The following is a 55,024-nucleotide window of genomic DNA, read 5'->3' as shown; positions in this document are numbered from 1 at the left end:
GTTGGCTGCGTGCAGGACTGGCATATGGGAAACTGTGTGCCAGTCTACCCCATCCCTGGTGGGGGGAACCAGGTCTTCTGCAGCAGTGGCCATGTCCCTTGGGTGCTGGCTTTCTGGGCCTGGCGGCCCTCCCTCCATGCAGGGAGAGGGATCCCTGAGTTCTCTGGTAAGACTATGAGCCGGGGATCACATCACATTTGAGCCTGAGGGGTGTCAGTGTCCCTGTGGTGTGGGTTCTGGTCCTTGTCCTCGAGTGGTGGGCCTCTCCAAAATTCCAACAGTAGGTGAGTCAGGCCAGGCCATGTTTACAATACTCTTCGGGGACCCCCACTTCTCATGGGCGTCCTCTTGCTCGGCAGGGGTGGGTGGCCCCTGCCTTTCTCTCTTCTGGACTCCCTGTGGCCTGGAGCATGGGATGGGTCTCCCTTGGTGGGGCCGTGGCTCGTGCCTGGGGTTGAGTTGGGGGGATGCTCAGAACTCCTGGGAGGTGGTGGGCTGCTCGTCTGGGGCTGGAGGTGTTCTCCCTCGTGTTGATATGTTAACCCCACTAAATCAACCATTTTTCTCAAATCAGGGGTGAGCTTGACAGAAGTCTGCACTTCTACCACTTGAAAGCGGACTCAGGTGAATATACCAAACGTTTCGAACTTTCGATGTGAGACCACATACTTTTATTGAGGCATCTGATTGGCCAGTTTAAAACTTGAATAACTTGCAATACAGAAGAATATATGGAAAAAATAGGATTGGCAAGAAGATGTTTTAAATAGTGCAAAAATGGTTATTCTGACAAATAGAATGTCTAAATAATTGCTGTTTATTTCTCCATAGAAGTCTATGAAATTTTAGCTTCTTGGAACGAGCAGGTCCAGTACGTAAGTACTTGGATGCCGGGGGGGGGGGGGGGGGGGGGGGGAGTCACTCACTCCAGTTCTCATATACAGTCAATGATCTATACACATTTTGACCAACTTTTAGACCAAAGGCAGACTGATGCTTGTGGTTAAAAAGCTTGATCACACGCAGTTAATAAAATCTTGATGTTTTGTGGCTTAATTTACTAAATTGTTCATTCTGATATTCTCCATTACTTCAATCTTTTATTTTCTGTGCTGTTACAGTTATGCTAACTGAATGTTAACTGCATGAGGTTTGATCTACTAAAGTTTAAACCACTTTAACTTAATCTGCAACATTTTCTGCACTCTTTAATCATTTTAATTAGTCTTAATAAGTCTGTTAGAATATACCATAGTGTAAAATCTACATAAGAGTTATGTAGGAACAGTTTTGTAGGAAAAGTCATCACCTTATTGGACAGATTTGCATAAGAGAGCACAGACTCCTCCTCCCTTTCTTACTATCACTCAGCAGCCAGAGGAAACAGAATTTTCCACCTCTGTCTGCCCTCTTTGGACACAGATATTTGTTGACAGAGAGAACTATTGTCCAAAACAATACTTTATGAGAAACTTGTGTTCATGTACACAAGTACTGACTGGTTTCTTTATATATTTAGGCTTCACAGTAAATTTGATTTATTTTATCTTCATCTTAAACATCTAAACTGTTTCTTTGGTGTCAAGATAAAACTTAATAGCCTATATTAATTCTTAGACATTTTTTAGAGGGCAGTAGATTGCATCACGATAATCTTATTTATTTTCCAAGTTAACAAATGCTCCTCAAATCAAATAAAAACCACACCTCACTTGTAAGACTCCTCAGGCTGGATAATTCGATTTCAGGGAGTTTGGTCCTTTCCTAAAACAGTCCAGGACATTTTGTGCAAAAAATACCTTTACAAGGGATCAAAAACCTCCTTTTAGTATTCGATTTAAACAGACAAATTTGCTGCCGACAGGAAGAAATATTTGTTGTGTTTGGTGGTTTGATGAAAGGAATATGGTGTCCATTTTTGTACATACCTAAATATTATTACTCCCTCTCCTCGGATCCAGGTATATGAAAAATCTGCATCTGGATGCAAAACTCTGACAAGGAGTAAGCTTTTCATTTTCAAAATGTGACACAGCTACAACTAGAACTGACTTTTCTGTCCTGTTGGCATTTGTTGTGTTTTGCAAACAACACTTAGTTTATTACAGAGGGTGGATTTAAAAATCCTGGAATATTATACTTTGAGACTTTCATTTGTCTCCTTAAAACAAGTTATGATTACAGGCGTCAAATGATTGTGTTCATTGCGATTAAATAATTTGTCTGTTATTTTTTTTTCTGGTAATATCATTCCTAATCTTTAACATTACTGTTTCTGCATGTCAGTTGCTTTAAAATAAATCAATTTTTTGGCTTTTACTTGTTAACCGAACTGATGTGAAGAGCGATTGGCTGCTAACTGACTTCTAGTGAGAGCTGCGTGAAGAGAAACGGTTAGTTGCAGAGAAGTGTGAAAATGGAGAAGCACACGCAAGTCTGTATTATGGGTGGAAAATATGCATTTTCTTTTTAGATTTATTTATTTATTCGATACAGGGGCAGCGCATATTAATAAACATTCCTGTCAATATGCCAGAGTTAGCTAAAGGGCTATTTTTCATCTACATAGGTAGATGTTAAAATCAACCTAAAAGATCAAAATAAAGTTACATATTTGCACAACATTACATACATACAGTACAGACCAAAAGTTTGGACACACCTTCTCATTCAAAGAGTTTTCTTTATTTTCATGATGATGACAATTATAGTCACACTGAAAGCATCAAAACTTTGAATTAACACATGAGGAATTATATACATAACAAAAAAGTGTGAAAACACTGAAAATATGTCATTTTGTAGGTTCTTCATAGTAGCCACCGTTTGCTTTGATTACTGCTTTGCACACACTTGACATTCTCTAGGCTACGTTCACACTGCAGGCTGAAACGACCCAATTCCGAATTTTTTGCCCCTAAGCGGCCCAATTCCGATCTTTTCATGACAGTCTGAATGACACAGATCCGATCTTTTCAATTGCGACCCAGGCCCCGTGGGTTTGCCGTCCTGATTCCGAATTGTAGCCGTTCTTTTCAATTGCGACCGCCGTCTGACCGGCCAGGCGACTTGATTCCGAACCGTACGTCATCGACACGCAACAAACGTCATCATTTTGCGTTGAAGTAGGCGGGAACGAGAACGTAAACATCAACCATGGTGGACGATGCTGGACAATGGTGGACGATGGACGAGAAGGGAGGTCACTGATTGGATTAATATTTGGGGTGACAGCTCTTTTCAGGCCAAACTCCAGGGCTCTGATCGCAAGTGGGCGGTTTTTGAAAAAATTTCGAGATAAATAGCCGAGCGTGGTGTTGAACCTTTCCCGCGATAACTTTTTTTTTCTTTCTCCCCTTTCCGACCATGCTCAGAAGCGCGGGGGACCCGATGCGATCCTCCTCCTCCTCCCTGTTCTGATCCTTAGATTCTCCAGAACGGGTTAATAAAGAGTCCATAGCATTTATTCTGGGGGAAACCTTCTTTTATTACCGTCATCCTTCCTCCGTAACACACACCATGAATGTGCGCCCACACTGCCCCCCCCCCCTATTCTCTATCGCGGCACGCGCTTGCACACACACACACACACGGGGCGCGCGGGCCCAACACATGCACATTTCCATTCCACAACAGTGGGTACAGACGATCCCGACTCCATTGCCTTCTTAAAATGAGAAGATTGTAATTGTGCTGCTCCTTCGTGAAAATAAATTTAATATTACAAAAAGAGCTCCGCTTTTGACAACACTGTTGTTGACATCCATTGTTAACGTTTGCTCCGCAAACAACAAGTGACGTCTGCGCATGCGGGTCTCGTTTGGGTCGTGTCACGGTCACACTGGAGATAACAAAAGTTCGGATTTACTTGGAAATGTGAACGGTCTAGCAAACAAATCAGATTTTTTCAAAAAATCCGAATTGAGCATTAAGCCCTGCAGTGTGAACGTAGCCTTGATGAGGTTCTAGAGGAAGTCACCTGAAATGTCTTTCACTTCATAGGTGTTCCCTATCAGGTTTAATAAGTGTGATTTCTTGCTTTATAAATGAGGATGGGACTATCAGTTGTGTTGTGCAGAAGTCAGGTGGATACACAACTGTTAGTCCTACTTAATAGACTGTTAGAATTTGTATTATGGCAAGAAAATTAGCTAAGTACAGAAAAACGAGTGGCCATCATTACTTTAAGAAATGAAGGTCAGTCAGTCCAAAATATTGGGAAAACTTTGAAAGTTACCCCAAGTGCAGTCACAAAAACCATCAAGCGCTACAAAGAAACTGGCTCACATGCGGATCGCTCCAGGAAAGGAAGACCAAGAGTCACCTCTCCTGCGGAGGATAAGTTCATCCGAGTCACCAGCCTCAGAAATGGCAGGTTAACAGCAGCTCAGGTTAGAGACCAGGTCAATGACACACAGAGTTCTAGCAGCGGACACGTCTCTACAAAAACTGTTAAAAAGAGACTGTGTGAATCAGGCCTTCATGGTAGAATATCTGCTAGGAAACCACTGCTGAAGAAAGGCAACAAGCAGAAGAGACTTGTTTGGGCTAAAGAACACAAGGAATGGACATTAGACCAGTGGAAATCTGTGCTTTGGTCTGATGAGTCCAAATTGGAGATTTTTGGTTCCAACCACCGTGTCTTTGTGCGACGCAGAAAAGTGAACGGATGGAGTTTACATGCCTGGTTCCCACCGTGAAGCATGGAGGAGGAGGTGTGGTGGTGTGGGGGTGCTTTGCTGGTGACACTGTTGGGGATTTATTCTGTTGGGGATTTATTCAAAATACTGAACCAGCATGGATACCACAGCATCTTGCAGCGGCATACTATTCCAACCGGTTTGCGTTTAGTTGGACCTTCATTTTTTTTTCAACAGGACAAAGACCCCAAACACACCTCCAGGCTGTGTAAGGAGCGGAGCGCCAGATGCACCGGGTGACACGCGTGGTTCCTCCGAGTGCTCTTCTGTAACGCCGGGCCCAAAAGCCCGCAGAGGTCCAACAGGACGGCTCGAGGAAGTCGGAACCGGCTCATAAGCCATCTAAAGATGCGTTCACTCCGAATTCTTCCATTTGCCACATCTTCTAAGTGCGCAAGATCAGCCATTGTGCGTCATTGCGCATTCATTGTGATGGGGCATTTTATTTCCATCCATTTAATTACATCTGACAAGCTACAGATGTCGGTAATAATCGACGTGGAAATGGGAAATTGTTCAGCGCAAATGTAATTTCTTGTTGCTTTCTGAATGGTTGAGACATACGCCATACATTGTTTTATCAAAAATAAAAAAACTAAAGGCATATGTATGAATACCATAATTACATAGCTTATGAAGAAATGTTTTAATATGAAAACAACTTTCCCCAGTGGACAATTAGTACGTCTGTCCGTCCGTCCGCACGCCCGCACCTATATCTGCTCCGCCAGATGGACACACTGACTAGAATATCAGTTTTGTACATTATTTCGTTCTGTTAACTATATTATTTATGAGGATGAATTGCACAACATGCCAATATTGCTGAACATATTTCACTTTTCTTTTTGCAAATAAGTGTTCATTTGAATTTCTGTTGTAATTTTCGTTTGATTTTTTTGTTTGTTTCACTGCTGATCGATCAAACGGGTGTTCGTGTAGGCTGTTAATTGTACGACTTGCTTTGTGAAGTCTTCATCTTATTCATGAGAGGCAGTAGAGTCATTTTCACTTTCACGTATTTCTTCCTTCTGCCGATGGTGTCGCCGTTTCTCATTTCATCCGTTTTTGTGCGTACGCCTGGGTCAGAGCTTGCATGAAGGACCGCACATTTTCCCGTCAAGTTTGCTTTTTATAAATCTCAACTATTGCGTAGAGAGTGGCGTACGCCTTCTTTTGTGCGTACGCAACGTTTATAAATGAGGCCCCTGGCCTCCACAGTCACCGGACCTGAACCCAATCGAGATGGTTTGGGGTGAGCCGGAGTGAAGGGAAAAGGGCCAACAACTGCTAAGCATCTCTGGGAACTCCTTCAAGACTGTTGGAAGATCATTTCAGGTGACTACCTCTTGAAGCTCATCAAGAGAATGCCAATAGTGTGAAAAGCACTAATCAAAGCAAAAGGTGGCTACTTTGAAGAACCAAGAAATTGACATATTTTCAGTTGTTTTACACTTTTTGTTATGTAAATAATTCCACATGTGTTCATTCATAGTTTTGATGCATTCAGTGTAAATCTACAATTTTCATAGTCATGAAAATAAAGAAAATTCTTTGAATGAGAAGGTGTGTCCAAACTTTTGGTCTGTTCTGTATATTAAACAATACATTCATCGAAATTATCAGTTAACCTAAAAGTAAATTGGCGATAAAACAATCCAAAGTCAGACCAATTTATGAACATATACACACATACAAGACAAGATGGTAGCGGTGATCGATGAGAGGAGGTTGACTCAGTGTTGACAGCTCTGATTGTTTATGAGCCATTTCTTTAATCGTGTCTTATGAATTGTATGTGTTTTCATTTTTTAATAGTTACAGGGGTGAAGTTCCACTCAGGGGCATAACTAACAGAAAAAGCAGTCTGACCAAAAACACTTTTTCTAAAGGGAATGATACAGTATCCTCTGACTGCACTCCGAGTTCTGTTGAGAACTGCTGTCCGGTTGTTAAACTGTTGAAGGGGAGGGGATTATAAGCCATGAATAATTTTGTACATGAGACAGAGATTTGAAAAAATTTCCATGTCCCAATTCAGTAATCAATGTTTTTGTTATATTGGACAATGGTGAACAATGTTGGGTTTCTTATCCAAAGTTTTAACAGTTTGTTAAAACAAGGAAAGGAAGGAAAGGAAAGGAAACACACAAACAGTGCAAAACATTTCACTTCAACAATCAATCCTTCCAGACTCATTTAGCTGGGGATTGGTACACTTGCAGAATTACACACCAACACACACACGTGTGTTTGCAGAGGTTTTAAAGATGTATTGCAAGTCTGTGACCAGACATGTAAACAGTAAGTGATATGTGATTTAATCATGGAGTGCATGTACATTTTGCAAAATAAATGCAAAGCACCCAGGTGTGGGTGCAACCACAGCTCACGCTAGTAGCAAAGATGCTAGCCAGAGCAAAACTCTTCACCAAATGAGAGAAGTTTATTGGTCAATCTCCGGTTTGCTCAGAAGAGTTCCTACTGTTTTTTGACGTGTTAAATTAGGGAACCCTGAACCCGATTTTTCCACCTCAGCAGATTAAGTTTTGATGACAGGCTCAGACTGCAGCTCAATATTTTTTCCTTATGCAGCCCCACCCATCTGCTCTATATACTGCTTATTCCAATAAAGGTAATCAATTACACATTGTTGCCAAACAAACCTGTTGAGTTTAACATGCATTGTGTTCAGCTTTTCGGTTTGTGAGGATATAAAATCAACTTGTGAGAGTCAGTCTTTCCACATCCCAGGTCTGCTTTTCCCATTTTAGATCTTATTGTCTCTTAGAAGTCCAGGGAGACAAAGTGCTGACTGACAGCGCCAAAATTACAAATGTGCTATGAAAAAATCTGGCAGCCCCTTGGTGTAACTCATAACTTTAATAAAAACCATGCCCAGCACTAACACTGAGATTTTCCTAGTTCTTCCTGTACTCAAACTGAAGTTGAAGCTGGCCTAGTTTAATACACAGTGGAAAGTTATCCCTTGTGCATTTTTGTCCTTTTTTTCAAAACTCTTACTGGCCGAAATCAAATTTCCTTTTGAAAATTACATTATAGAGTTATAATTGCCTAAATCCTTTTCTCCTCTATGTTTTTTTACTCCAGCTCAAAAGGGGAGGACAGACCATCACTCTTTAGGCTTTGTTGCAGGACTTATCATTGGGAAACAGTGCAACAGTTTGGGTGTGTAGATGGAAAAACACAGTGATGTGTTTACAACAAGGCCCACTTCAACATTATCTTTCTTAATGTCCAAAACATTCTTACATAGTTCAATTTATTGTTATGACGCTTCTTCTGTAGTATTTTATGAAAATTTAACAAGGTTTTGTTAAAGAAAGTGTTTATGCATTTGCCCTACAGATTCCTAACATCAATTGTCCACAATTCCAGTGGGCACAAATACAATTGTGTTGTATTGAAGGAAGTGACAGGGAGTCAATGTAATATTTTTACTGCCAGAAATTAGAACAAATAATGTTGCCACATTTTAAATATATAAAGCCAACTGCATTACAGAACTGTGTATGAAAGATGTTTTACACACCCTTTGATAAAATCCAGTAAAAAATCTTGCAATGTTGTTTTTTTTAATGAGAAATAGCTAGTATCACTAATGATACATTGGGCAATTTGATAAGTTTTTGCTCACAACAATGTTATTTAAAGATGCAAAAATACTGACATAAGTGTTGAGGGGAAAAAAACATCACACAGTTGCTGCAGATTTGTCACCTGCACATCCATGATGCCAATCTCCCGTTCCACCTCATCCAAAAGGTGCTCTGTTGTGCTGAGATCTGGTGACTGTGGAGGTCATTTGAGTCCAGTGAACTCATCATCAAGTTCAATAAACCAGTCTGAGATGATTCCAGCTTATAACATGGATCCTTATCCTGCTGGAAGTAGCCATCAGAAGATGTGGTCATTAAGAGATGGACATGGACATGGGCATTGTTTAGTAACAATTCTCAAGTACTCTGTAGCATTGTAATGATGTTCAATTGGTACTAAGGGGCCCAAAGTATGCCAAGAAAATATATCCCACACCATTACACCTCCACCACCAGACTCACCCATAGAGACAAGGCAGGGTGGTTTCATGTTTTCACGTTGACGCCAAATTCTGACCCTATCATCTGAATGTTGCAGCAAAAATTGAGACACATCAGACCAGGTAACATTTTTCAATCTTTCTAATGTCCAATTTTGGTGAACCTTTGTGAATTGTAGCCTCAGTTTCCTGTTCTTAGCTGACAGGAGTGGCACCCAGTGTGGTTTTCTGCTGCTGTAGCCCATCCGCCTCAAGGCTGGATGTAATGTACGTTCAGAGATGCTCTTCTACGGACCTTGGTTGTAACCAGTGGTTATTTGAGTTACTGTTGCCTTTAGCTCCTTTAGCTGGAAAGCAGTCTGGCCATTGTCCTCTGACCTCATGCATGAACAAGGCATTTCCGCAAACAAAACTGTTTGCTCACTGGATATTCTCTGTAAACCCTAGAGATTATAAAGTGTGTAAAAATCCCAGTAGGTCAAGACTCTCTGAAATACTCAGACCAGCCCGTCTGGCACCAACAACCATGCTACGATCAAAATCACTTCAATCACCTTTTTTGCAGTAGATTGTCTTGACCCTACATGCCTAAATGCACCAAGTTGCTGCCATGCGATTGGATATTTGCGTTGACCAGAAGTTGGACAGGTGTACCTAATAAAGTGGCCGGTGAGTAATTATGAGTTATACTAATTTTTACAACTCCTAAACTTTTAAGTCCAAGTTAAATCTCAAGCTTCTGCAAGCTACAGGTGAGACGTAAAACTGACTCTTGTTTAAATCCCACTGGATTACACAAGATCTTTACACAGTTTTGATGCTTTTTTGTGTACCAAGTGTATTTGTTATACAAAGAATCATTATATTAGGCTTGTAAATAAAGAACTGCAGGAATAATGGAAAGTATGTATGAGGCATACATGTACTCCTCAGGGTTTTCTTCCATAAACATGATTTTGTGTGCTGGAATACATGCAGAAATGTTTATGTGCATCAGTCATAAGCACCTTCAGCTCACTAATGTTTCTCCTCAATCCTCCAATATATTGCACACATGAGCTGAGCAATAATAATGTCAGTATAAATGTTTGAACTTACTATTCTGCAGTTTCAATATTTGTGAAATCACATGAAGTGTACTGTGCTGAATTTCTAACGCTTGCCAACTCACATGATGTTCATCTTAATAACCACAAAAGATCAGATATCAGTCTATATCCTGTCAATATTTTGATTCCAACAAAAGCATTGGTTTGGGGTTAAAAGGAAGCCCAGATTTTTCTCCAAATTACTTTTTTTGCAAACTGAAAAAAACAACAATGAGGAGAGAAGCGTCTGCAATGGCAAGCTTTCAGCGAAAGCTCCCCAGCAGGCTACAGGAGGAACTGTACTGGCGAGTATTCCAGGTGAGTAATAAATTCTCATGTATAATGACAGATAGACAGGTTAACAAGTTGAGGGATGTGAGTGAGTTTACAGAAGACACTTGAAATTTCAGAACCTGGTAGATTCCAGCAAAATTGCTTCAGAATTTACTCTGCTACTGAGAAAAGTATTCAAAATAATGCCATTATTTATACATCACCAGCACATAAACATCCAAGATTTTACAGTTCTAAGACTTTGAATGTTTACAGGATAATTCTATTGTCATTGTAGCCGTGTCCTTTGTACTGTGCAGATGTAACCCACTTCACACCCTGACACAGGCTGAATGCTGTCCGTCACCAACTACTGACAAGTTATTTTCTTCATTCTACCATACACAGATTTGTTACCGCAGTACAGTCTTGTAGAGAAACTCCAGGTCATGTTTCTTAAAAATGCACCAGACTGAAACAGTAACTGATTCAATGAAAAGACCACCTAAGTTGTTCAGGTTGGGTCCTTTTCAACGTGTAAGGTCCATTTATTGAATGTGACATGCACAACAACACGTCTGCATTTTTATCTTCTTTAATTTTGTCACGTACCTATTTTTCTCTGCAGACAGGAGAACAATGGGAACAAAAGCCAAAGATCCGCCTCTGTTGAATAGATGTTTTCTTCAGCAAATCTTTTTTTTTTTTGCTTTGTACTAAACCAGACTGTACGTGTTTACCAAAACACCAACATATTTCTGGCTAAGGAAACTTTTGGCCCTTATGAACTCAAGTTGGCATTTGCTTACTGTAGCATATATTTTGACTGGAGTTGTTCAAACGTTGGACTGCTGAAGCACCAACATGTCTTGATAAAGTACGATTAGCTTTTGTAAGAACTTCTTTGTTCTGCGTTTGCCCCCCTCCTGTGAACCCCACGGCAGCACACCTGCAATGAATTCTTCAGCAGGTTGTTTTGATGCGTTTATTTACAAGTTAAATCCCACATTTGTGTCTGCCATTTAATGGTTACCTTAGAAATGTACCCGAAAAAAATTAGTTTTGAAAACTTTATAATAGAGAGAGTCTCACAGAATGTGCAAGATTGCAGCTTGAAGTAGTGATAAAATCAGATTAGTCAACAGGCTGGGGCTTGTTGGACAAAAAAAAAATGAAACTTAAGTCCCATTGTTTGGAAATCAGATCAGTCTAACCCTTCAATGTTAATGTGTTTGCATTTAGATCGTTTTTCTAACCTCTGTGAGTGTATGACTTCCTTGAAAAAAGAAGTCACAGAATGACCTAGTGACATCTCTTTTTGTTGAAAACAGACACACACATGACATCTGAACTAAGCATTACTTCTAATCAAATAATCTCTCGCTTTCTGATTTCAGACCAGTTTTTATTTAATCTGTGTCTCAGCACTTCCGAATTCACATTCTAAAGACAAGTCACATCATGCATTAAGTTTTTTTTATGTTGCGGCTGACTATCAATTCATTGCAATTAAATTTTGCTTTTTAATGACATATTGATTCACAACCTTTATTATTTCAAGGGACTTTACAAAAATATAAAGGAAGAAAAGTATTTTCAAAAAATTTATATTTTGAGATTGTCATCATTCAGTTCAATCAATTTAATTTAAACTTTATTTCAAAAAGTTCTGGGACTAACAGATTACATTAACTAATTTTTGACATGATGTAGTAAGCATGTATTTGCATGACAGAAAAAGTTCCAATTAAAGTAGAACTAGAGTGGGTAGCTATTTGTCTAAACCAGTTATTGTGCAACAAAAACACTCAAACCTTTTGTCACACATACATCATGCATATAAATCAGAATGATCTCCAGATTTAACAAATGACAAAAGTAGTAAAAGACTCCCACAGCATAATGGGAGAACCTGCAGAAGTTTAAATGAAGTGACAAAAAAAAAAAGTATTGTTTTGTATCTAAGACGCAGTAGCCTTATTTCATAATATTGATTCTCAAGTAGAAGTAAAATGTCAAAATAAGAGTTGAATACAATTTTAAAATGATCTGATAAATAATGTATCAATTATGGAACCATGGAAACATTTAAAAGTGTATAGTTGTGCCCAAAGGCAAATGGGGCCTGGGACTCCCAACTCTCTGGGGCCCCAAGCTGAACACTAAATAACACTACATAACACTACATAAAAATGACTCAAATAAATTTGTCTTCCATCAAAATTTTACTCTGTCATAAAAAAAACGCCACAAATCACCGAACTAATATTATATACTTCTTTCACATTTAAATGGGATTTCAGTTTTTATATTCTTATCAAAACATTTGGATTCCTGATAAATAGGAAGTTATTTGATGTTTTACCCTAGTGTAAACGTGTCTTGCACCTCTCGGCCACCGTAGTACGTTTTTAAAAAGAAAAATAGTTAATACAACAGCTGCAGAGGGCCCCATGTTATTGTTTGCCTGGGGCCCCCAAACTGCAAAATTCGCCACTGCCCACAGCCAACATTTTATTAAACTTTTGTTTAAAAAGTCTTGCTTGTTTTTAAGTTATTGATGGACTTGAGTGTTTTTTTAAGGGTGGTTTCCCTCCACGAAGCATCATTGCTAAATACTATAAAATATCACTAGTCTGCCATCTCTCTCCATCTTAGAATACCTCCGCAACTCAGATTAATATTTGTTCCTGAATAGTAAATGTGAAACTGACACAAAAAGACCTTTGTACCAGTACTATTTATTTTATTTTTTTTTATTATAAATACAGTATATTCAAGTAAAAGTTAAATGTGTAGTATTCCACTACAAAACCATCCTCAGAACCTACTGTTTTCAACAAAATTTTGCTTACCCTATTTTCAAGGCCACAGGGCACTCTGGATTATAAGGTGCAGTTTCAGTTATAAGTGCTTTTTCTGTATTTAACACATACCGGGTTTTAAGGCGTGGGCACGTTAAAACACATTGGTAAAACATGCATGCTAGAGTGTGTTTTAAAGAAGGCAGAGGGCGGAAAACTGAGTTGGTTGTGATTTATTTTTTATTCTTTCAGTCATCAATTAGCATCCAAAAATCCATCAAAGTCCTCATCTCTGTTTCTAAAATGAACAGCTGGGCTAAATTTCTATCAAACACATCAGGTTCCCCTTTCATCATTGTCAGAGTCCGTCTCGTTGCCGTGCGGCTCCTCATGAACGATGCCAGCTTTTGCAAAAACTCGAAGAACAGTGCAAGCAGACACGTTAGCCCAAACATCTACAATCCATTCACTAATTGTGGTGTAACTCACCAGGCGCTGCCTCCCAGTCTTAAAACTGTGTCCGCTATTGGACAGTGTGATTCAGCGGGATGTCAAAAGTGAGCCTCATCCATGTTGGTGAGGTGGCTGGGCTGGAGGTGTTTGTCGGCGGTCTTTTTACTGTAGCAGGAGCGGAAGATGGACAGCTTTTCATTGTAATCCGCTAGAAGTTGCGGCGCCACTGTAGTGCTTGCCCGAATGGAAAAATGGCACAGTTTCATAAAACAAAAGAAAATGTTCAATTTTCATTTCCTCTGCAAGCAATACTGCCTTTAGTCAAACTGTTACTGCAGAAACGCTTCTCCCAGCTGTTCTCTGATCATTTATCCATCGCTCGAGTCAGTCTTTCAACTTGGGCTACCTGGCCTTGTTTCCGCGGAAACTCAGCTGCGTCTTCTTGACCCATCGGAGTTCGATTTCCAGTTTCCTGTGGCGATCCCTGAATGGATATGCCGAAAGGTGGACAACGTCATGTTAGCATTAAATAAATGTTTATTCTAAGCTATGTGCTTTCCTAAACCTAAGCAACAAAACCAAAAGAGTTTATAGATAAATGAGAACCAAAAAAAAAACTACTGTATTTCCTGCACAAAAGGCACACTTAAGCCTTTTTTCTTTTTTTTTTAAATGACTGTGTGCCTTTTAATCTAGAGCACCAAGATATGTAGTAATTCTGGTGTTTACTGATGTGTATGGGATTTTAGGAGGTCAGTGCTTTATCAAAATGTTTTGTTGGATGTTATTGTGAACACGCTAACACGGCTAAAGTGTAGCAGTGTGGGAAGTATTCTTTTTACAGGGTACCAAGGTTGAGAGTTAGCGTAGCCACAGTATCGTTTGTTTTTGTGGTATCACAGGGTATGTCCGAATTCCTTCACCACTCACTACATAGTGCACTATAGTGCGTTCGCCATTTTGTAGTGCTGTCCGAATCTACAATTCCAAAATGGAGTGCCCAAGAAATTTCCCAGAAGTCTCTGCGAAAAACCAGCGTGCATCGATGCTCACTAGATTGGCGAATATAGACCACAATGCATTGCGTTTGAACAATTTTTGCGAAGAAAAAATGAATTTTTTTAATAAAATATCTACGTTTTCATCTTCAGAACAGTGGATTTGTAATTTCACTGTTTGAATTCGATAACGTCTTATTTGCCGTTAAAAAAAAAGTAATGAGCATGGTGTCCGAATTGCTTTTAAAATCGGGACACTACATACGCACTGTATAGTTTTTTGGCAGTTAGGGAGTAGAGTGGGAATTCGAACAAAGCCACAGTTTTTTAAAGTTTTCCAAACAAGTTTGTGAGTGACGGGCAAATACGCTAACGAGGCTAATGCTTCTAACATGGCATCTAATGTGATTTATGTGAGGCATGTCACAAAGTTTAGAGTTACTGTGACCGCCGTTCATAAAGTCTGACTGTTTAATGGAGTTACCTCTGACTCTTTTGTCTCACTTCATTCACCTTATTATTCAATGCACCTTATATATGACATAATTATGAAAAGAGATGGTGCACCCTAGCCTATAGTGCGGAAAATATAGTACATTTTTTTTAGAGAATATTGTTTTGGATTTGCACTGCTTTACTCACCCCTAACCTTATATTATTAAATTTTAGTCCAGAAAGAGACCCCAAATGCTAGGGATTATGGACCATTGGGCAAAAATGAACAAACATTTTTGAAGAACTAAATATGACAACCAGCAAGTTCAAATAAAAGAAAGAATAAATTCAAATTCACAAAACCCAAAAAAGAATCCACATTAACCAGAGGTATTAAAGTGGCCTGCACACAAAAATAAAGAAAAAGAGCCTTATTCTATTTCCAAGTTTTCATATATTTGCATATTTTGTCTCCTCACACACCAGACAGCTTCAATAAAACATATTTCATTACAGTAGATGAAACAAAACTTTAGAACAGTAAAATCTGCAGTTTTTGACATTATGCAACTCATCAGCATAAATGTAGAAACATTCTGCCTAAAAAAAGGAATAAAAACAGCTCCAGGCATCTTGCAGACATTTGTTATGAATTATTATTCTGTCTGCTTCTGTCAATGTAGGTTCATTAAAGCAATGCCTTGGGCTGAAGAACAAGTCAACACTCTGGTGTGGGACAGTTTAAAAGACTATTGCAGAGTTTAAAGAGGGACTAAACCACTGTTCCTCAACGTGCAGCTAGCAAGCCACTTGTGGCTCTCAGAGCCTTACTTGGCAGCTCTCAACTGGATTCGGGTTCTCAGAATGCACAAATAATAGCCATTTAAATTATCTTCATTTTTATTTGTATATTTGTACTCGTTTTCAGAGTCATAAATACATATTTAATCTCCACCATCAGGATTACAGCTCTAAGATTCAGACATTGAACAGGACATACAGGAACAGACTGATTCACGTGGCGCACCTTGTTACAACATGGCAGTGGATGAGAGCACCAACTGATATGTGGTTCAGAGAATAATCTGCTGTGTGTTTGGGTCAGGTTCCCCAGAGAAATTTCTTTTCAAGGGGAAATGCTATGTCTATTACCAATCCTTGGACAAATAATAACAACAATCAATAATCTTCTGTTTTGTTTTTGTTTTTATAAGAAAAGTGCATCAGCTGGTCTAGTCTTGCACGTGTGTGCACTGATGGCGTGTCCAGCATGCCTGGCAAAGAGAAGGGTCTCATTGGGCTTAAATGATATGATAACCCCAGCTTTGTCAGTTTCCACTGCATCATTTATCAACAATCACTTGTGTCCAAGCCTAAAAACCCAGAGTTCCAAAATTTTCTGAAAACTGTGGTGTGTGTTGTGACATTTATTGTCACAGACATTTAAGGCAATTAATTGAAGAATATGACAAAGAGTACAGCGATTTGGTGGTGCACAGCAAATTGAGATGGCTACCTCGCGGAAAGGTGCTTGAGAGGTTTTCTGAGCCTTCTTCCTGAAACTCCCACATTCCTGGAAAGCAAGAGAAACGATCAGCCAGAGCTGAGAGACCCAGCTTGAATCATCCAATTGGCCATTCTTACATACATCACCTCTACTTAAACACTTGGAAGGGAGTTGCAAGCTTCCAGGTGATATGATGCAAGCTGTCAAAGCATTTCAAACCAAAATAAGTGATCTATAGATACCAGATGAAAAACACAATCCCTTCCCAAAACTCAGGGAGTTCCTCACTAAAGATCCATCCTTGCAGCAGCACTTTTCTCACTTTGCATTTGTGGGGGTTCTGAAGGAGCTCAAAGGAGAATTTGAATGCAGGTTCAGTAATTTTAAAGAACACAAGGACTTTTTCAATTTCAATGAAAATCCCTTCCATCTGAGGTCAACTCAGCTTGCACCAACCATCACATGGCTCTCTCCTACCAATCGGGCCATTTTTGAAGGTAAAGTAGTCCTTTGTGGTTCTCGATGTGAGTGTGGTGGGATCCCTGGGCAATGTAGTCGGCCCCACATTTGTGGTTTTAACTGTGTCCCCATAGTTTCAAAGTTTTTCTTGGATTTTAAACTTTTAACTGTTAATACAAATAACGTACCAATTTGTTCCCATGTCTTTACATTAGTCCCTCGCTAAATCGCAGTTTACTTTTCGTGGTCTTGATGTTTTGCCGATTTTAATTGCAATTTTGTATGCTTTTTCTTTACTTTTACAGCGCACTGTGTTGTGCATCCTGATTTGCTTCTGATCCTGTGAATTAATCTCCTCCATGGAGTGTCTCCTGAACAGATCGCATTGAGGTTGCCACATTTACATAAATCTTCGATCGCAATCAGATCTTTCTTTTCATTCTATAATACTGGACTAATTTTTCCTATGAAGGTTTGAACTTTTAGAGTTTTAACTAATGAGAAAAAGTTTAAAAATGTTAACGTCTGTCTGGGAAAAGTGTATAAAGTGTGAAGAGTTTACCAGCCTTAAAACATCTACTTTGTTGATCTCACCAATTGCAGGTTATTTTTATAACTACGTGGTGTTGTTGGTTTTTTAATGTAAAGTAGCACTTATAGTGTTTGCAGCAATGAGTTTAAAAGGTTTGTGTAAAACAAACGTAATGTGGGGCAGCCACGGTGCAGAGGTAAAGTGGACAACCTCTGAATGGAAGATTGCCAGTTCAGTTCTCACTCTGACCGCCCATGTGTCAAAGTGCTGTTGAGCAATCCACTGAACCCCACATTGCTCCTGATGGTGACATTAATGAGGTACGTAATGACAAATCTGTGATCATTTTAATCAAAGACTTTTTTTTAAAGGTACCGGTAGTTAAGACATTTTTAGGTATGTTCCAAAGCCAAAGTTTTTACTTTTAAGGGGAAAAAGTAGATACACCACCATTAATGCATCGTTTTCCAAAGCTCTTTTCATCCTGGGAAGCGTAAAAGAGGCTGAATAATGAGCGCAGGGTGTTTACGTGAAAGAGCTGTGGGAACTCCAGAGTATGAGACACAATTAAAGGTTGATGGGGGGAAAAGTCAAATGCCAATCATGAAAGAAACAATATGTTTTAAAAAGATGGGGGTTCTATAAAGAGGCCTCTGGTAGTTTGTGCTGGCAGGGAATTGTACAGTGATTATTTCAGAGGTTTATCGCTGGAAAATGATGCCTGCTTGACATGAATGACCAGTAAGCATAAACTAAAGCAGAGTGATGAAGGGAAACCGGGAGACCTCTAGAACAACCCAATAATTCTATGTAGGTTTGCAGAACAAGCACAACTGTCCATATTTTGCTTTACATTTTGGTCAGTAATTTTTGAAAAAAATTTCAGCAGATTTGTCTTTTGACAATAATTTTCCTCTATTTTACTTCATCTCTATTTGGTCTGAGGCTAACATTTCTTAATTAATTGCATTTACGTTCTGAGTTAGTTCTGTGAAATAAGCACATTCATATTGTGATCAGATGTGAAGTGCAGACAATGTGAAGCGATTAAGCAACTCACAGTGGGAGGTGGACATGGAGAGCCAGAGCTGGACATGTGTGAGTACTTAACAGTTTCTGGCAGCTCTGCAAGTGTAGACTTTGAAGCAAAAGCAGAGGAGAGAATGAGAGTCTTTAGAAAACTGCTGAGTAAATCTTAAAAGCACTAACTTGTGCAAGATGAGCTATGGAAAAAAGTGCAAGCTGAAATGTGGGGGATTTATTTTTTTGAAAAAAAATTGAATTTTTATGTGATTCAAAAAACAATCTCTCCAAAGCACTCCTCTAAAGACTCCACTCTGTTTCTCATCCTTTCAACTTCAATCAAACTGCTTTCATATCGAGGGAAGATAATGGTATCAAAGAAGCTTTCTGTTTAAGCTGTTTCATCTTTACAAAATTCTCAAAAATTATAGATTTTTAAAAATCTGAATTAGCTCTTTCCTCAAGATGGAAGAAAATTGTTTGGAGACCCTAGTGACCTGACCTGCTGTTTTTGCTTCAAATTGTATGGTTGGTGGTTTATGTGGGCGCTGAGCCTTTCCCTTTCTGCATCCTTTCAGTGGGAGGTCACAGATGAAGAACGCAGTCTAAAGCTACGAACACACTGGCCATGTGACATACCTTGAAGAATGCGCTGATTGATGCATATTTAGCCAATGGTGTTCACATTGGACAAGCAGGGAGGGGCTTCTTTGTCTTGTTCTTTATCTACTGTTTACTAGCCCGTGTTCGCAACCTACAGTTGGAAGAAGCCTCAAAATGTTGAAGCGATGTAAATCTCGCAAATCTTGCCCCAGGTTTTCTCTTTCACAGCTTTATTGCGATATATGAAAAACTTGGTGTCATATAATTCCGGGCGGACACACACCGCAATAATTAATTTCTCCTCCATGATCAATTTTCAAATGGTTAGCACTTGCCTGGATTAAGTGGGACAACGTTCATATGTCCCGGATTGGTCAAAGTTTCAAAGTTTTGACCCGAATTATGATCTTAGAGGTTGAATCTAACATCTGTAAAAAACATGATCTTAGGTCTAAATTTAAAACAAAAAATTATGCTGGAATAAAAGGGAAAAGTGGGAACAATATCACATAAAAACCCAGACACGACTTCCTTTTTAATGGGTCATCAAAAATGGAATATGGAAAAAGAAAAAGCCTCAAAAACGTAAAAAAACCCTCTTTGATGCTTTTTACTCTTCTAAGAGAAGTTAAATGCTGCAATGTTTTTGCACCGTTGGTCAAAGTTCAGCTTCTGAAAGTGTGCGGTTTGTTTTGTTAGTCACTCCTTTCTGATGAGGTCATCACTCCGCGTCAGGTCGTCAGCATGCTTGGGTTCTGTTCTGCAGCTGGGCAGCATCAGCCTGGAAATCCCCTCTTCCTCCATCCTGGGCCTCTGAGTACATGCATGTGAAAACCAGTGCATGGGGAGGAGGTGTGTGTGTTTGACACTTGTTGAGATTTTTCACTGATGTGTGGGGACTTACTTTAATGGATGAGGTCTTTGCGACTGTTTTACCTCAAGTGTGTGTTTGTGTGCGCGTGTGTGTTTTGTGGGTGGAGGCCTTGAAGTCTGGAATCTAGGAGTCCATGTGAGCACAGTGTGCTCCATACAGGAGGGGTCTGGCAAGCAGAGAGTGTGTCAAATAAACGGTGAGTGTAGGAGGGAAAAAATACAAAGTTAGTGTGTGATTGAGTTCAGGATTTTGTTTTTCCATCTCCTGGCATTCGTTTGAAGCTGCATTCACACCACCCTCGGCAATGCGCGTTCAAGTGACTATTTCCAAATAAAAGGTCTATGCCAAGAACGCATTTCGGGCTTTTACGTTCAAAACTCTTGCGTTCATGCGTAGCTACGCTAGTTTTTTCGGGCTATATGTACATTACGTGCGACCACTGAACAGGCATCGAAAGTTAACTTTGGCTAATCGGGCTCAGATTCTGTAGTGACGCATGTTTAGGGTCCCATTATATTTAAAGAAGTGCCAACTATTTGAAAATTGATTGTGGAGGAGAAATTAATATTTGCAGTTTATACCCCGCCGGAATTCTATGACACCAAGTCTTTCACATATTGGAATAGAGCTGTAAAAGAAAAAGCCTGGAGCAACATTTAAAAGATTTGCACCGCTTAGACATTTCGCACCAAACCTCTTCCAACTGAAGGTGGCGGACATGCGCCAACAAACAATAAAAAAAGAAAAAGAAGGCCCTCTCTACTTGTCCAATGTGAACACCATGGGCTAAATCTGAGTTCAATAACACACGTTTAGCACGTTCTTGGAACTCGAATAACATGACTGGTGTGTCCGTAGCTTGAAGCATAGTCAGAGCAGGGAGTCAACCATCTTAGACAAACTGGAAGTGTGCTCCCTCAGTTTTTTAAATCATTTATGTCATTCGGAATTTTAGGTCATGTTTCTCCACCCTCTCACTATTTACATTATGACCTAAACCCACTTTTTCCCCCTATCATTTTCTAATCCATAACCTTCATTTGACTTCCCAACTCCCTTCCTTTCTGGATCCCCATTCCATCACTTTTGTCCTTGTTCTCTGTTCTTCCTCTGAACTACAGAGTACTCCTCAGGAAAGTTCTCCCTCTCTCCCCCCTTTTTTTGCTTTGACGCCTACACTTTTCCCCACCACTTACTCACACATACACTCATCACACTCGGTCTCACACATGCACATGGCAGGAACCGTTTTCCTCCGGCAAGGATTTTTTTTTCAAGTTCTTTGCTGTTCTTCCCAGAAACATATGTCTGTGATTTTGTATAAATGGCTGAAAAGCCAAAGTGAGACAAAACAACAGCCTCTACAAGTTGTTTTCTTTCAAATTCAAATTTGTTTTAACAAATTGAAATTCACAATTGACTTTTCTTCAGCCAAAATGTCTTTGTGACCTTTTCTAAACAGTTGCTTGCTAATTGAGCACTGTGGGTGGTTTGCATCCTTTTTCTTGCTCTGTGAATCCTTAAGAAGACACAATTACAGGCAGTGCTGTGATTTTCACGGACATTGCTCCTGCTTCAACTATTCCTTCTGATTTTGAGCTTTGTGGAGTCCTTCAAAGCTCCAGGGAAATCTAAAAAGCAACTTAAAAGTCTCCTTTTAAAATCTAGATTTTCCTATTAATTCAGTTTTGGTCAATTAGTTTTAATTTATGGAGCACAAATAATAGCATATAAGGCTCTTTGAATGGCATGGTCAGGACTCCTCTTTTGCTGGAGTGAATCCCAACAATTCCCCATGGAGAAGCAATTGGCAACAGTCAGGAGGAAAATTTAATTTCCTTTTAATGAGAAGAAATCTCAGAGGAAAGCCAACATGTTTGTTTTTTTTTTTTCTCGGGCAAAGATTAGTCACAAAGAAAACGAAGAATAAAACAGTGCAATCAATTACAATCAGTATCGAAAGGGATTAATGTTCTAATGGGTAAAATAATATTAGTGCTGTAAAACATACTTGATTTAAAGATGATATGCAAGGGAAATAGAAAAGAAAGATGGAAATGTCTTCATTTAAAATGAAAAAAAAAAGTTTGGCAACTTTCTGCAAAACTAAGCTTGGTCTGGTGGTCTCCTTGAAGTGACCCTTTACTGTTCCTTTAATTTACTCTTAATACCTTTGAACGGATGAACAATCATTAACTTTTGCAACAGTTTAAAAACCCTGCCCTTTTGTTTTAATTGATTTTATATTTCCTGGGCTCAGCTAAAATGACGGTCAGAGTTCAATGTATATTCCTTATTTGAATATAAATATATATATATATATATATATATATATATATATATATATATATATATATATATATAAAAAACAACATACATATATTATACAAGTATACAAATGTAATACTTTTCAATAAATCCAAATGTTTTTAAATGCATGCTTTAGGGGTTGTATGCAGTTACTTCAACTGAGAGAGACAGCTTTGAAAGTCGTGACTGGGTTTTTATGCCACACTGTTCTCACTTTTCCCTTTTATTAAAGAGGTCTCTCTGATATCTTTACATAAAAACACAAAAACAGTCAAATTAAAAATCTTTGTCTCAGTAGAGTTACATACTGTAAACTTTCAGAACAGAAAGCTTTCTAACTATTGCTTGAAGTCCTGCAGACATGTGAGGAGTTGTTTACCTGTACAAAACTGGCAGACACATGAAATGTAGCGAATCAGAACATTAAGCTAATTTACCTAAACAGGAGATCCTCTTTTATTTTGGTTTTTGCACAGTGGAGCAGTTTCTATTGCAGGGATTTCTTGATGTTTTTATGGGATTGAATTGTGGGAAACATTAAGGAGGTTTGTTTTGATTTCTTTCAGAAAAATGGTCCAGTACAAATCTATAAATTCTTGTGCAGATCAAACTTTCTCCTTAAGGAAGAAAATTGGATAACCGTAGCAATCCCCTAAATACAATTTAAGAAAAAACCTTTTGAAAGATTTTGGCCATCTTTGTAGACATTTACCATTTTAAAAGCACCAAGAGATCAATTTGAAATAGTATCATTGCATCTCCCTTATTTTGCAAGCTCATAGCAAACGCCTTTGAGATGGATTTTGTGGTCGTTTGTCTTTTTTATTCCACCTAGCACATAACATTCTGCAGGTTTTTTCTTTACCCAACACAGACTCTATATCAATACAAGAATATATCTACCTTGGATTTATACTACAAGGCACCCATTTGACTTATGTTAATGCCTTAGTAGAGGTGTTGATCCGTACAGGTGCTGCCGGCTTTTGGGTTGTACGGGTCTGTGAGGGTTCAGAGGAGCAGCCACTTAGGGGGAGCACACGTATTTCTTGCAGTTCCCTTGTGGCTCCAGCATCCACCTTAAGGGATGTCATGAAAATGAAACGTTGTTGTGCATGTCGTGAAGTATTTAAAGGACTTATGTCATGCTTTTCTTAAGCCTTTCAGAGTAAACTATATCCATATATGTGATAATATATTACTTTTGGAACACTAAAGAACATTTCTTTTAAATTAAATTATTTGCGCAACTAATTTTCCTACCAGGAAGTAAGACAACTCAGTCTTTGAGACACAGCCTATCGCTCATTGTTGGTGCCACCCATTTCATGACATCAACCTAGAGTCGCTCTCGGCGGCGTGACTGCGTCTCGCCCACAAAAACAAACAACATCCACATTCTTTGAAAAGATGGATCTGTTTATTAGTAAAGTTGATTTTGCATGAAATAGTCCCTACAAGGTTAATGTCAGTGCACAAACGTGCGATGTACAAATTATGCCCTTGAGCCGCACACTAGTCATTAGTGAGGTGCGCGCACTGGCTCCTTACCGCCCACTTGCAAATGAATGCATGAGGTGTGCAGGTGATGTGTAAGTGCCTTTAAGACACTCGAAGAATGCTAACACAAACAATACTCTGTCTAATTTCCTTATTTCTAACAGCCACGCTGCGCACAAAGGCCATGCACTTATCATTTGAACAGCACTAACAGGCTCCTTGCGAAGTAGTTGGGGAGTTTAAAAAAAATGAACCTGCGTCTAATCTACTTTAGTCCTACTTTACCCTTACGTGTTATGAGTATTTGTTACGACCTGTTGGTCACAGCTTGCCCATAGGAAAAACTTGTGAACATTTGCTCTCTATGGGCTCAGGGAGTGACCTGTGAGTTCCTGTGGGCCATGATTGTGTCCGTAGGCTTTGACCATTTTCCCCCGCAAACAGCCCGTATCTAAGGGGAGTTGTGATTAAGGCATGGAACCTCATATAAAGTAGTTCCAGTGTTAACAAAGCTTTCTATCAACATCCCTGAATTAATTTTGGATGGTGTTAAAATTCTAAAGAAAAGATTTCACCCAACCAATCTGTTTTTAGAACATTTATTAAGAACTCAAACAAGTAATTGTTCACACACCTAAGGAATAATTGTGACATATAATACTTTTCTTTTTCGGATCTGCACTGGGTTTTGCATATATAAATTATAGCCCACTTGATAGGCATTGACCTAGCAAAGGGTCTTACTACAATTCCTTTAGTAAACACCCAACAGCAAACTTTTTCATCACATGGGTCTAAAAATGAACACAGTACTGACTGGATGGATTGCTCCAGTTGCCTTTGAATTAGTTTACTGACTGTATCTTATTTATTTATTTGTTTTCACTTTCAGGCGGGGGTCTCTTCCCACGATCCGGCTGGGACAAAGCCAGGAAGACAGAGACCCAAAGCAGTCAGAGAGGATGAGAGTTTAATACAGGATTTGCTGTTATTTATCTCTTAACCTTGCTTAAATTTAATCTCATACTAAACTGTAAAACCCTCAAATATAATGATTTAGATTATACAGTCTTTTTCTCCATCCCCAAGTAAGGCGAGTCCATGAGATTTGAATTTCTCAACAGATTTATGGTCTCATAACATGAGCAAAACAAATTCACTGTCATGTAAACATTGCAAAAATCCCATAACTTTCACTACAAGCCTGTGGTTTTATACATTAGCCTGTCCGCCAATTCTAGTTCTGTCCTAATCACTGCTGTACTCAATAACAAAATTACATGTTTAAAAATTTAACAATGTAACAAATTGGGATAAGAATCACAATACAGTAACAAGGCTACTTATGAAACAACTGAAAGAACCTCACAGAAATAAATAAACATCATTTCAGCTCTCTGAGAAATTTGTAGAAACACAAAAAAGATACAGATTAGAAAATAGGTATATGTTGTTAAGTTTTTCTTTTTCATGTCTTAATAAAATGTCAGTCTATTGCTGCAAGTCTTTTAAAAATTAGAATTAAAGGGATTATTAAGGGCAAAAGGAGCACAAAAAATAGTTGATGAGCCTGCCTTCTGTGGCTGTTGCTAAAATATTCTTGTTCTGACATGAACGTGGTTCAAGAGAAAGGGTTGCTCGATAATGTAGTGGTTAGTGCTCTCACCTTACAACATGAAGCTCCTGGAAGTCAATAACTTACACAACTTTTATTGGTTTGTTTTGTTTTCACACATAGTGCTCTCATAAATAAACCAAAGACTGAAGGTGGGCAAATAGCCTGGTAAAGTAACACAGTTCCAAACTCCACTCTTGTTGTGGCAGTATTTTCAAAGCGAGAGGAGAAAAAAGTAAAAAGACAAATTTTTCAAGTTCCTCCAATCCACAGGTTATCACATAATGTGGCTGCACCTCCTCAGCACACCAAATTTAGATGATGTTTTTGTGAGTTTAAGGCTTTGAGCCTTTCATTTACTGCTCTTAATTAGGGGTGTAACAATACATTAATGACTAGATAAATAGCTGAATTGATACATTGATAAACTGATGAATTGATTCATTCAACCAGAGTGATATGTCGGAGGCAAGTTGTTAATCAAATTGAATCGCCCTAACCATGAAAATGAAATAAATTTATCGAATGGGTTTATTTTACTATAACGTAAATACGACCAAGTGCCATCACAGCGGACAACACACATGTGATGACAGCAAAAACTGATCACGCCATCATTACAGGCCAATGTGTGGAAACACTGAATTTTGAAAAGACATGACCATACAGTGTGGTAGAATCTTCTAATAATCTTTCCTTTGGATTATTTTGATGTGGAAAAACAACAGTGGGCTGAACTTTAGGAAAATAAAATGTGAATGGATTTCCCATCAATTCTTGTTTACTTGTTTGTTTGTACACATATTTAATTTACACATGATTGTCTTGCGAAAAATAAAAAGGAATCTGGAAAATATCTCCTGCGCTGTTCAATAGGTATTTATTTTTGAGTCACACTGGTTGAAAGATTTCCTGGATCGATTTTAGGTCAATGAATCGGACCGTTCAAATAGAACCAATATAGGCTATAAATCGTATCGTCAACCACAAATGAGGACATTATTCAATTGCTTTACGCTTTAGTGTTTCTGGCTTTCAGTATAATTTATTTTGATTTATTTTTGTTCAATAGTTTCTGATGCAATAAATCTTAGAGATCTTAGATTATGACACTTCAACATAATACTCTTAAATGAGAAAATTACCTTTTACTTTACAAAATAATGACAATTTTCTTTCATATTACAGATAATACATAAAAATTGTAATTTTCTAGTTGTGTCTTTTGTGTGGTTGTGTACAGATGAGTAAGGTCGTGATTTACTGAGCAAGAGAAAAACATTGGGCAATCAAGTAAGTTGAATTAAGGTTCAGCTGGTATTTCTACATAAGCTGCTAAAAATACCTGTTCTTATGAGAGTGGGGTGTCTGGCAGAGGCGGGTGGTCTGTGCTGCCAAAAAAGGGTCTGTGCCAAAGTAGCTTTCTCACCGGTGTTGTCTTTCACAGGTTGGCCCCGATCCTTAAGTTAAGCACTGGCCTAACAAAGCTGAGTCACAGTAGAGCTGTTGGAAGCATTAAATCAACCATTGTTTGTAGACAGCACCTCCACTCTGACTGTCCGCCTGTGTGTGTGTGTGCGTGTATTTATGTGTGCAATTCTAAACTTGAATTTGTAACCTTATTAAGACCATATATGGGAAATTCAACTCAAGGCAACCTTTTGATTTCCTAATTGAAGCTATTTTATAGTTCAGTTTTTATCTTTTATAATGTAACCAGTAGAAGGTTTGCTCTTAAGCACCGAAATCTCCCTCAACTCCTAAAAGTGTTGTTATTTACCTTTTGACACATCCCTTCAGGAGTTGCAAAAGTGAATCAGGTTTCACTTTTTTACACAGGTGGTTTGGCAGAGATTTTTACCTCGGATGCCCTTCCTGACAAAACCCTAAATTGTATCTGGACTGGGGACCGGCACAGGGGCACCCAGACTTGTCCCTGGTGGTTAAAGGCAGTGGCGACAAGGATCTTGCCTAAGGACCCACACTGGATGAATCTCATCACATCCCCTGGTTTCCCAAGCTAGTTTTTCCAATCAGTTTTTTATTGTTATTGTGATTTTAAACATGGACAGTATGAGGTTCCGTTTGTGCCAAAAATCTGTTTTTGTGTCCACTGTCTATGTCTTTGATCCATTGTCTATGTCTAATGACCGAGTTAATTGAACATTGGTTCATGCGTTATGTGTAAAACTTTGCATTGTCTTTGTTATACGCCCTGTCGTCTCCTTAGCAACCGTTGCTACTGTCGTTAGCTACGACGTTTGCTACTGTCGTTAGCAACGACGTTTCCCCGTGTCTTGTCGTTAGATCATAGATCTTGCCGTTTTTCAAATTTTGCCAAAGTAGTCAGAAAAGTCGTTTGTACTGCCGGTAAATTGTTTCCTGTACTACCACGGAATGAATAAAGAAACCGGCGCTAGGGTTAACCATGACAAATACTTTTTTAAGATGAACTTTATTGACATTCCCTCAAACGCGCATTGCCAGAAAGAGGGGGAGGGGGGCACGCATGCGTACAACGCTTTCACGTTCCCGAAGCGACTCTCTTGCCAATTTTTTTAAGTTATTTAGAGTCTAGCTTCAATTAAATCTGGAGATGAAACTACTATCTAAGTCTTTTTAAAAATAGCTGATCCTTATCAAACATGCTGTCACAAATCGGGTGGATAAACGAGGAGCAGACGGCCCAAAATCTTTGAATGGATTTTGATCTTTTCTTTTCAATCTGTTATGTAACATGTTGAATAAAAATCAAAAGACTGTTAAATAATAGTTTCATCACCAGATTGAATTGAAGCCATATTCTAAATAACTTAAAACTAAATAACTTTAAACGGGAGCGTGAAACTGTTGCACGCATGCAACCCCCCCCCCCCCCCCCAATTCTGCCAGTGCGCGTTTGCAGGAATATCAATAAAGTTTTTTTTTTTTAAAAAGGTGATTCGTTCCGTGACTAAACTATTTACCGACCGTACAAAGTACTTCTCTGACAACTTTTGCAAAATTTGAAATACAACAAGATCTAAGGACACGACATGGTGAGACGAAGTAGCAAACGACACTAGCAACTGTTGCTAAGGACTTTCCTGACGACACGTGAAACGACGTAGCAAACGACACTAGCAACTGTTGCTAAGGACTTTCCTGACGCCGTAGTTAGACGACATGGGATAAGGACAATGACAAAGATAAATGCAAAGTTTAAGCATGGAGCAAGCATATACATCACAAAGTAAATACAAAGTAATAATCAAAGAATCATGGACATGCAGCAGATATTGCTTAGTAGTACATAGACATGAACCAATGTAAAATGAACTCGTTCAATAGACATAGACAATGAGCCCAAAGCATAGACAGTGGACGCAAAAACACGATCAATAGACATAGACAATGGACCAAAGACATAACAGTGGACGCAAAAACACATTTTGATATTTTTGGCACAAATGGAACCTCATAGGACAGGAACTTAACAATCATAAGCTAAAAATAGGCCTCAGTACTGATCAGCTGTCTTTTTCTACTGTCATACATAGATAGACAATAGGACTTTGTGGAAACTTGTTTGGTTCTAATACTAAAGATCACCCTATTTTGGTTTCTTGGTAATATAAGGCAAATGTAGCAATAGATTTATGTATAGTTTATGTATGATAGTTTATGTATTTTTATTATGTTTGTGCCCATGTTCTATTTTTAATAGCAAAACACTTTGAGTCACTCATAGCGCTGTTTATATTATAAAAATAAAGTTGATTTTAACTATTACTGCTATTTTGGTCAATGGTTTTTGTTAAGGTTTTGCTCAGTGTTTGTAAAAAGCCAAATATAGTGGAGAATAAACTGAATTTTGTCTTGCAAGAACCAGAAGTGAAACAAGATTTACTTCTTTATGAAAACTGCATCTCATTTCTACTCATGAAACTAATTGTTTTATGAGCTGCATATGTAATTACTTGGCATTTCCATAATGTGTTTAATGATGACCTGTTTTCTTCCATTCAAAACAAAATTATACCATATGGATCACTAGACTGTTCTGATCGAGCATTGTACTATTTTATTCAAAGATAAGTGAAGTCTAAAGATATAATTTTAATCTGGTCATAAACTATGAAGGTCAATATGTTCCGAAAAGGATGAGCTTGTAGATTTGATGTGAGAACTTGTAACGTAGAATGTGAGAACTTACACACCAAAAATTTGCATCAGTGTGTAAAATTCTTCTGCTGTAAAGTCTGACAAACAAAATTACAACTGACAAATTCCCGTTTAGTGTTACAACCTCAAATCTGTGATTAGAACTGCTCAAATGTGCTTCTGCGTGTGCTCGGATATGCTGGCGCAAATCACAACTGCGCTACAGCTGCGCTCGGACTTCTGACACATTCCTTGCGAGAAACTTGCTGATAAAGCTGTCAACGGTCATCCAATTGAAATGACAGTAACCAGCGTATCCCTTCTTATTTGTGTTTCACTATTTGCGGTTTCACATTTCCGCAAATTTTCTTTTCAGTCAGGCGACTGAAAAATCTCTGTTCATCATAAAAGTTCAGACAACTGGAGACGCTATATGAGACTTTTGCGTAACTCAAAAGCGGGTGGAAAATATCCTGATACACTAAATTCTTTAATAAATGTTTCACAAAGCATCAGAAATGTTTCAGAAGGGTTTTTAATGAGTAAGGTTCTGTGGTGGCCATTGTTTCGGGTCGGGGGTGATCTTTATTCGCGGATTCTGCGGATTCACGTGGGTCTCGTGTTCCTAACCCCCGTGAATGGGAAGAATTCTGAATATATTCCTACTTTTCTGATAATGACCCCAAAATTTTGTACAGTTACAGTATCTTGTTACAGTATCAATTCAAATTAAAAACAGATGATGGTATTTCAGATACTTAACAGCAGGGATGCTGTACTGAAACCGGTACAGTTTGGTAACATTGCCATGTCATTCATTTTTACCAGACCGATGAGCTTCAGCCTTAAAAGGTATTGCTTAACAGTACCTATGTGGTGGCATTGCAATGGTGAACACACAGCATACACTACTTTGTTTCGATGAGGCTTAAAAAGACGGAGCATTTATCCCCCTTTCCCCACTGCTTTTCTACTCCAGTGTGAAGGGAATGGGGTGTTGTATTTTTCGAAAGTAGATGCAGACAGCGTGCGCTGTCTCAAATAAAACAAAAAAATGACATGTAAAAGCGGTAACAGCAGTAGCCTATCCAAACAACACGCTAAACACCATATTCTGGCGGAGAGATGTGTACAACGTTTGATCATCCAAGTGAGACGTCTAGCGCCACGATTCCTTCAACATACGTGTATGCTAGCAGTACACACTTGGAGCATGTGACTAAAGTGTTGTTTATCAAATTTAAGTGCGGGAAATTTATCTGAAGATGGGGGAAGAAATAAATACGGCTACCAGCACTGTAAAAACAATGATCATATATAATTAACAGGCTAAACATTCATATTGTGCCTCAATAATAGTAAATTATCTGACATACAATGTCAAATTAGTTAAAATACAACATTGTGTATTTTTATTTCCGCTGTTATTGTTATTTGAAGTGAGGAGGTCATTTGAAATACTTCGCACTTTGGTTCTTAATTAGAGCTTTTTTGTTTAAGTTGTTACCTGAAAAGGTATATTATTATATATAAAATAAGGCACAGTATCTATTGATAATTTTATTTTGACTTAAGGACATAAAATGAATAAACTGTGTTTTAATTTGTTCCAAAATAAAAGGTTTTTATATACATAGTTTGCTATTAGTCTTGTTTCTCCTTGTTTTCCCACAGAAAAGTGTTGGTAAGAATACCAATAAGAATACCAGATCGATAAGCCACATTTGGGCTGAAATTAAAGTGGGATAACATACATGTTACTCAACACTTAGAAAATGTACACTGAACATTATTAGCACATACATTATTGCTCTCTGGAAAAAAATTCCTTGTTATTCACAAACCTTTCAGCTTTAGTGTACAATTTTAAATTTCGCAAATAATCTCAAAGAAACAGTTCTTTTCTTTTGTAACTTTACTCCAAATATATAAATAACTGAAATAAACTAAATTAATAATAATGTATTTCCTCAAAATACTGAAATTCACTGACTATGGCTATGTTTAGGCATTTTCACTTATGGTGTGTTTAGCAAAGACGTGAGAAAAAAACATTAAAAAATGCATTCGTACACAAGGCTCCACATATCAACACCCAGACAAGAGGCACAGGCAAACTTACCAGAATTTTAGAAGTGGCCCTGTTTAATTTATCCAAGTGGCTTGCACATCTGGCATTAATAACCAGTCAAGCCACTTGACAGTCAGTGAGAAATTCTGCGAGTAATGGGGACAATTTAGCTTTGAGTAAACCCTTTTGGGTCCCACGGCGTACATTTAATATGTTGTACAGTTGGTTCGTATCAAGTGCGAAGAAGAAAAACAAAATAACTTCTGGTTAAAATTATAAACATGCTGCATTCCATTCAGTGTCAAACAAAAGGAAAAATGCCATTGTTTAAAGCCATGCTTTGATTTACTTGGTGAATATTGAGCATTTTAAGAACCCATTGGACAAACTAAAAGCTGTATGGGTGGTCAGAAATTTACCAACACTATGATACATTAGAGGGAGATCTTATGTTTGAGAGAAGAACATTTTGCTTTATAATTAGTAGACATACTCAAAATGCAAATTATTATATGCAACTATAATTATGGTGATACTGATATTGATGGATGAATCTATTATCCACTTAAGAATCCTCCAAATGCATTTTACATGACTGCAATGTGATCATAAGCTTATATTCTTTTTTTTCCTTTACACCTATTTGCTGCATTGATTTGGCAAAATATTAACATAAAAATTTTGCTCTTGACAATGAATCTATTCTGCTGAAAAAACTGATCGGATTTTGCCATTCCATAGCAAAAAGTGATCTAGACTGCTTTTTGTCTTCTGGGCAGGGAAGCAGAGGCTGAATTGCCAGACTGGGAGGTTTCCAGCTCAATATGGTGGTTTTTATTCTGACTTTGAGGGCAAAAATTGCTGTAGGTGGATGGACATAATTTGGGCGGGTTTGAGATCAGTTGGGGAGCTTTTAGTTCCTGTTTGAAACATGTTTCAAGTGCGGTCTGGGGAAAGGCAGGTGTCAGACGCTGGCATCATGGCCTTATCTGCAGTCATGAGATGTAATGAATTCTTATAAAACAAATATGTGTTCAGACTAACCTGTTCCATAAACGCATTTTATAAGTTTGATTCTAATAATTTTAGTCCTCAAAATCTTTATTGTTTCTTTAGTTTACTCACGGTATGTTAATAATGTAAAGCTTATTTCTAGTTTTTTTTAACATTGCAGCCATTTTTATTCTAGAGAAAAGGAGGCCCCATTCTATATGATAGGTCAGGGGTCGGCAACCCAAAATGTTGAAATAGCCATTTTGGACCAAAAAAACAAAAAACAAATATGTCTGGAGCCGCAAAATATTAAAAGCCCTATTTAAGCCTTATAATGAAGGCAAAACATGCAATATGTAGCTATATTAGCCTACTATCAAAATAAGTAAGTTGCTACAAATACATAATGAGCATTAACGATTGAATGTTTATTTGTCCTGCAGTGCATTCTGCGGAGAACAACGCGTGACGTGACTGCTCCGTTGTGCAAGTTTAACTTCATTATAATATCAATGAATTATGTTTCATTTCTTTCATAAAATAAAATAAAAGAAATGCAATAAAAAAATTTGATTTTTGATGTCATTTTATTTTGAGGATTCGAACAAAAAACAACTAAATGGAACGTGCGTGACGTGCCCCTCTGGGAACTAAACAGACTGCAATAAAACGCAGCCTGTGTTTATAAAATAAAACAACAGCCTTTTGAAAAAGTAAAGTATATAAAATCAAATTAATACAGTTAAGTTTGATTTCTGTGCAAATGCCAAGCAAGTCAGTGCAAGGGTAAAACAGCAGCATCCTCTTCTTTCGCTGTACATCTTGCGCTCGAATGACAGATCAGCTTCAAGCATTTGCGGCGCCCGCAGACTTTCATTCAGCTTGTTTAGGTGGCTTGTCACAGTCAAATCCACCAGAAAGTGCAGCTATTCGAGCCACTCAGTATCTTCCAATTGCGGGTAGTTCAGGTCTTTGCTTTTAGGAATGTTTTCACTTGTTCGAAACAGACGACAAAGTGACGCTAAACCTCACCCCTGGACAGCCATCAGACTGTTTCCCTTTCAACTTCATCAAGCAATGCACGGAAGTGACGGCGGTTCGATTTACATCAGCCACCTGCCTAGCGGTCAGTGTTTTGCCAGATAGAGTCACAGTTTTCCAGGGCAAAAGTCATCTGAAAACCGCCAGACCCAGCCAATAACCGCCCGGGGGGGCACCTGACAAGTTTGTGTGTATCATTGTATAATCAATATATATATATATATGTATAAAAAATACACAGCTTTTGTTGATGTTTGTTTGTACTGGACTGATTTAGCAAAATAAAAGATTTTTCTAAATAAAAAATAGTTCAGACTAATAATAAAATGAGTAAAGTATTGAATATTTCTTCAGCGGACCGCCTTCTTCCATTCATTTTCTTAACCCACTCTATCCCCGCTATAACCTTGTTCATTCTTGTGCTGCGCTAGAGCGCCCCAACTATCATTACAACCTGTTCTGACCGTATTTTGCGCTCTATGTGTATGACACACTGAGGAGCGCAGGGGGAAACAACTTTCAGCTGCAGAAGATGTGAACAGGTGGACAGGTAGAGAGGCGGGGGAGGGGCTTTGGCAACTCTGTCAGTGAGAGGGAAACACTGGCGTCAGATTAAGACGCAGCTTTCACTGTTGAATCAGAGACTACTAGAGTCTACCATGCATTGATAAACAGACATCGCTCCATGCAGCGATCGGACCATAACTTTTGCTGGTAGCTCCTCCCACACGTGGCCGCGGTATCATCCTTTAAAGAACACAATTTCTAAGAGGAGAGGCCCCTGCCTTGCTCCTCCCTGGACCAACCGTGGGCCGGGTGGGTGGCTGCCTGGAGTGCGGAGCGGGTCTCCCTTGGGGGGTCCTGGCTCGTACCTGGGGTTGGGGCGGGGGGATGCCCAGAACTCCTGGGTGGTGATGGGGTGCTCGTCTGGGGCTGTGGGTGCCCTTCTCGGGTGGGGCCCTGCGTTGGGCTCTTCCGGTGCGGCGGGGGGGCTGCTCTCCTGGTTGGGCTGGGGCGGCGCTCTCTTTCCCCCCATGCCTCCCTGCTCTCTGGCTCTGGGGGCCTCGCGGCGGTCCTGCTGGCCCTGGCCTGGGTGGCGGATTTGGTCGCCCGGGGGGCGGTTGTTCCCTGCCTGCTGCCGTGTGGCGTTGGGGGGGTTCCGGCTGCCGCTGCTGCTGCGGCGGGGGTCTTGGTGTGGGGATGGCTGGGCACTCTCCTTCCTTCTTTTCACATTCCACCATCCATTTTAGAAGAACATAAACACTCACCTGAGCACAGGTGTCAGCTCACCTTTGCACTAATAGTTTGCATGATTGAATGAAATGAAATATTTCACACTAGTTGGTTTAAAGGCATAAGTATGCGTGTGTGAACACTATCTGTTTTGTGTACATGTTGACATGTGGACATTTTTGCAGCTAGCAGGTGTGCTGATAACATTTGAGTGTGTGTGTGGACAGGCCCCTCCCTTTTTGTACTACATTTGAACCTTACCGTAATGATAAAAAAACAGTAAACTTGCTCAGTTGTCATCTGCCCAGCTGTTGGACAGGACAAGTTAAAAAAAAAAAAAAAAAAAAAAGAGGAGGGGCGTTGCACACCCCCAATAACAGGTTAGATGACAAAGCCCATTAAGCATCTCTTCCTGGTGCGTTCATGGAGCTTCAGTACATAAGACTCCAACAGGTACACAGCCTAACGTAGTCCGCTATTATATATTCATGAGGGGGAAAAAACCGCCAAACCGACCCTAAAACCGCCCAAATTATGGATACCCACCCAAAGCCATTTTTTACCCGCAAATCTAGAACCAAAACCCGCCTAATCTGGCAACACTGCTAGCGGTCCGCTGCCCTGCTGGTAGAAACGTGTGTCGCAGAGACTATGACGCAAATCTTCGTTGACAGAATTTAATATTTATTCTACACATTCTTACAGCATTGGAAAACCGTAAGAATGTTTGTGTCTTGTTTTTCCTCCTACAGAAACCATATTAAAACAAAAAATATATTTCTCTCCCCCATCCTTTTACATTTTCAAACATTTTTGAAAATGCTAGGGCAGTGCTAAAGAGCCGCATGCGGTTCCTTAGCCGCGGGTTGCCGACCCCCGTGATAGGTAATGTAATTATTTTGTTTATTTCGTGTTCAGATCTGACATGAAGCTGCGCTTAATAGCCAGAATGAGGCAATTATGCTTTTTGTAATATTAATATAAGCAATAGATCTTTTTGGAGTAATCTCAACTGTTACTTGATTTAGTTTTTAACATTTTATTTAATTCTTGAACATTTTATATTCACAATAACAGGTTTTTGAAAATCCCTTTATTACGTTTCAAGGAGAGATGCTTGTATTTTTTCTCACCTAAAGTCATGAAACTTAAAAATACAAGAACAATTTCCACTTTAGTTCTTGAGAGGCCAATAAGATGAACTACAAGTCTAATAGTGTTATGTAGTTGATCATTTTTCGATCATTTACCCTATAGGTAAGGGTTTGAAAAAAGAATGAATACAACCACTTCAGAGGGCCAAATGTTATTGTCCACCTGGGGCCCCCTAACTGCTAAGTCCGCAACAAAGGCTACTACAAGCCCCTTGCACTATTTAAGTTTTTGGGGGGGGCTCAAAAAGTGAAAGATCTAGAAGACACAATTGCGTCTCACTACCTTACTTTACCTTAACATGTTGTAGAGGTGTTTCCCGCAGCATCTCCGTAGAAAAAAAAATGTGCCTGAACATTTTTGTTCAGGCTCGTTTTTGTGCGGGCCACCTGCTTACAGATTTGCCAATTTTTCGCACGCAGTTTCCACCCATACGGGCAGTTGTGACAAAGGCATAAGAACTGCAAATTATTGTGGAGGTCTGGGTAACTGGAAAGAAAAACAAACAGAACCAAAACTCCACGCCATTGGTAATGGTTACTAAAGTAAACTGCACAGACTGGATTTTTTTGTACATCACATTTTGTTAGAAGGAAATGGCTCCAGGTTGAGCATAGATTTAGTCACCGCCTGGTGTTTCACTATAAAATTCTGGGCATTTTGCTTCAGGTATTTCTGGAAAAAAAGGCAAACAGACGGTTTTCATTACTTTAAACCACCTTGGTTCAATGAACATATGTGTACTACACAATGCAACACGAGGTTCCCATTGTTGTGTAACCTTTAGAAGAGTAAATAACCCTCAAATAGAGGTGAAAAGGCAAACTGGGCCAAATCTCCTGGTGCTTTTCAAAAGTAAAAAAGCAGTGCATGTTTAGAGATCTGTGTTACGACTTTGGGGAGATCTCGCTTTCACATCTCTTGATTGCAGCAAGAAACGTTAACCTTGGTGATTCAAAGCTGAACTTGGCAACAGTTTGAGCTTGAATCGAACAGCATAATTTTTCATCAGTCAACGCTTGCAGATGTAGAGTTGGTTGTTCTTTTTCTTTTCTTTCTAATTGAAATATGGCTCTTGCACACTCCATTTACAAAGTGTAAAATGTCCCAGCGCTGGGAGTTGCTGGAATGTGCACAAATTGCATAAACAAATTACAAACACTTGCGTGTCTCTGTGTTGTGTGTGTTTCTCTTTCCTGCAATTTTGATGATCAGCACTTTTACTATATAAAGGCCCGTCGCTCCAATATGTAAATATGTGAGAAAACCGTTCTTTCTTTTCAGCCACAGCTGTTACAACACAAGAAAAAATAAAAGCACCCCCCTCTGTGTCTAGCATGCAACCCAGTCCTCTCATCCATTTTTCTTTGTTCTTTCTATACACCCATCAGACATTTACGTAATCTACATTTAAACTGCACATCTTTAAATGGAACTTAAATTTCATAGTAGGGACACTAATGTTGTATTTTACAAGGTTTTGTAAGTCTTTTTGTTTTGGTTACACTCAGTTTCTGAACATTGTTCACTTCATTTGTGGTCTGTATGTAGAAACGGCTGTGGTGTTAGAGTTCTCTCTCTGGTTTGCTTCCTTTAGAAACAGTAGAAACATGTCAAGATGATTTTTAGCAGTTTAGAAAAAAAAAGATCCATCAGTTTGTTGGCATGGGTTTAGAACTTGAAAGGCTGGACTAATTTTAAAGATAAGACAGAGGCTAAGCGTTTAAGAATACACTGTCTAGCCATTTTGGTTGGACTCCTGCCATTCCTTTAAACTGGATTGGCTAAAGTGTTTATAAAAAGAATTAGAGCTGATCTTAAGAAAAAGTTTCACCATTTGCATAGGCAATTAAGAAAAGAGAATATTTATCAGCTATTATCTGGACTGAAAAAAACACCGTCTGCATTTACTGCAGCTGTGACGACAGCGATGGAGCAGTGACATCTACCTTATTGCTAACAAGTCGGTGCTAACATCCACATAATTTTAGATGGTGAACTTGTTAAAAAATGCTGGAGGCTGCAGAGGTCTTATTCCCCCAAAAGCCACCGGCCTTTGCCAACACGAGTCTGTCAAGGATTACGATTGTAGATACAACATTTCTGAGGAGACTTGGCCAGTCAAATGAAGGAATCCAGTCATTTAGTGCATTAGAGGTGCTGAAGAGACTGTCAGAGCGGAGTTTCTTGAGTTGGTTCCTATGATGGACAGAAAAGCTGATGATGTAGTCAGCTTTCTAGTTACTGTCCTGGACAATGTTGGGGTGAACTGGTCTTGTGATGTCAGTCTGGTGGCGCCCCATCAAAGGTCAGGAAGAATCCAGGCGTTGCCACAAAATTCAGGCAACAAACCAGGAAAATATTTTTGGACATTTCATTGTGTTTTGCACACTTGAACGACAGTGAAATGTGTTGTTGCAAAGGATCTGAATCCTAATATTGATGGCCGGGTGAGTTTCAGGAGAGAAAGGGAGGTTAACTCCAAATTCTTGTTATATTCACAAATGTTTGCAAGTTTAATTTAGTTTAATTTGTCATTGATTTGCACATTTACAGTTTAGGCAGGGTGTTTCATTTTTTTTCTGTAGCGTCCTCTTGAGTTTATTATTGGGATTGCTTCAGTGTTCGATGTAAAGTATTCAGTCTGTATGAAATTGAATAAACCATTTTTTTTAAGTAAAATGCCTTTTATTTGAGATACCTTGGCCTCTGTGAATCAATGTTTGACAATAAGTGATTAAGCTACTATGTTGTATGTGGCATTTTTTCTAACTAAGAAGAAACAAAAAATAAAACAAAGCTACAGATAACCAGCTGACCATTGGTTCTTTTGCTTTTATGTCTGGTACAGCCCACTTGAGATCAGACTAGTTGAATGTGGCTCCCGAACCAAAATGAGTTTGACACCCCTGTCTTAAAGAGTTAATCAAGAACAAAATAGCAATGCTCATTGAGAAAGTTTGAAGAAGTTTAACTCTTCAGTAATACGTTTTGCTGTTAAGGTCCGTCAGACATCTAATTCTTTGACTGTGTAAACCTCTGTGCATCAGTGCACACCCACGTGAAGAAAAGCGATTTTCCTCCGCGACACAGTGAGAGGCGGAACACCCTTGCATTAGAGGGCTCGGCATCCCTTAAAAAACTATTGTGGACAACCATACCACTCCAAATGCCCCTACAATTGAAAGGGTGGGGAGAAGCCGTGGGGGTGGGGGAAGAATTCCAATTCGGCCTTTACTCCAGTCTGTGACTCATGGTCTAAGTGTCTGGCAAGTGCCATATTGACCAGGATCCCTGGCTGTTTTGATAAACATTCCATAAACATAGCCCTACTAGCTAAGTTAAATTAAGGCCCATGCACGTGACGCTAAACAAAACTCTAAATGATTTCGGAATGTGTGTGTTTTCGGGTCATTTGTGGTCATTTTAAGTCTAGCCAAACACGCAGAGGCACAGACACCAATTACAGGCACAAGTGTTTGTGCCTCCCCCCTGCTGAAAAGGCAAAATGTTCACCTTTTATAGAGTCGTCTGCCAGAGTGAAATAGCAGAGGTTTGCTTTCAAAAGCAAAAGTATCACACACAGCTGACCAAAGGAGAGACGCAGGAGAATAACCAAAAGACGAATGAAAACAAATGTAGATCAAGCAGAATCACGCTCAGTCTGCAAAATGGATGTGTTTTCATGTGTATTTTATTGTTTTAGATTATGATAATTTTTTAGGTAACTGTGAAACTTATAATAGATGTTGATGCCAACATAATAGTGCAGAATAAGGGAGTGGAAAGGATTATAAAATAAACTATTTCATCCAATTATAAACAATCCCAGTGTTCCGTCTTTAAAAGTTGGGTTGAGATTTAGTAGTAGTCTGAAATACAGAAAAAGCAGCACTGATGGACCAGTGTTATGATTATCCTCCCTTATGTGTATGCAAAAGGTACCCAGTAGAAAGTTCAGTACAGATGGAAGCACTGGCAAGAGAGCGAAAACAACCCATCAGCTTCACACTTTAAAAAGACACTTTAAAACAGGGAACACTTGGGATTCAAACAAGACTTTAAAGTAGTACTCTGATGGTAAGCAAATCAGTCATTTGTCGCACCAGCATCACTTTCTTGTCGCCGAAGAACTAAAAAAGAAAAATACAAAATTTAAGAAAAGAAAGGTTAAAAAAAAGAAAAAGCAAATAAAACCTACAAAAAACCACTTAACCTTCGAAAAAAAAAAGGAAAGCTGAACAATGCACTGGAGTTCTTGTCCTCAGATTCGTGTTAGTGCAGTTTAGAGCATTTTGCTGACACCCTTTGAGGTTTATGATTTTCCATAAATAGATCCAATCTAGATATTTATTTTTGAATTAAAATTATAGAAACTGATACGACGGAGTTTTAGGGCCACGGTGAGGAAAAAAGATTCTGGCCAACGTGACGAGTTTTTCTCGTCATAACAAGATTAATGTCACCATGACGAGAAAAAACTCGTTGTGTCGAGATAAAAGTCGAAATAAAGTTTCGAGATTAAAGTCGCAATGTTGGCAGTCTTTCAGGAGGATTCAGTGTTATGTTATCTCGTAAATTTAAGAGATAAAAACTCGTAAATTTATGAGAAAAAACTCATAAATTGACAAAATTTTAAGCCGTAAATTTATGAGAAAAAAAACTCGTAAATTTACGAGATTAAAGTAGAAGTGAGCATGCGGAGGAGCAGGTCAATGACACGCAGCAACAGAGCAGACCGACTAAACTTGGTGGAACAGGTGATCTGAATGTATTGATAACGTTCCAAATGTCTGGAAGCTCAATTGTTTGATTTATTAAAGTTTTAGTCATTGATGGGTGGTTTTGCAGGATCTCTGCAGCCCGATGAAGCCGTCGGTATCCCTGCAGCTTTCCACTTCAATCCTTTCTTCCTCCACCAAAGACCAGGGGCCTCATTTATAAACGTTGCGTACGCACAAAAGAAGGCGTACGCCACTCTCTACGCAATAGTTGAGATTTATAAAAAGCAAACTTGACGAGAAAATGTGCGGTCCTCCACGCAAGCTCTGACCCAGGCGTACGCACAAAAACGGGTGAAATGAGAAACGGCGACACCGTCGGCAGATGGAAGAAACACGTGAAAGTGAAAATGACAATCCTGCCTCTCATAAATAACATGAAGACTTCACAAAGCAAGTCTTACAATTAACAGCCTACACGAACACCCGTTTGATCGATTAGCAGTGAAACAAATAAAATAAAAATCAAACGAAAATTACAACAGAAATTCAAATGAACACATATTTGCAGAAAGAAAAATGAAATATATTCTGCAATATTGGCATGTTGTGCAATTCATCCTCATAAATAATATAGTTAACAGAACGAAATAATGTACAAAACTGATATTCTCGTTAATGTGTCCGTCTGGAGGAGCAGATATAGGTGCGGGCGTGTGGACGGACGGACAGATGTATTAATTGTCCATTGGGGAAAGGTGTTTTCATAGTAAAACATTTCTTCATAAGCTATGGAATTACGGTATTCATGCATATGCCTTTAGTTTGTTTTATTTTTGATAAAACAATGTATCGCGTATGTCTCAACCATTCATAAAGCAACATGAAATAACTTTTGCGCTGATCAGTTTCCCATTTCCACGTCGATTATTACCGACATCTGTAGCTTGTCAGATGGAGGGAAATAAAATGCCCCATCACAATGCGTAATGACGCACAATGGCTGATCTTGCGCTCTAGAAGATGTGGCAAATGGAAGAATTCGGAGTGAACGCATCTGTAGACAGCAAGAAGACGTGCTGGAAAACGAGGACGAGTGGCTTATGAGCCGGTTCCGACTTCCTCGAGCCGTCCTGTTGGATCTCTGCTGGCTTTTGGGCAGAGGAGCACTCGGAGGAACTACGCGTGTCACCCGGTGCATCTGGCGCTCCGGTCCCCCCCCCCCCCCCCCGATGGAGCGCTAGAAGTTTTTTCGCCTCGACTTTGATGTCCGACCATTACTTTTTTATTTCGGCCACGGTCCGAGGTTGTGAGGCTCAAGCATTTTCGCCGTCTTCCACCGTTTGCCACTCAAGGGCCTTTTTGGCATTAGTAATGCCCACACTGTGCCCTCCAAACAACATTTTTCTCCTCTATTCCACCTCGCCAACGATAACTTCTACTTCACATTGAGTGAAGTTACGTTTTTTTCATTTCCTCTCGGTGTGTGCCATGGTTTCGCAATCAATGAATATTCATTTGTGGGCGTTTCACGGACTATTTATGGGCAACTATGGGCGTGTCATAAAGCCGCAAAAGCTGCGCTGCATTTAGAATTGGTTGTGATTTATTAAGGGAAAGATGCGTAGGATGTGCGTGCGCACGGTTTTATAAATCCGAATATTTCTGTGCGTACGCACGTCCTATGTTTCATCCGTAGGCCACTTCTGACGCAAATCCTACGCAAAGTTTTATAAATGAGGCCCCAGATCTCTACGTCTGTGTGACGCTTCCATCAAAAGGAGGAGCACTTTTTTTTGGCATTTTCAATGTTTTAATGCTAATATAACGTACTATTTTCATTCATCTTTGTTGTTTTATGCTGAAACGGGACGCTTCATCTGCAGGAGTGGGCGTATGTAACACGGTTTACTTCCGCATTGGTGTTCGGATGACAGGTTCATGACGTAAAGTGACAGATGAACGTCAGGTTTTGTGAATGAAAAGGAGAATACAGTCTGCAGCGGTTTTCTACACCCAAACGTTTCTCTGAGCTCCTTATTTTACATATGAAAAATTCGGAAAGCCGACTACACTGACAATAATCTGATTTTGAGTCATCAAAAGGTTCAGAATCTCTTTGTTTTAAACCTATAGTAATCCTGAAATAAAGCTTCACAAAAGGCTCCACACATATCATCTTCAAGCTAGGCACCGATAAACAGAGAACTTCGGTGTTTTCTCCTTGTTAATGTACGACTTTTTTCTTGAAGATTTACGAAATTTTAAGTCGTAAATTTATGAGGTAAAAACTCGTAAATTTACGACTTTTTATCTCCTACATTTACGAAACTTTATTTCGACTTTTATCAACACGACGAGTTTTTTCTCGAAACTTTGTGTCGAGTTTTTTCTTGTCATGGCGACATTAATCTCGTCTGGACGAGAAAAAACTCGTCACGTTGGCCAGAATTTTTTTTTCCTCACCGTGGCCCTAAAACTCCGTCGTAAACTGATTATATCCTTCCCGATCAATTTTTACCAACATATCTTGTTTGTATGTTTAGTTTTACCAATTTATGATACTGTCTTACCTAGATTGATTTTTTGGATATGTTCAATCTTCAATCAATCTTGCAAAAAAAGAAAAATTATACGTAATTTGGCATGAGGTTTGTGAAAATCTAGAAAAACAATGTCAAATGGTGGTATACAAATTGTACCCACTGTTAAAAATGTATCATTTGATTTAGCACTAATTTATTAATATTTTCTGCTATTTTAAACATTGACTAGGAGATTTTAAAGTAACAGATTAAATCAATGTCTTTGTTGTCTTTGTTTTTATAGATTATATCAAAGCATACTAAAAATAATAAACCCCTGTATGTGTGTGTGTGTGTGTGTGTGGGGGGGGGGGGGGGTTGCACAAGTGTGCTGAGTCACATATCGTACCAGAAGATGTCAAGTAAAATTTTTAAAGTCTCTGTTCATTTGCTTTTTCCCCCCTTTTTAGGCAAAGAACCTTTTCGAGACCCCAAGCCTGGTTAAATGTCAACATCTGATTACATTTCACCGGAATGACATATGTGCTGAATGTGCAGATGTGTCACAAAGTAAAACATCTGCCATAAAACTGACAGGAGAGGAAAAAGAGAGCAGGACCCTGTTGACCTCAACTCACATTACTTAAAGAGCACCTGAAGTCTTTGGTCTGAACACTCAAGCTTGAAGGCTTCTTTCTTGGTGCCAAGGAGGTGAACTTGTGTCCTTGTCAGCTGCTGAAACGTGTATCTATGCCTGACCACCAAATGACAGAGTTCAGAGTCCAAATGAGAAAGTAACTGAGCTGTGTTTTTACGGGCTGCCTGATACCTTTGTCCTCAGTAACAGTTTAGAGTGGCACTAAGTGGCTCTATTTCCATTCCAAGTAATTATAGACCACTTATTTCTGTGTGTTCACATAATTAAAGACAATGAGGATGCAAATTGAGGAAGATTCTCATCCACTCCCAAGGCAGGACTTGAACATCTTGGTTAGAGAGGCATGTTTCACATAAGACAGGAAAGAAACACTTGTCAGTGTTTAAGGCCAAAATAGACAAATTGATAGCCTTTAAACGCAAGAGCTCATTTAATGCTTTATTTAAATAAATACATCCCTTTTTGAGAATCCCTAGTGCTTTATTTAAAATGAACATCTAAATCTGTGAAAGAAAGTAACATTTTTCTTTTGAAGTGAAAACCACTGTCTTTCCTTTGAACTTTTAATTCTATCAGTAAAATTAAAAATAAAACACAAGACCAAAAAAAAAAGCCAAATGCACAGCTCTAATTATGATGACAACAGGAAATGTAAATCCTCAAGCATCTGTTTTGGTTTTAAGGATCTTCTTCCTACACATTGTGTTTTGATCATCACAATATTACTACGAAAAAAGTTGTGTGGCAGTGTGGCAGAATTTATGAAAGTTGGTTTTAGTTTGTTACCATTTTTTTGTTTCTTAACTTGACTACTGTCAGGTTGATGAGCAAATAAATAATTTATTGTTAAATGGCATTTTTTTAAATTAAATTTTTGTCAGTTAACAGTGGTGGACAAAATTGTTGGTACCCCTCAGTTAAAGAAAGAAAATACACAATGCTCACTGAAATGACTTGAAACGTTCAAAAGTAACAATAAATTAAAATGTTTTGAAAATTAAATAATCAAAATCAGCCATTACTTTTGAGTTGTTGATCAACAGAATTATTCAATAAAACAAACTAATGAAATAGGGCTGGACAAAAATGATGGTACTCCATAAAAGGCTGAGAACTAATTGCCCAGGGGGTCATGATGAACTCAGGTATGTCCTTTAATTGACCTCACAGCTGTTTTCAAACCCATAATCAGTCAGTCTGCATACTTAAAGGGAGACAAATACTCATGTTGCTGTTTTGTGAAAAGGTGTGGACCACACTGAACATGGACAACAGAAAAGCGAAGGAGAGAATTGTCCCAGGAAATTAGAAACAAAATTATAGACAAACATGGTAAAGGTAAAGGCTATAAAACCATCTCTAAGCGGCTTGAAGTTCCTGTGACGACAGTGCCACATATTATTCAGAAGTTTAAGACCCACGGGACAGTAGCCAACCTCCCTGGACGTGGCCGGAAGAGGAAAATTGATGACAAATTGAGGAGACGGATAGTTGGAACTGTATCCAAAGAGCCCAGAACAACCTCCAAAGACATTAAAGGTGAACTCCTAGATCAAGGTACATAAGTGTAACAACGCACCATTCCTCGTTGTTTGAGCCAGAGTGGACTTCATGGGAGACGACCAAGGAGGACACCACTATTGAAAGGAAATCATAAAAAATGCATGTTGACAAGCCACAAAGCTTCTGGGAAAATGTCCTTTGGACAGATGAGATAAAACTGGAGCTTTTTGGTAACGAACATCAGCTCTATGTTTGTAGACTCAAAAATGAAGCATACAACCAAAAGAACACTGTCCCTACTGTGAAACATGGAGGAGGCTCAGTTCTTTTTGGGGGCTGCTTTGCTGCATCTGGCATAGTGAAGTGAAGTGGTGCAAGGTCAAATGAAATCTCAAGATTATCAAGGCATTCTGGATAGAAACGTGCTGCCTAGTGTCAGAAAGCTTGGTCTCAGTCTCAGGTCATGGGTCTTCCAACAGGACAACGATCCAAAACACACAGCCAAAAAACCCCCAAGAATGGCTTAGAGAAAAGTGTTGGACTATTCTGGAGTGGCCCTCTATGAGCCCAGATCTGAATCCCATTGAACATCTATGGAAGGAGCTGAAACATGCCATTTGGAGAAGACACCCGTCAAACCTGAGACAACTGGAGCAGTTTGCTCATGAGGAGTGGGCCAAAATACTTGTCGACAGGTGCAGAAGGCTCATTGACAAATACAGAAACCGTTTAATTGCACTGATTGCCTCAAAAGATTGTGCAACAAAATATTAAGTTATGGGTACCATCATTTTTGTCCAGCCCTATTTCATTAGTTTGTTTTTTTAAATAATTCTGTTAATCAACAACTCAAAAGTAATGGCTGATTTTGATTATTTAATTTTCAATCAATTTAAAATTATTGTTGCTTTCGAACGTTTGACGTCATTTCAGTGAGCATTGTGGACTTTCTTTAACTGAGGGGTACCAACAATTTTGTCCACCACTGTAGAAAAGAATCTAAAGAGGACCACCGACACAAGGAGGAACTGAACTTTTTAGACTTTGTTTCTTTGAAACAAACTATTGCTTCATCTTCTGGACAAAAACCAACAGTAAAAGGTGAATTTTCTCTATGATGATATCGCTTTCCTTTGCCGCTAAAGCCAAAGTTGCTGCAAGCTCTGTATCTGTTACCATGACAACGCGTCGCACCTCATATCAAATTGTCCGCATTTTGTGAAGACTAAAAATAACAAGATTAAAGTACTAATAAGAGCACTTCGTTGTCAAAAGGTATTCACTTTATGGCAATATTGGGATTATTATTTTTTTTTTAAAGATAATGTAAGTTGGAAGCACTTATGATTTACGAGTGATGGTGTTGCATGGTGCCCCTACACAACATTTAACTGAACGTGTGAACGCATGGGTGTGCACATGATACGCAAGTGTCTGTTCAAATACATAACAAAAACTGGCTTCTACTGTGATCACAATGCACTAAAGCCTTGCTAGAAGCAGCAAAAATCTCTGTGGTACAACAATAAAGTACGTTTGTGCAATTATGCTATTACTGCAATTAGTTTGAAAGCCTAAAAAGCACCGCTGTACTCTAAATCAGCAGTTTTAACTCCCTATGTTTGCCTTGAGTGACTGCAGGTTGTCATCCCATTGTGGCTTTCTTTGTTTTTTCAGACCTGTTTGGCTTAAAGGCAACAAAATTCTGCATAGTAGAATAGCTGTAGGTGGGAGAGGATAAGAGATATTCTTTAACTACAGCACTGCCATGATGGAGTCTTTACTTCAGTACCCTGTCTGTGCTGCATACTGATTTCATTCAGCAAACCTTCATGTTAACTTCCTTTAGTGATTTTAGTTGTGGCAAAAAGTCAGGAACCAATGTCAAACTGTATGTATGCTTATTTTTTGTGAAAATAGGACATTATTCAGGCACACAGTTGCTATCCTTTCTGCAATTTATATCTTTTCCTAACATGAAAACCTCTCAGGCAGTGTATTTTTTGCAATGAAAGTGGGCTGTACCCATTGTTGCCACAATTAAACAAAAAAAAAACAATATGAGGGAAAAGAGGCCACTCTGTCTGAGTTATAAAAAATGAGAACAATCAGACAAGCATTACCAATCACAAGGTCACTTATTTGTTTCTTCTCCCTCAGTGTGTTTGTGTGGCAGTGTGAGAGTAGGCCTGAGGTCAAAGCTCAGAGCACTGACATTGGAAGAGCACATGGAAAACATTCAGCAATCTGGTAATCTGAGACTAAATATGGGGTCAATCTTTTAATAGTCACGGAGGTAAAAACCATCTCTTTTACCCCTGGGATGGCCAGAAATATACAAATGTGGATAAAAGCACACACATATACACACCAGTGTCTACACACATACATGTGTTAGTGATCTGGACCCCCAATTATCTGAGAATGAGGGTTGAAGGAAGGGGAGGGTGAAATTGGATGAGAGATTTCCCTGATTTAGGGGAAATAGGAAACAGGCTGGAACCAGTGTCACTGTTTAGCCTTAAACACACAGAAACACATACGCCCACATTACATTTCTATTAGATTAGAAATGTAATATGTGAGCTGAATCACAACTTGGTGCAGATTTGTCCTTTCCACCCCCTGCATGCCAATGTCGCTCCATCTGAAATTTCCCTTTCGAATCTGATCTGCAATGAGTTTTTATGCATCCAAGATTTTGGGAAGAGGACTCATTCAAAAACGAGAATAAAGTTGACCAAAAAACGGAGCTTGTCCTTTAAAGGACAATACAAATTCAGCTTAGCAAGCTTATCATTAAACCTGCGTTCTTAGTAACTGTTTGGAGGTCATTTGCTCACTTTTGCTCTGCAGTGTTTTTTCAAGAGACCCACTCCAATGAAAAGTATTTCTCTTGGTGTTTTTATTATGCTCTTGTGGCATCTTGCTGATGACGGAAGACATTTATGAAGAAAACTAAGCTTTAAATTGCATTTTTCTAAGTATCCCTTTATTTAAATTGTTGCGAATCAGGAAGATACAAAAAATGCTGTTTGAAAAAGATTGAAATTGTTACGTTGAAAATATGTTGGGTTGGCCACAAGCTCCCTGCTCCATTCCATTCTGAAGCATCCACTTGCAGACAAATAGATCTGTGAACGTCTCTGTTTTCCTTGTCTGATCTGGCATCTGGCTCCAAACTGAATGGCTGGATAGCTCCAATATAGCTCGCCATTTTTGCTGCTTCTGTAATGTTCTGTTGGGGTTGTGAGGGGCTGTAAGGTAGCAGGAGAGTATAACAACTGGATAATGGGAAACGAGAACAGGATTACTCCACGCTGACAGTCCCACCCACAACTCAGAGGTGAATTTCTAATGAACTCCTGCCGCTCTGCAGAAACTATGTCCTTGAAAACGACACAGTTTTTTTTTTATTTTGCATAAAAACATCGTAAACATATTAAAAAGACTGCTGAGAAGGCTTTTTAAAACAGATCAAAAGATGATTGGAGCAGGACTTTAAATAGGTTGTGTTCGATTTCACTCACTCTTAGTCCACTAAAGGGTGTTTGCCATTTTTTTAGGAGTGTCTGAATCAACAATTCAAAAATCCAGTGCCCTGGAAATTTTCCCAGAAGTCTCAGAAAAATATGGAAGCGATTGTGTAGCATAAATAAAAAGAAAAAGTCAAAACCAGAAATACTTTTTCAGTTTCAAAATGAAGCTGCATTTTTTGACTCAAAATTAAAATGAAAAAGCAATCCACCAAAATGCTTTTTCATTTCTTTCCTCAACACTGCTTATTCTGTCACTTAATTAAAACTATAATAAAAATTATATTTGACATTTCATTTTCAAAATGTTCTCTGGTAAATGTGTAGCAAAATTCATTTAGAAATGTCTAATTTGACAATTAAAATGGATTAATAGAAATGCTTTTTAATTTTCAAAATGAAGCTGCATCAAATGTCTAAAAATTAAAATGAAAAACCAATACTTCAAAATGCTTTTTTTCTTTTGTACTTCAACACAGCTTTTTATGTCATTTAATTAAAATGATAATGAAAATGGTATTTGACATTTCATTTTCAAAAAGGTCTCTGGTAAATGTGTAGCAAAATTTATTTAGAAATGTCTTATTTGACAATTAAAATGGATTAAAAGAAATGCTTTTTAATTTTCAAAATGTAACTGCATCAAATGACTCAAAATTAAAATGAAAAAGCAATATTTCAAAATGCTTTTTCATTTTATACTTAAATCCGCTTATTGTGTGTCATAATTAAAACGAAAATGCAAAGAGGGAATTGCATTTGCATTTTCACATCCACCCTACAAAATTTGTAGCAAAATTCATTAACAGTGAGCATTAGCAGAGGGGAGGCGGGGCGATGACGTCACTGCTTTCTCCGTTTGTCGGACACACAAGGAGCAGACTGTGTTAGCGGCAGAGAAGACGGCTTTGAGTTGGTTGTGAACTTCTGATGAGTTTACACAGTTTCTCAGGACTACATAGCAGCATGTTCGCCTTTTGCAGTCCTCATTCTGACGCACCGTGGACAAGCTTTTTTTCTTGGGACCGCCAGCTGCCTTCGCATACAGCAGAGCGCGAAACTCCCGATCATGATCGCTGACGGCGGAAGTACTGCGACGATCTGAGAAACCATCATATGAATTTCTGTTTCCAGTGGTGTCCAGAACAAAAATAAAGACTGATGTAATTCCCACATATTTACAAATTTATTTGCAGCTTCGCGCTGAATTTGCTGTTTGATGACAGCTGGAGCCCCATCAACAGATAGCAGATTTCAACGTGGTAAACGTTTGCTGGTACTTGGACCAAAAACACTCACTCAGCGCGAAGCTGCAGGAGACTACCTTCTAAATGTGCTTTTATTACAGTTATGATTATATTTAAGGGCCTGCTCGATCATATGTTCTTAAATCGGTGCGGTCAGACGACGCTGAAGTTGGCTTGCGATTCACAGCTTCTCATTCGCGAGGGCACTAAAGGAACATTCTGCTGCATTTTTCACATTAAGATCACCTAAAACCGGGTCCTGTTCACAAACCGCTGGACCTGGACTGCTCAAACCTGGATTCATGGATCTTAATACGAAAAATGCAGTGGAATGTTCCTTTAATGCCCTCGCGAATCAGAAGCTGTGAAGCCAACTTCAGCGGCCGGACACACGGAGAAAGCAGTGACGTCATCGCCCCGCCTGCTCGCTGGAAATGCTTTTTAGAAATGATTATTGAGGCAAGATTCGCAGGGTGGATGTGAAAATGCAAATGCAATCCCCTCTTTGCATTTCCGTTTTAATTATGACACAAAATAAGCGGTTTTAAGAAGAAAAGGAAGAAACATTTTGAAGTATTGGTTTTTCATTTTAATTTTGAGTCATTTGATGCAGTTACATTTTGAAAATTAAAAAGCATTTCTATTAATCCATTTTAATTGTCAAATTAGACAGTTTCTAAATGAATTGTGCTAGACATTTACCAGAGAACATTTTGAAAATGAAATGTCAAATACTATTTTAATTATCAGTTTAATTAAGTGACAGAATAAGCAGTGTTGAGGAAGGAAATGAAAAAGCATTTTGGTGGATTGCTTTTTCATTTTATTTTTGAGTCAAAAATGCAGCTTCATTTTGAAAATGAAAAAGCATTCCTGGTTTTGACTTTTCTTTTTATTTATGCTACACAATCGCTTCCATAGAAATACTTGTGTGGATTGATGCTCATTACATTGATGAATATATACCACAATACATTGCTCTTGGACAATTATTTGTTGGAAAAATGTATGTACCTTTATTCTTTTATAAATCATCCACGTTTTCATCATCAGAACACAGTGGATATGTAAATGGTCTTCATAAAATGTATTAGGTTTTTGCTTTAGCAAATACCGGTAGGTGAAGAATTGCACAGTTCTGTCTTTTGGGGTTAAGGAGTAGGGAGAGAATTGGACATGGCTATAGTTTTTTTCCTCACTAGAGGAACACCAACAATCCATGTTGCTACTGCAGTATTACAGAGAAATGAAAAAGAAAAGGTCTCTCAAAGAGGCCAAATTGGGTTTTTGGCTAATTTTCATCTTTTATAACTTCATAAGCAACACTTTTTACTTGGTTACACAAATGTAGCGTAAGTTGATCTCTTTTGTTCCTTCCTTGTTTCACCCAGCTAGCACTAACAGTTTGCAGTGGTTCCCCTGACTGAAGCCAGGATTTTTTTTTTTTTTTTATTTAGACAGGCCTAACACTGACTGTATTTTAATTGGCTGAAAGTTCAGAAGTGGGATCTGACCTCTTCTTTGTGCAAAGATATACAAACAAGTGGAAAAGACTCCTAATCACTCATTAAACGTTCTGTATTTTCAAGTAACAGACTTTCTTCCCGCCAGTTAGAACTAAAAGAAATTAAATTGTTCTTAGTTTTAGCCCAGCAAGAACATGAAAGAACTTGCTGGATGCACACAAACTGCAGTTCTCTGATGTGTTCAACCACCCACTTGATTATGGTGCATGACATTTGACCAGAGCTTTTTGTAAGGGGCAGCAGGAATGTTGACATCAGACTGGGTTTTTCCAAAAATGCTTTGACTGAAAGTGGGTCTACAGCCCATGAAAATGTTTGTGAAGCTAAAAAAAGAGAGAAAGGAAAAAAAACACTGATGCAAACAGAACAGGAGAGCTTTTGTAAATGTCACCAAGCACACGTTTTTGTCTTCCTAATATTTCTGGAACTAATACTAGGACTCTGTGCCCTTCTGTGATTTTTTTATAACATTTACAGTATTAAGACAGAAATTGAATCAGCAACAGACCTTCAGCAGGACAAACCCTCACTCATGTTGAAAAACATTTTACATTTAAATGTGCTTTTTCCTCAATCTAAAGTAAAACAAGCATCATTTTCTGCACACTTTAAACACACACTTTTACTGTTTCTTTCAAAAACTAAGAACACACTCACTGAGTTTTCCTTTGTGGTCGTGGTGAGGTTTATAAACGCAGCTGTCCTCCATGAAGTACCTAAATGAACCAAACCTTCCCAGCCGGATTCTGTCTGGGAATAACTGCATCCACCACTGCTTGGAACAAATTTGCCAAAAAAAATGAATAAGAACCTGCCATATCACCACATCACGGCCTAGATTCCACTTCTTGGTAAATTTAAGAAGTCTTGACAGAATGCAGCAAGATGGACAATAGTTTTATGGAAATATCACTCCACATAACTTCTCTGACTGAGTGCTGAGACAACCAAACCTGCTGCATGCTGTACTGCCCCTTGTGGCCTGGTTGTCTCATTACAGTTTATGACATTCTGACACCAGGGGTGGGAATTTCCTTGAAAACGTAGCTGATGAAATGAAATACTTGTATCAAAGAAGATAAAACAAGCAGGACATATGTACTTATGTACAGTTTGCAGTAACTTAAGGTGTCAAAACAAGTTCATTTAAGGCAGATGTAGGGAGATAATATATAACAAAATCCTGCCCAGAAACTCAGCAAAACTGGATTTTGACCTTTGGATCCTGTGCCTCAAAGGTAAGTTCATCTCACTTTTTGATGACATCTACTTTTTTTAAAAAATGATGACTACATCATCCAAATGTGCCAACAGTATAAAAAACATCCGGCTTGACCATGTATCACCGCAAGATAGTTCGATTTAAAAAGTAATAGATTTTTATTCATGAAAGAGTCAAAACAAAAGTAATGATATTGGGTTTTAATCCCTGAAAATCACCCACACTTAAGTCCATTTCATTTTCTATTTATAAGGCTTTAATTTTGTATAAAGTTGTATTTATTTAACTGTTATTGAACTAGGAAAAAAATACCATTGAGATACACTGATCTCTTTTTCTTGGGAGTTCTGGTCAAGAGGCAAAAGTTACACACATCCAAGACATTTCATAGAATTAAAATTAATAAATAAAATGGAATAAAACAAATTAATGAATTAACTAGAAGGAGCTCTTCCAGAAGAAAATGCAGTGTTGAATGTTGTATAGCTGAATGAAAATGAAACTTAAAGGGTAATAATTGGCAAAAATAAATAAAGAAATGATCAAAGTTGACCATGAATAAAGTGAAAACAGCACAATAACAAAAAAGATGTTTTTGCGAAAAATGCCAGAGCTGGGTCTCAAACAAGCGAGCTTCTGCACCAAAGATTCCCCGTGTATCCTGGAATATGTTGGAAAGTTCAAAGGTGTGAAGGAGCAAAAGCCATAGCGGGAAAAAGCTGAAAAAGGTAAACTATTACGTAATAGTTGAATGGCTAAAATAGCTGAAAAATTGTAGGAGTTAAGCGCCAAAATGGCAGAAGAGACTATAATAAAGAAATACAAAAAAAAAGAAATAAAGATGATTTCATTTCCAGGTCATTCACAATAACATGTAACTGTAGCAAAGTTATGAGCTTTGAAAGTCCGGTGCCTTTTACTGAAAAACCATATTTTCTAAATAAAAGTAAACACAAACACTTTTGTTGCGTTTAGAATTAAGAAAAATGTTTTAACTCAACTATGCTATCATGTCTACAGCACGAAAATATCTTGTTCTAATTTTACTAACTAACTTGTCAAAACAAAAAAAATGAATTAATTTATTTGAGAAATGGGACACCTTGAGCCTGTCTAAAAACCTGGAGTACCCCTGTTGAAGACCCTGGGAACTCATCTGAAACAAAGCTTACACATCTCTGTTTTTGTGCTCTCTTCTACAATAAAACCCATTAATCTGATGAAAAAGCTAACGTTTACTTTCCATTTGAATCATTTGCTTTTAGGCCCAAGGAGTGTTAAATCTCCGTAATGCAAGACACGCTTCCTGTCACAAACTATTCACACACTTTTTAGCTACGTAGTGATTGTCTGCACTCAAAATACAATTATCCATCTGCACAAAAAAAGCCAATTGCAGGCCTAATTATCCTTTGAGTCTAATTGTTATGTTCATGTCAAGATGTAGGGCTATTTGTCTCATAAATCCGTTAGAACTTCCATCTAACTTTTCCCAGTTACTCCCAGCAACCAACACATCAGCTACACTTGATCGGCAGACAGGAGCTTTTCACTGTTTGTAAAGCTAAGGGTTTGAATAGCGTTTGGCCTTTATTGTTTGGGAAGGTTAATTTGTGTCCTTAAGTACTTTATTTGAAACAAATGGCCAAAATGTAATAGCCTTTGACTGACTTGGTGAAGTGTTTTTTTCTTAACCTCCCTTTTTCCTAATCTCACAAAAGCCTTTGTTATTTTCTAAGCGCATTTGTTGTCCATTCTGACAATAACGCGACTATGGATTTGAATGCTACACTGTTCAGGGAATGTCTAAGAATTGTTGCTTGGAGGTCATATTTGATTTTGGAACTGCAAAGACTTATTCAACAGAATGAAGCAGAATTTTGAAAGCAATAATAGTTGTATTTTACAGAAAACCTGTCTGTATTGTATTGAAGAAAGTTCTACTCATAATGTTAATGTATTTAGTCCCAGATTGTTCCCTGCTAAATTATTTCATGCAATTTACTATTTAGACCTTCCTGACACATAAAGTATTAGACATTTTAATCAATTAAAATATAAAAAACAAGGAAGCTGGGGTAGTCAGTGTGATCGCTCCAGCCCCGTGGGCCCTGTGAATGACTGGTGACCTGTTCCGGGTGTACCCTGCCTTTGCCCAACAGTACCTGGGACAGGCTCTGGCAACCCAGTGGCCCAAAACAGTAGGTTAGGAAAAGGGA

At 38.6% G+C, this 55,024-nt stretch overlaps 1 long non-coding RNA gene across 1 annotated transcript; it reads right to left on the bottom strand.

Annotated features, from left to right (window-relative positions):
• Nucleotides 1-16,384: 16,384 nt before the first annotated feature.
• On the bottom strand, nt 16,385-52,570 carry LOC144994076 (uncharacterized). Its single transcript, XR_013657461.1, has 2 exons — nt 52,241-52,570; nt 16,385-16,667 (listed from the first exon to the last, which is right to left on the bottom strand). It is a non-coding gene; the product is annotated as an uncharacterized LOC144994076 (long non-coding RNA).
• Between the last annotated feature and the right edge of the window lie 2,454 nt (nt 52,571-55,024).

Source organism: Oryzias latipes, chromosome 1, assembly GCF_053564925.1.
Source record: "Oryzias latipes strain Hd-rR chromosome 1, Olatipes_Hd-rR_3.1".
NCBI classification, from domain to species: domain Eukaryota; kingdom Metazoa; phylum Chordata; class Actinopteri; order Beloniformes; family Adrianichthyidae; genus Oryzias; species Oryzias latipes.
The sequence above is the reverse complement of the archived record's forward strand: the minus strand, read 5'-3'. Positions and strand labels throughout refer to the sequence as shown.